General features: G+C 36.1%; 5 protein-coding genes and 1 pseudogene across 5 annotated transcripts; 2 read left to right on the top strand and 4 right to left on the bottom strand.

Moving 5' to 3' along the window:
• Positions 1-4,902: 4,902 nt before the first annotated feature.
• LOC105068538 (olfactory receptor 52D1-like) lies at positions 4,903-5,847 on the bottom strand. Its single transcript, XM_010954416.2, has one exon. The coding sequence runs from the start codon at positions 5,845-5,847 to the stop codon at positions 4,903-4,905; it is 945 nt and encodes a 314-aa protein (XP_010952718.2).
• An 11,448-nt stretch (positions 5,848-17,295) lies between these two features.
• LOC105068537 (olfactory receptor 52A1-like) lies at positions 17,296-18,234 on the top strand. Its single transcript, XM_010954415.3, has one exon. The coding sequence runs from the start codon at positions 17,299-17,301 to the stop codon at positions 18,232-18,234; it is 936 nt and encodes a 311-aa protein (XP_010952717.1). The 5' UTR covers positions 17,296-17,298.
• Positions 18,235-30,914: 12,680 nt separating this feature from the next.
• LOC105068555 (olfactory receptor 51L1-like) lies at positions 30,915-31,859 on the top strand. Its single transcript, XM_010954430.2, is given in 1 exon segment — positions 30,915-31,859. A coding segment is annotated over 1 exon segment (945 nt).
• A 13,934-nt stretch (positions 31,860-45,793) lies between these two features.
• On the bottom strand, positions 45,794-46,704 carry LOC105068554 (olfactory receptor 52P1-like; annotated as a pseudogene).
• A 4,409-nt stretch (positions 46,705-51,113) lies between these two features.
• LOC105068553 (olfactory receptor 51G2-like) lies at positions 51,114-52,067 on the bottom strand. The gene has a single exon (XM_010954429.1). The coding sequence runs from the start codon at positions 52,065-52,067 to the stop codon at positions 51,114-51,116; it is 954 nt and encodes a 317-aa protein (XP_010952731.1).
• An 8,457-nt stretch (positions 52,068-60,524) lies between these two features.
• On the bottom strand, positions 60,525-63,501 carry LOC105068551 (olfactory receptor 51G1-like). Its single transcript, XM_074373071.1, has one exon. It carries the CDS (start codon positions 63,362-63,364, stop codon positions 62,417-62,419), a length of 948 nt encoding a protein of 315 aa, XP_074229172.1. The 5' UTR covers positions 63,365-63,501; the 3' UTR covers positions 60,525-62,416.
• Between the last annotated feature and the right edge of the window lie 7,119 nt (positions 63,502-70,620).

Below are 70,620 nucleotides of genomic sequence, written 5' to 3'. Positions count from 1 at the left end.
ACAACATAATGCCATCTGCAGCAACATGGATGCTCCTGGAGAATGTCATTCTAAGTGAAGTAAGCCAGAAAGAGAAAGAAAAATACCATATGAGATCGCTCGTATGTGGAATCTAAAAAACAAAAACAAAACAAACAAACAAACAAAAACAAAGTGTAAATACAGGACAGAAATAGACTCACAGACAGAGAATACAGACTTGTGGTTACCAGGGGGGTGGAGGGTGGGAAGGGATAGACTGGGATTTCAAAATTGTAGAATAGATAAACAAGATTACACTGTATAGCACAGGGAAATATACACAAAATGTTATGATAACTCACAGAGAAAAAAATGTGCCAATGAGTGTGTATATGTCCATGAATGACTGAAAAATTGTGCTGAACACTGGAATTTGACACAACATTGTAAAATGATTATAAATCAATAAAAAATGTTAAAAAATAACATATTAATTCAGAGAAGATCTAGATAGCTGTATTTACATATGTCTAAAGAGACAAACAATCAGATTTATTTACATCTGAAGTTTGCTCATATGTTATCATAAATTACAGTATAATATATCCAGAGATCCAAACACATAGGGGCTCTTTAATTTTCTGAATACCATATATGTAAAGGCCCCAACAAGCATACCACGTCAATGCTCAAATGAGTGCATTCAAATATGCATGGATATATTAAAATAAGCTTATAGTTAAAAGCACAAGCAAAATACTCCAGTAAACCTATCAGACCACACCCTGAATTTTCTCTCAGAATTATTAGTCTTCCTAAACTTCAGGCCAGGAATCAACATCTGGGTGTAGGAATGATAGACAGAGAGATGTCAGCAGATTTCTTTTAGAAAATTTATTCAGGTGAAATTTTTACTCCCCACAAAGTTTCAGTGTGGAAGTCTTCCTATATATTCTACTCTCTATGGTCTGTATAGAATAACTAGTTTGAAGATTAACCACATCAAAAATAACAATATCTAATGTGACTAAAAGAATGTAGTGGTCTGGAGTGTTTTGAAAACAAAGGAAATAGAAAAGGTTGGCTATAGCCTAGTCTTACCCAATTGATCATCTCTATAAACAGACACCTTTTTTTCACCTTACTCCTAAATATTCTTCCCCCCAAAAATACTGTTTGCCATGATTGATCAATATCTAATGTCCAGTGGGAAGAAACTGGCTGTTCTTTACTCAGAGCTGTCTCTGACCTTAAAGCTTGTTCTGGTTAATCAGGTTTAATGCTACTTTAATTCTCACTTGGGGTACCTATGACCATATGCTCCCTATACTTTAGCTAATCAACAGACTACATTTACATCAGTGATGGAAGAAAGGGTCCATTGCATCTTCTTAGTGGATTATGTCTACAGTATTTATTCTTAACTTTACCAAGGGTATTTGAAGAGATGGACATTACATTTTTGAGGATCTCATAATTTTAAATGCAACTGTTTGAATGTAGCCCTTTCCTCTCTCTTCCTGTCCTGTATCTCTGTCAACTCACCCAAATTAAAAGCTGAGAGTCATCCAAAGAGCCAGCTTATATAAAGGGCAGATGCTAAGAAGTATGCTCATTGAACACGAGCTGGGTTTTATACCCAATGCCAAATCCCACTGGATTAAAGGTGTAGGTGGCAGGGGAATCAGTGGTCCTCCAGGATATGGGGACTTTTCCCAAACTAGAAGACCTAAATTACTTTCGGGTAGAGTAATTAATATTAACTACCCCTTAAGAGAATGAAAAAGGACATTATTATTTCCCAAAGGACTACTGAGTGCTTGGGTAGAAAATATATTTGTAGAAAAATATTATAAAACCATAGAGCCATGAGAAAAAAATATGTTCATATACTGAGAGATCATTGTTTTCTAGGTCCTACATTAAGTGCTTAAAGTCCTTTCTCTCACTGATCTTCAAAACAGCCTTTGGAAATAGAAAATTACCACTAAACAGATTAGGAAACAGAGACTGACAGATTAAATGATTTAGGTAAAATTCTATAGCAAGTGAAGGGTGACATCAGGATCTGAATTCAGGTATCTCTGAATCCACATTTTATTTACTTAACTACTATATGACCAAGATTTTAAGATGAAATCTGACTGAATTAAAGTCTATATTCTTTCTTATATGAAGTGGTTAAATTCTACAGATTATAATTGATAATATCCAAAATGACCATAATCTGGTCCCTATTACCCTTCTGGCATCGCTTTGTGCTACACAGCAGGAAAAACAAAAGACCAGACTTTTTTCACTGTCTCCTTTAAATTCTGTTTCATGGTTTTGCTTCTGCCTTTAATACTTTCCCCATCTCTCTCACCCATGCCTTCTCATCTCTCACTCATTTTAAGTTTATAATGGAATGTCACTGCTTCAAGGAGGACTATTTTTTAACATTAAATTATGCTTATGTTTTATACTTCTATTGCAGTTTGTGTTCTTCCACTGTCTTGTTTATCATATTGGTAAATGTTTTAAAATAAGTACAAGGCCAGTCTAGGTGTTTATACGCAGTCACACAGGTTGTAATCTATACAATCGTGGGGATATCAATCTCATAGACTCTAAGATAAGCAGTCTCTAGATCAGAAAGGCCTATATACAGAGGCAATCTTTAGCTCATTTATATAACAGACCACTCCATGCTTGCACTTGTGCTATAGAAAATATTTTCTGCAACCAAGCTTCTGGTCCCACTCTGAATTCACATTTACTATATCAAGTGGGCCCCTAATGCTATATATAATTTTGGAGTCTCTTAAATTCTCAGTCTCCTCAAAATTATTTTATATGTTCTCTTAATTCAAACCTCTGTCACTCTTCCCGCAACCCCATGTTTAGATGATGACCTCGATTCCAATTTCACTGAGAGAAAAAAAGAGGAAAGGGAAGATCCTTGTCTACACATCTGTCTGCCTCAGAGCTCAAGTACCACTGACTTTCTGCTGCTATGAATGAACTGTCTTTGTCCTTACAAAGGCCAACTTCTCCACTTGTGTGATACAAGCTACCCTGTCTTGTAATTCAATTATTTTGCTCTGGTAATTTTTCATTCTTTCTCATGGGTAATCACTGTTGTCTTTCTGTGGTCTCATGGTAGATGCATGATACCTAAGTAGGGTAAGCTTTAAAATTGATCTCTCTCAGTGACAAGGAGGAAAGTGAGGATTAGGGAAAGAGATCCTTAAACATCAGGTCATTTACAGAGAGCATGCAGAGGAAGACATAAGTGGGTTCAGGCAGACTGGGGTCTGTCTTGATGATGAACACAAGGACACAATTCCCAGTCAGAGCAAGAAGGTAGCTTAGAAAGACTAGGCAGATGGGATGGAAATCCCAGGTGTGATGGGAAGCCTCCTGCTCTGGGTTTCTAATAAGGAGAAAGGTGGTTGGATGAAAATTGATAAATTGATTCTATTAAGACCTAACATTGAGGGTATTACTTATCCTTCTCATGGAAGCAAAAATGTCAGCATTTTTCAGATTGTCTTAATTTTATCATTATGTAATTGTTACTTGAGTGAATTTACTCATAATAGACCCCACAACTACCACCATTTATATGATAAAGATACATGAATATCTACCTTAGCTGAGACATTCTCCCTCAGGGCCTATACAATTTAATATTCTACATGAATCTCAAACCTACCATGTTTAAATTGCATTCATTAATGTAGCTTTCAAATTGCTTCCATTCCTGAATTCCTGTGTCAAGAGAATAGTGCCAAATATCTTTAGTTTTCCAAAACAGAAAAATGTACAATCAACCTATAGTTAAACTATAGAGTAATTGGTGAATGCACAGATGTTAGTCTTTGTGTTTAGCTATTGATGTAAGTTCCCTAGGATAAATAAGCCAGGGGTGGGGGAAAGTTTCAGAGCACAAGTATCAGACTCCTTTTTTTGATGGCTTCCAGGAAAACAAATATTCCATAGTTCTTAGATAATATTTTTTTAAAGAAGAGAAATATATAGCTGGGAAACTAATAAAATCTGAGAAACAAAATGAACAAAGAAGGAAGCTAGTCCTAGGTATTAAGGCAAAAAAAGGGGTGATATTTTGACTCTGCTGATAAAGAGATTTCACATTTTGTGTCTTGATACCGGTTCCAAGTCAAGTAATCAAAGAGGAAAACTCAGTGCAGATGGTAATCTGGTAGTTTGGTAATTTTTGCTAGTAGATATCAAATTTGGAATATACGAATTACATTTTTCCAGTCAGTAGAATCCAGGATATTGCTTTATTTTATCAAAGTTGCTGTAAAAACCTTTGAAGCTCTAACACCAATGGTGGCACCTTCACAAAAATTCATGTTTATGAATTTATTAATTCATATTTTGTTTTTGTTTTCCTTGAGGAAAATGCTCATTTCTTCTTAATTATCTTTGTTCTGTCTTTGTGTGTTATTATGAGTCCTATTTATTTATCTCAAGACTTTAATTTGATTCAATCAGACTAGAGCTACAACATCTATTACCTGTTCTAAAAAAATCACAGCCATATATATGGCTTAAAATTTTTTTCAAACTGCCTAGTCTATAAAATTCAGCAATTAGATCTGAGATAGCTCTTCCATTTTAAGGGGGGGAGGGGAAGTATCTACTTCAGTTTTTCTTCCTTCTACCTACTATTCATTCCCTATTGTGCCTACTTCTAAAGCGTACATACCTAGCATGAAATTAACAAGTTTGTCACCAATATTTACTAAATGAAAAGCTAAAATACTTTGTTGAGTGAGAATTCCTAGCTATTCTAGACATCTGATAAATAACAACTTTCAGGTGGTTAATGCAATTCAGCTTATGGAAGTCACAGCAGTTAATTATTTTCTCCACATCATCTCTTGTATTTCTGTATATCTTGAACCATGTCTTTTATTGATCCAGCTACAATCAGGCAACTTTAACATGCAGCAACTTAAAAACATGCTCCCGTATTTTCTTGGTCCTTATTCCATACACAATAGGATTGAGAAAAGGGGGCACCAAAAGGTACATATTTGCAATAAAAATATGAATATGTGCAGGCACATTTTTCCCGAAACGATGAGTGAAAATGGAAAAACCAGCTGTGGAGTAGAAGACAAGAATGACACAAACATGGGATCCACATGTGCCCAGAGCCTTAAAGGTAGCATCTCGGGATGGCAGGTGGAATACAGAGTGGAGGATGAAGACATAGGACACAGCAATAAGAACTGTATCACATGAACCAATGATAGAAGCCACACTGAGGCTATAACGTGAGGTGGCTCCTATGTCCACACACGCCAGCTTCAGGACAGCCATAAACTCACAGTAGGTGTGGGCAATGATTCGTGTTCTACAGTAAGGCAGCTGTCTGAGCAGAATGGGATGTGGGGAAAAGAAGGCTACCCCCCGAATCACCACAATGATACCCATTACAGTGATGCGCGCATGGGTGAGAATGGTGGTATGGTGCAGTGGATGACAAATGGCCACATAACGGTCAATGGCCATGGCCAGGAAAAAACCCGATTCCATGGTAGTAAAGCTGTGAATGAAGAACATCTGGGTCAGGCAGGCATCAAAGGCAATGTCATGGGCTCCAAGCCAGAAGAGACAGAGCATGCGGGGCAGTGTAGATGTGGAGAGGACCAGGTCAGTGATTGAGAGCATGCAGAGGAAGAGGAACATAGGCTCATGCAGGCTTCGTTCTGCCCTCACCACGGCCAGAATGGCCACGTTCCCCACCAGGGCCACCACGTACATGGAGCAGAAGGGAATCCCAATCCAGACATGCAGGTGCTCTAGTCCTGGGATACCCATCAGCAAGAAGGTTACAGGAGAGCGATGAGAAGTATTGAGAGGAGGCATTATGGTCTTTCCTTTGCTTTTCATCAGTACTTCTGAAGATAAAGTTGCTATGCCAAGATGATCACAACCAGATACTGAAAACATGGAGATTGAGCTCAGGAATATCCCTAATGATCTGCTGTTAAAAAACAGTTCAAATTCATAATCAGGTGTATTTAAATTCCCTAGGAGCAGAGAAATAAAGTGTGTAACATCATATCAAATACTCTGTTTTGAAATACAAAAAGATAATTCATACATAATTTAATATTTTCATAGGAGTATATAAGTCATCTTATCCATCCACTTCCAGTAAAAGGATTCCCTGTTTATTCAACAACTGTTTATTAACAAGTTACTGTACAACCAATCATGTTCTAGGCACTGGAAATAAAGTAACACACAAATCAGATATTTTTCTCATGGAGGGTACACTCTACAAGAAAAGCATTATAACAATGAAGAATAACTGGTATGTATGGGTGATTAGAATTGTACATATAAGCTGGCATCTGAATGATGGAGCTCACACTCCATCTAGGATAGTACACATTCTGGGAATGGAAATAGTGAGAAAAATTGCTGTGAAGCAAGAACAAATAGAAATAGACGTGAATGTCAGTGTTTTTGGAACTTAACAAATCAAGAGAAAAAGTCGCAGGAGATGAAGGCAATTTCTCCGTATTAATAACTGCCTTCACTTTTCCTTCTGTCCATTTTAGAAAAACATCATTTGCATAAATAATTATCTTGTGAATATTCTAAAATTCTCTGCTTCATTTTCTTCTATCAGAACTTTGTGAAAAATATCAAATTTTCCATTGATTATATGGTGACAAATCCGTTGTAGATAACTTGGTATATTTTTATCCATCACTCACTGTAAGTTTTTCATACCATTTACTACATAGTATTTAGTTTATTTTTCCTTTCCACTCCTTCCTATTGATACCTATTTGAAAATTATATTGCTAACATATACACACATTTCCAAATGCCAAATCCAGTGTCAAACATAAGAGATACACAGTTATATTTAAACTATGGATATATGATTTTTGATAAATTGGAGCCTAAAGAGAGTACGCTTCAGATTCCCCAAGCTGAATAATGCAGTATATTACTCCTCAGATGCAGAAGTGCCTTCCAAACCCATTTTGAGCTTTAACTTCTCTCTATGGGTTGCTTTCACATCAGTGATAATCAGAAACTATTTTAGATGGAGTAGGACTTTGAAAATGTCCTCTTCAATCTCTTCGTCAGTATCTCTCTCGAGTGAGTAGACCTCCTTTCACTGTAAGTCATCAAGTAGAGACCTTGTAAAACCTTTGGGGAGTTATTGAAAGGACTCTTGTTTTAGGTAGAAGAATGCACAACTCACGCTCTTAAATGATTTAGAGAATAGAAATAAATAATATCTATCTCCTGATTTAAGAGGAAGAAAGTTAAAATGCAGGCAATCAAGCTTCTGGAGTTACATATTAAATCTGGACAAATAAAAATTCATAGGACTACATGTTGTAAGACTGTGATAGCCCTTGGAATACTTCCAGCTGTGAACATGATTACTAACACCCTTGCAATGGGTTGTTAAATAAGAATGATATAGTCCATGCTTTCTGGATCTCATTTGCCATACTGCATGTGAGTAATATGAAGTATAGTGTATTACTATGATGTCACTTTTTTCCTATGTTTTTCCTATTGTGTACCCTCAAAATAAAGACATTATTGTATGTTCTTTTGAAAAATATATAAACAACATCATATACATGAGACTAATACATACATACATGTGTGGTTACACTATATATGTAATACATACATATATATATATATGAATTACATGTTTCTTAACATTAACACCATTCACTACCTTCTCATACTCAGTTTCTTAGACTTAGGTTAATTCACTATGGAGATCAACCCTCCTTGTGCTCCTTCATTTATTTCTCCAGAGACCAACATTCTGACACACACAGAGCAGTTCATTTACTTGATTGATAAATTGACCTAATGATATCCAAAATATCATTTACTGAATAAAGCATATTTCTTTACACTTCTCATGATTTCAGTGGAGGGTTGAGCCTCCATGGCAGAGAACCCATGGGGATAAGCCCATGGGTGAGTGTGGAGGCAGGGGTTGGGAGGGTTAAAGAAAAGGACTCTTTATGATGCTACAAATTATTTGGCTGTAGAGACACCCTTGGTTACAAGTTTTCTGTTCTCCTTCATCTTCCATCAAGGCAGCGACCCTGAGTTGTAATGCCATCAGCTCTTGAGGATAAATACACTTCTTAACGTCTTAAACAAGTCCTTATAAATATAATACGCACTCATAAAAAGTACATACTTATTCTTTCATATGCTTGCAAGAATCATGTAAACACACTTAAATTCTCCAAATAACCACTAATTGATGGATTATTTTCTAGGCATCTACATTTACTAAACCTAGGTTTTTCTCTAGTGGAAAACTCTCAAACTGCACAGATATGGCTTTTTGAGTGATTAACCTTATAAAACAGACTGTAAAGAAGTAATTTATAAGGCAGTAAATCATCATGAGTGGGATATGCATTCTACAGAAATAACAGCAATAAGCCTAATTAATTTTTGTGACTGAGAGAAAGACTGCTTGAATAAATGGCACCTAGAATGGAATCTAAAAAAAATGTGACTTCTGGTCTTGGGAACTGAAATTCACATATATATAAATAAGTACATATGTGACATACATACATATATATATATATGGAGGTGTGTATATATCATATATATTACATAGATATATAGATACAGATATCCAAAAGATAAAAGCAATAAGTTCCATTAGGAAGAACAACTATAACACAACAAATTGAAATTTTCTGTAGTTTGGACTCAAAGAGTACACAATAGCTGAGATTCCAAGGGTAAAAAAATACATAATACATGTACAGGGAATTTTATAATCCAATGTCTAGACTACTATCTTTGACTTATTAGATGCTCAATAAATATATTATGGGTGCATAGATACAATACAGAACACTGCAAAAGATAAAAAGTGCATATACTAATGGATACACACATTGGTTTCCAAAGAACTTTTTTTTTTACAAGCACATGATATGATCACTATAGTAACATCCTCTTGAAAATACCAACCTGTACATGAGTCCAGATGTCACAAGGTATCCATATTCTTGCCACCCATGTTTTATTTCTTTGAATATGTCATGGAATATAAAATAATTCCTAAAGGAGAGATAATACTCACTTCCATGAGATCCTTAAAAAAGATCTCTGCCTCCTAATATATGGCTCTTTCATCATTTCATACATTGAGAATAAGAAATGTTTATTTCCTCTGCTCAAAGATTTATTTCTCCTCTTTTGAATTTAGATCATTCAGAAAATAAGAAGGTGGTGTTTGGAGGAGTATCATGTCCTATAAAATTGTACTGAGATCACTCAGGTTAGCCCCTTTTCTCTACCCTTCTCTACTTCATAACAACTCTGATTAGGTCACACAAGAAACTGACTCAGAGTCAACAAGCAACCCGAAGACACGCTTCTATATGTAGCAGCCTCAGTGTAATATTCTCAGAGGATAAGCAAGAATAACATTTGACAAATGGGTCCTTGTTGTGTATCAGCCTCAGTGTAATATTCTCAGAGGACAAGCAAGAATAACATTTGACAAATGGGTCCTTGTTGTGTATCAGCCTCAGTGTAATATTCTCAGAGGATAAGCAAGAATAATATTTAACAAATGGGTCCTTGTAGAGTCACTGTCAGAAAGGAGACTATTTTATATACTTGGTAATGATTGATAATCCACATAATTTGTGAGTTAGTAATTTACCTGTGCATTTCCTCAGAATTTAGCTCCCAGTGTAGCCATCCTTCAGTAATATGATATAATTTAATTTGCCAACCACTTAACAGGACCTAAAATCCTGAAGGGGACTGAAAAGACAAATAACATATTCTTTATTCCTTTGATTAACCCAACTTAATTATAACGTGAATCCAGAGAGTGATTTAATTTCCTTGAGGTATATGAATTCCTCATATATTTTGGGTATTAACCTCTAATGAAGTATGTGGCTTGCAAATATTTCTGCCCATTCCATAGATTGTCTTTTCACTCTGTTGATTGTTTTCTTTGCTGTGCAGAATTTTTAGTTTGATCCAACTCCACTCATTCATTTTTGCTTGTGTTGGCTGTGCTTTGATGTCATATCTAAAAAATCATTGCCCAGACCAATGTCAAGAAGCTTTTTCCCTAGATGTTCTTCTAGGAGTTTTATGGTTTCAGGTCTTATTTTATGTCTTTAATCCATTTTGAGTTCATTTTTTGTATGAAGGCATATAAGGCTCCTACTTTCATTCTTCTGCATGTGGATATCTAATTTTCCCAGCACCATTTATTGAAGAGACTATCCTTTTCCCATTGTGTTTTGGCACCCTTGTAGAATGTCAGTTGACCATCGATGTGTGGATTTGTTTCTGGGTTGTGTATTCTGTTTCACTGATCTATTATTTTTGCTTTTATGCCAGTTCTATACTGTTTTGATTACTGTGGTGCGTAATATATGTTGATACCAGGAAGTGCAATGCCTCCATTTTTCTTCTTGCTCAAAATTGCTTTGACTATTTGGGATCTTTTGTGCTTCCACATAAATTTTAGGGGTTTTTTTTTCTGTTTTTCAAAGAATGACATTACATTTTTGATAGGGATTACACTTTGAATAGTATGGAAATTTTAACAATATTAATTCTTCTAATCCTTGAACATGATGTCTTTCCATTTATCTTTATCTTCATTTCTCAAACATTTTATAATTTTCAGTGTACAAATCTTGTGCCTCTTTGGTTGTTTATTCTCAAGTATTTTATTCTTTTTGTTGCTATTTTGAATGTGACTGTTTTCTTAATTTTCTTTTAGGATAATTCATTGTTTATGTACAGAAATACAATGATTTTTATATTGATTTTTTGTTGTGAAACTGGTCTTTATTAGTTCTAACAGTTACAGTCAATAAACTGAAAAACTAAACTATTCACTGGTAACAGGAGTAGTGACAGATTCTGGAATTTACTCTTGTCATACTAGTCTTCAATTGGTTCTCCAATGGAGGTGCTAAACTCACTTATTTGCATTGTACTAGAAGGCTCCATTCCACACTGCCGTATATCTTTACTGCTAATTTCCCTCAAAGCCTAAATTTCACACCCTTTAGAAACACAGAAAAAACTGGTTTACATTACACTATATACTTAAGTTGACGTTAAGTATCAGACATATACGTAGGTGCATTTCATATGCATTTATTGAGTATTTAATTCAATATATATTCAAAAACTTTGAAAACATAGTTTTTGTTATCAATTTTGGAATAAGCCATTTTCCAACTATGTAAAGAGAAAAGATTTATGTAAGGGAGCCTCAAGTGTCTGGCTCACAACTAAGGGCTCACTATCCCAGATAGGCTACTTCATTGAAAGATCATGTCAGAACTGAAGGTCTGACAACAGAGGGCAAGTGTAACAGCTTGAACATCTGTTTGTGCCTGCATAGCACAGTTGAACATGTTGACTCCTTCCTCACTACAGCTCCATGCACCAGGTAGAGAAGGTCTCTTTTTAAAGTAGCATCAGTGGAGGCCAGGTAATAGTTATGGCCAAACAATGCACACATTCATGAAGTGGCTCAGAATTTTGGAGAGCTTTACATGAACTATATGGTTGGAAGATAAGTAGTAAGAAGGCGAAATATTCATAGAGACATGAGTAAATAAGAGGACGTCTTTAGTGTATTCTACTGCTACATGCAAATGTTTACATTATTTCTTGCTTAAATCATTTCAAACACTTTTAACTTTTATACATGTGTATATATACCAACAAACTTGCTTCTACTTCTCCCACAATATTCCATATCATGTTTTGAACTGGACTGATATGTAAATGTACACTACTCACAACTTTTGTTTCAAGACTCTTCCTTTGCCATATCCAACTGTTTACTTGAATCTCTTCATTTCATTTTTCACTCAATTAGCTTCAATTTACAATTTAACATTCAAATAAAATCTGAGACAAGGTAAAATTAATCTGTGGTAATTAAAAATAAGAAATAGTTGTTTGGAGTGGAAAGGGATTTGGCTAATGATTGGAATTTGACATGAAGGAACTCTCTCGGGTACTGAAAATTTTCTACATCTTACGTTGGGTGATGGTTACACAGTATACATATGTTAAACTTCATCAAACTGAATAATTATAAATCATTATCCTTTTGATGGACATTTGGGTCATTAGGGCTAGTCTGAAAAAAGTGCTATAAAAATTATTATGCAAGACTTCTTGTGGACTCATGTGTGTTTCTCTTTAGTACATACCAAGTAGTAGAACTGCTGGGTCAAAAGGGAAAAGTGCATTTCTTTGCAAGAAGAATTCTAGTAGAAAAAAATAAAGATTAAATCATTCTAATATGGGACTTAAAAAGAAAAAAAAATTTATATGTTATTATTTATACTAATATATGTTGTTTTTAAATGTTATTCATAATAATATATATTATTACTATTATTTCAAAAGCTTTGCTATAAAATATAATGAGGAATATCTCTGAGATGTTTTCAGGCTAAAGGATATTATATTATTTCAATGAGAATTTCAAACTGATATGTGCATATTGAAGAAAGGAGAGAGGGGAAAGTTAAATATTTCAGAAAGAGGGGATAATTTATGGAAACCTGACACTGAGAAAACTGAGAGAGAAAGCCATAAAAGAGAGAAAGGAAAAGAGAAAGCAGAAGGAAGGAAGGAAGCAAGGAAGGAGACAAAGAAGAAAGAATTGAAAGACAAGAAAGATGACAAACGAATAAAATGGAGAACAATCAGAAAGTAGAGAAAAGAAGTCGAGATAACAAGATGGGAAGAAGGGAGAGATGTCAGCCCTTAGAAAAAATTCCTGAAGGAACTGGGAGGAAAAAAGAATAGGAAAAATAAATGATGATAACTGATAGTGCATGAAAGCATTTTCTTCTCTTCACAGTTCAAATTGATTTCGTATATGTACTGAAGCCAGACAAATAATTCTGAGGCTGAACAACTACTAACAACTTAATACCAAAAAAAACCCCCACAAAACATAAATAAGTAAATAAACAAGCAAAAAGGTGATGGTATCATATGAGGATTGAAAGTGAGAGCAGGCAGCAGAGCCTTGCTTAGAAGAATAGTAGGTTAAAAACCTTCGTATTTTAGTCACTACCATTCTAAGACCCAGCAACCTGCATGCTTGCTACAGAAGGGCAGTTTGCCACCTCCACATTGTACTCTTAGTTAATTAATAATTTTTTTATGGCAAGTGAGTGAACTAAAGCTCTCAGTCAGAAAGTAGCCTGCATTTGAAATATCCTCCAACTGCTGAGAGGGATAACCCATTACTGCTAGTAACCTATAAATCTTGTCATCTGGAGGTTCTGATTAGATCACTGTGACACAGTAAAAGTGTTGTCACTAAAGTTAGTGCCAACTCCTATCAAATAACAGGAGAAAGCATGATGAATTATTAAATATCTAATGACCAGGAGAAATTAGAGACTGCTGTCCTTGAAAAAATGTATTTGAGGTTCATTTGAAGCTTAAAATGACTATAAAATACTAGGCAACAGGAGTAACATTCTTTGTAGTAATAGCAGTAGGAGGCAGAATAGGAGAGGGAACATAATAATAGGAGTAGTGGGAAAAGGAAGAGGAGGTGGAGCAAGGTTATTATTATACTTACCAACACAATAGCCTCAACTAAACTACATCATCTACAGATCTTGCCAGATAACAGAGGATGGAAAAGATAATTGCTCTTCATTTCTACATCTTAAGAAATCTCCATTTCTCCTATTCTCTTGACCTCACTCATGAGCTACACTCAACTTTCTCTGAATGTAACCCAAGGTCAGATATTTCCTGATTCTCATTCCAGGCAGACACTTCCTTCTGGAATTCAGAGAACTCTCTGACCCAATTTCCAGGGCCAAGACTGCCTCATTCCTGGGAAGGAAGCCTAGGAATCAGAATGATAATAATACTCTAGAGGAATCAGAAAGGTAATGGTGCTCTGGGATCAGCCCAGGCACTCAGGAAGGCCTAGCAACTCTTCTTCCGTTAACATCTGCTGGAAATGTTGGTGGAAACAGAGATACAATTAGCTCACTCACATGCCAAATCAGCCTTCAATTCTATCCAGATAAGTTTCTGTCCCTGCAGTTTAGGAACTGGGAGTTGATAAGCTGTAATAAGTATTTATTTTAGCAGGACATAGACTGACATTTTAAAATCCTGCTTTGGTCATTAATTTTTTTCTGTCCATTGCCATGCCATTTCTGTTCTCTGTGTTTAGAATTTTTCATCAACAAAAGGAGAGCTGGGGGGCGGGGCTAGATTAAAGTAATTCAGATTTGAAAGAATTTTACAGGTAGTTTAGTACGGTCTTGTTATTTATGGCCCTCAATTAATTTATCATATATGCAAGGTGGTTCCTATGATTCTGCATTCTAGTCACCCAGATGCCTGTTCTAAAGAACTCTAACATTCTTTAGTTTTCTGAAAACAAAAGAGAATAATTATGAGACAGGAAACCATCTGTGTCTGCGGAGATGTGGGGTTGTTTGAGTGATATGGAAAGTAGAAGAAATACAGGAAAATTGTAAGCCTTAAAAAGCTTTAGTATCTGATCAATTTACACAGAGTGCAAGTCCTCTTGTCATGAGACAAAGAATATCCCAACCTCTTCCCTGGCCTCTTGCTTCTGTTGGATATCACCTATTAACATTTTTTCTTTCTCTTCAACTCAGTTAACTGAGAAGTAGAAAATCCTTTATGTGATTGTATTTAGATTATTTTGAAAGTTAAAGGTCATCAAACTCACACCCTGGTTGTTTCTCATAGTAACTGTATTTAATGTAACTTAGACGTACCAGGCTCACCCCATTTTATTCCTACTAATTCACAAAGCCTGAAAATGAGTAATCAATACAAAAAGATTTTTTAAAAAATTATGTAACATTTTCTAACTGCGTGGAAATCTACAAACTATTTATGATACCACTTTAGTATTTTGGCTATGATCAATATTATATATAAGAAGATGGAAGAAAGCTCTTCAACTCTGGAATTTTCACCTTCTTGTGGAATTTTTTTTTCATTTCTATCATCAGGGAGTTTTCACTTCTGCATGATTTCTTTTGTCTCCTCAATATTGTGCAGGCTGTTCTTGTCTTGATAAAATAACCAGTTTTTTCATAACCTACTATACATAAAGTCTAAACTGTGCCAACCACTGATCTGTTCTATATGTGCTCTTATTTAGCACAGAGGTAAGTGAGATTACTATTCTTAACTTACCGATGAGTGAACCATGAGCAATGTGTAAGATTCCATAAAATCTTCGGCAAGATTCCATAAAAGTTAAGTGGGCAGGGGTGGTCCGGGATTAGTAGCCAGGTCATTTTTCACATTTTGAAGCCTTTGATTTTAACTACTTACTGATTATTAGACAAATAATCTGGTAACAGCATTATCATCAAGTGGGTGGGACTAACTATAATACTGTTTATGTTTGCCTTTACAATTCAGGCAATTATTGAATTCAGGGGATGCTGATTTATTTAGATTCTGAGATTTCCTTCTCTCTTAGCTTCTATCATTTCTGGCAACTCAAACTCATAAATATTAGCAACATCCTCCACTCATTTCATCATTTCTCCCACCATATCCTTCCAAATACTGCACAGGGACATCAAAGGAAATTATTTGTCATATTTGTTTTAATCCTTATTTTATGAGTATTTTGACTACAGTATTACTATTAGTACAGTATACAGCATTAGTATTGCTACAAGATCACAAGGAAAGAGGTCCCAGTGTCCCTCCATTGATTTGGTTTTCATTCATATGAGAATTATTGGACCAAAAATTGCTTTTATACCTCCATACACTTGTTTCAAGTGAGTATGAAACAGTTATTTAGATGACCTTTTTCAAGAGATTGCTCCCAGAGATAAATAGAGACCTCCATGCTTGTTTTTCTACAGTGTATGGATTTGACCAGATCAGAGAAAATCTCTTCCTGGGAGTAACTTCAATCAGTGTTTAGGTATGAACAGATTGGAGTAAAATGTGAAATGGTACAAACATTAGAGAATGAAATAGAAATTAATGAGAAATAAAAACTGAGTTCTTAAATTTGCAATTTGGACCCCATAAAAGGGAACTCAGGTCAAATTCAAGAAAGAGTGCTAAACTAGGGAGGTATTAAGAATTGGTCATTATATTCAATTGTGCTTCAGAATTCAAACCACAGCTAATTAATCATAGTATGGTGTAGAACAGAGAAACACAGTATAGTATGGAGTCATAACATGTGTACAGTTATTAAAAAGAAAAGTAGGACTCCCACTGTGTAAAGCAAAAGTATATACAATCTTAACTAGTAACCTATGGACCTTTATATTGTGGGGGAAATGCATAATCACATTCATCCAGCTGTGTGGTAACTCTAGGCTAGATAAGTTCTGCTTTTGACTAGATGCTACATTATTTTTAGCTGTTATTCTTCTTGAAATATTTCTCTGTATTCTCCTTATGTTTTTAAATTTCCTAAGTCTCTCTGTTAAAAAAAAAAAAACACAAACCCTCCATATTTCACTTTCCCTATTCCATGCAACAAATCTACCCTAAACACATATGAGGCATAATTAATTTAGAGAACTAACCACCTCTAACAGCCTTTAAAAATAGACCACCATCTTCACATCTTCTCTAAGGGTCATTCTTAAGTGCCTTGCAGTGACTGGTCCATTTTTACAATGGAATAAGTGAATATAAGATAGCTAAACTCTCTTCCCAATTGATAACCAATGCAAACAACTCAGGGATAAATAATGTGCTCTCTGGGACCAGGAGTAGATGGTTGAGGGTGAAGTCTCCAATAGGACTATGAACTAATGCACATGGGGCAACAAAAACATTCTCTTCTGGGTCCTTAAGGATCCCAGGGGGAATCTGCATTTATAGCAAAATTTGGTTGGCATTCAGAAATAAATAAAGAAGGAAAGCCTGGTGGTTTTTCAGACAGCCCAGACTAGAGGCCATGGAAAATGCAAAAGATGAGTATTCTCAGGGTCATGGTTTCTATTTACACAAATGGTAAGTCAGAAATCCTGAAACTCTCCCCTGTTCATGTATGGCTCTAGCAAAGCTTTTGAAAGATGGTTTCCTATTGTTGTCCTGTCATATTGTATAGAACCTCTGAATGTTCTGGCCTGATTGTTATCTAAAGAACTGAACTTATTTCTTCAATGTTCAAACACGTCTAAATGATAGTGAGGTCTGTGTCCTTTTTCACTTCTCATTTACTTTCTCTTCCATAGGTATGAGAATCAGCAGTGAAAAGAAAGATCACTAACTTTCATGGCATCCATTAACATGTCATACCTGGACCCCAAAACATTGACACTAATTGGCATCCCTGGATTAGAGCATGTGCAGTTTTGGATTGGGTTTTCCTTCTTTGTAGTGTGCCTAGTGGCTCTTCTGGGAAACACTGTTTTACTGATAATCATCCCTGCAGAACGCAGCCTGCATCAGCCCATGTACATCTTCCTGGCAGTACTGGCAGCTACAGATGTAGGGCTCTGTGTAGCCATTGCTCCCAAGATGTTGGCTATCTTCTGGTTTGGCTCTTACTCCATGGCCTTTCATGCTTGCTTAGCCCAGCTCTTCTTCATCCACGCCTTGCAGGGCATGGAGTCTGGCATCCTGTTGGCAATGGCCTTTGACCGCTGCATTGCCATCTGTGATCCTCTGAGGCACACATCCATCCTCACACCTTTCATTCTGGTTAGTATGGTGCTGGTTGTGGCAATCCGAGCAACAGTGCTCATTGGCATTTTACCCATTTTAATTAAAAGACTGCACCTTTTCCATTCCACTGTAATTGCCTACTCTTACTGTGAGCACATGGCTGTGGTCAAGCTGGCTGCAGAAGACATCCAAGTCAATAAAACATGTGGTCTTTTTGTGGGTTTTACAATTCTGGGATTTGACATGATTTTTATCCTCATTTCCTATATCCTTATTTTCCAGGCTGTTTTTCGTCTACGTCAAAAGGAGGCACGGCTCAAAGCATTCAATACCTGTACAGCTCACATTTTTGTTTTCCTTGAGTTTTATATTCTTGCCTTCTTCTTCTTCAGCCATCGGTTCGGACATGTTGTCCCCTCTACCCACATACTTCTGTCTACCATCTACCTCCTTGTGCCACTGGCACTCAACCCTATTGTCTATGGTGTAAAAAATAATGTAATTCGTAAACATGTGGCACAGATTTTTTTACTGAATCGCTGATAACACCAGTGATCTATCAAATATTAAGTTCAAGGAAAGAACACTTTTATTTCCTAGAGATGGAGATAGACTGAACTCTCTGTGTTCATTGATAGGGGCTTCATCATGCTCAAACTTAAAAACATTCACCTCACAAACTACAAGCCAGGATGAAATAAGATCTATTCAAGTTAAGACTGATATTAGATCTATTTATTCATTTTATTTCTAATTTCATCTTTATTACTTTCTTTTAATTTATTTGTGTAATTTGTAATTATGTTACTTTTTGTTAAGAAAACTTCTTGATTTTTCTAGTTTTTATCTTTTGGAATATTTGCATTTTAAACTATAGATACATCTTAAATTATTGCTTCTGCTGTATCCCAAAATTTTGACATTTTGTCTTAAAGTACAGCAATATTCCAGTACCTAAATAACAAACTGTTATTCATAACTTCCTAGCTGGAACTTCAAAAATACCAAGTCAAGCTACCTCCTCATTTTAGGAAGTTTTGTGAGTCCGCATTTCTAATCTATCTTACTAGATGACAGCAGAGAGTGTTGTTAGATTCTAGGATAGATATCTTAGTGTAACAGTCACAGCTGAAGGAGCTTTTGTCCAGGTGCACAGCTGTTAGCATATAGTTTCTATCATTGCCATTGGCATCACCCTTTTTGTCCCTAGAACACACCTATGTCAAACTGCCACTTTAATTATTGCATCTGGCCTTGAAATCTGGCTGTTGTACCAAAACTCCAGCCCTCAGGCAGGCACACAGAAGTTCCCAGGTGATTCTCCATGAGTTGGAGCTCTCATAGAGTAAGAGCCAACCCACAGCTCAGCCTCAGAACCATTTACAAGTCACTGCAGCACTGAGTACTCAGCTTCGTTTCCTACACCTCTGCATAGCCCTGTGGTCTGCCATTCAGCAGTACGTCTAATGTGTCCCGTCTCTGGAAGAGACTCTCATACATATCCCAATAATGATAGGAGTCAAAGCCTGTTGACATTTTGGTATTTGGTCTTGCAGGTATTCCGTCTCAGTGTCAGCCAGGTGGCATGCCTTGGTTTGGCCTATAACCATCATCTGCCCCAAGGGCATTATCATTTTGTATCAGCTGAGATATGTCTAGATTTGTGGGTAGGCTCATTTCATGGTCCATAAGTAGATAAGAAAGGTCTTTCTCCCAGCACATGTTTACTTCCATTCCAACTTTCATAAATTTTTCCTCTGGATTTGGATCCTTAGATGTGAGTAATAAATAACCCAGTCATGGTGATGGAAACTGAGCCTGCACCATCTTTCCCAGTTCATCGACTTATAGTCATTTCTTTGGTTGCATATCTGAAATTATTTTATACCATGGTGCACAGTACTGTTTTGTGCCAGCAAGGCCCTCTTCCTGATTTATGGATAATCAAGTTGTCATTACTGCTGCACCCAGAGAGTTGTTTCAATAGTCCAGGTATTTCTTTAACTTATACTGTCTCAATGAAGTCTTGAACACAGGATGAGTTTCTACACTTCTAGGCATCCTAGAATGTTCTCAGCCTGAATTTATTCATCTGATCTCTTCCTCTAAGCCAGCCACATTGTTAGGTCAACCTATAACTCTGGTCAATGCTCAAAGTGTTGTGAAACATATTTTCAAATATCCCTGTGAATGCAATTTACTTTACAACAACCTGTATAAGCCAACTGAGGATACATATGCCATTCAAAATGTTCTAGGATTCCTCACCAATTAATATTTTTTCTCATAATCCTGAATATAAATTATATCTTCCCTGAACTTCTGACAAAGGTTGCACAGCAGCTGCCAAAAAAGTCTCAGATGAATTTTATCAATTAACAAGGGAAAACACATTAATGCAAATTATGTACAAATCATGTCACATTCTTATCAGTTTTTTTTTGTCTCAGTGTTCCATGTTCTTAGTATAGATAAGTGTTCTGTGTTCTCAGTATAGAGTATTTGCACTGTATGTAGCTGCACACCTACACTGCAACCTAGCTCCATGTCCTCAGCCGACTTCAGCCGAGATGACTAAAACCATGCATCTCTACTCCTAGTAGACCTCACTATATGGTTCACACAAAAATTTTTATTAATTATGACAAAGGGGGACTGAACAATGATTTTAAAGATGACCAATGTAAGAAATATGAAATCTAGAATGGACAATTGGCTGAATATGACAAAGGTGTCACACTACACAGTAGAGAATGTTCTTTCCTTTTAACACACGCTGATGAGTAAGCTGGATATTCATATCCATTACTCTAAAATAAATTTTAATTACAACAATCAAGTAGATTGCAGATTTATTTTAGATTTTAATGGAAAGGCCAAATAATAAAGCCATGAGAAAAAATATGGGAGAGGAGGTATCTTCATTATCTTAGGACAAGCAAAGCTTTCTTCAATAGCATTAAATAAAATACAAAAAAATAGCTTTTAGGACATTAATAAACTGGACTATATTAAAATTAAGATTTTATGTTCATAAAGACACTACTAACTGAAAGAAGACACAGGAAGAAAATATATACATTAAACTGCACTGAATCTAGATTACTTTAGTGAAAATTGATATCCTAAGTATATTCTTAAAATACAAGATGACAGTATGTCTCATTTGGGTCTTTTTAAAATTTCTTGCATCAGTGTTTTGTAGCTCTAAGCATGTAGATTTTGCACATATTTTGATCTTTTTTTAGCTGTTATAAATGACTCTTATTTTGTCATTTGCTCATTGTTAGTGTATAAAAATATGATTAATTTTTGCCATCGATCTTGATAAACTCACTCATTATTTCCATTAAATTTTCTTAGATTTCTTGGTATTTTCTATGTAAAAGCATGTCATCTGCAAAGAGGGACAGTTTTCTTTCTTTCTTTCCAAACTGAATGTCTTTTGTTTCTTTTTCTATCCTTAATGCACATACTAGGACTTCAAATATGATACTGGACAGAAGTGATGAGAATGAACACCCTTACTTTGTTCCAAATAATTGAATCTTCATATATTACTTATAATGGTTTTTTTGAGATGTCCTTTATCAGTTTGAGAAAGTTTGCTTCTATTTTCAGTTTGCTTAAGTTTTTATAATGATTAGATATTAAAATATTTCCAAATGATTTTTGTAGGTATCAATACAATTATATAATTCTTTTTCTTGTTACATATTTTTATGTGTTGGGATACACTGATTGATTTCACTATTCAATTCTCCTTACAGTCCTGAGATAAATCTTACTTTTTGTGATGTATTATTTGTCTTTATTTTGCAGAATTCAATTTGCTATTTTTAGATTCTGAGATATATATGCATAAAGAATATTGATCTGTGGCTTTTTTTCTTGTACTATCTTTCTTTTGTTGTCATTATGAGCAAATGGTCTCATAAAATGAGTTTAGAAATGTTTTCTTTCTCTTCTAGTTTCTAGATATTGGGAAGAACTGGTGTTATTTCTTCCTTACACACTTGATAAAAATTCACTAAGATATGATCCAGAAAAAAAACCAGATTATTTATTTACTCTTGAGTGTAATTTGGTAATTTATTCTTTCAATAAATTTATCTGTTTCATCTAAATTGTCACATTTATATGCATAGAATTGTCTGTACTATCCCACTATTCACATCTTGCTGTCTGTAGGGTCAGTACTTATAAGCCTTCTTTGTAAGTTTTTGATGTTGGTGATTTCTCTCTCTCTCTGTCAATCTGCTTACAGGTTTATCAAAGAACCAGGTTTGGGTTCCATTATTTATTTATTTTTTCTATTGTTTTCAAGTCTGCTCCTGTTTTTAGTATTTCCTTCCTTATGTTTGTTTTGGGTTATTTTGGTTTCCATTTTTTAAAAAGATGGAAGCATAAATTATTTAGCTCTTGTTCTTTTTTTAATATAAGAAATAAATGCTATCATATTTGCCATTAGGAACTGCTTTACTTGCCACAGAAATTCTGATATCTTGTATTTTTATTTTATTATGTTTTAAATATTTCCTAATTTTCTTTTAGACTTATTTGAGCCATGGATCACTTAGAAGTATGTTCTTTAAATTCCAAATATTTGAGAATTCTCTAGAGATCATACTATTTTGCCATTGACAATTAGTTTGTTTTAGGTCAGAGAACATATTTTGATTCATATGATATTTTTTCTTAATAATTTCATATCCACTTTAAAGCAACATTTATTCCAAAGTCATTATGCTGTTCTTATTTTAGATATATATTTTTGGTTGTATGCGTGTTCATATTTATTTATTTTTGGTTTTTAGTTTTTGGTCAACAAGACTGTTGTTACTTTTGCCCTGGTTTCCAGGGAACTGGCCCAGTTAAAGCAATGTAGCAGTGGAGAAAGTAATGTGTGGGTTTTTCTGCAGATGAAGAGTCACAGAGGCAATCTGAATATTCTCTAAGAAATGTTCAGGTAGTAAAATCAGGATAATCCCTGTAAAATAATAAAGAAATAAGAGAGCAGCCTAGGGGCATTCTGCTTCTATAAGAAGATATCTTTTTTTTTTTACTTAAACTATTATTCTTGACTCTTCTTTCCATCACATTCCACATGCCATTTGTTCAGAGATTTTTGTTGCCTGTGTCTCTAAACATATCTAAAATTAAACTAATTTCACAAACTCATTTCAATCAATCTTATCCAAACCATGATCATCTATCTCTATTCTGAATTACTGTAATATCCTAACTTGTCTTTCTTCTCTCAGTCTTCCTCAACTCCCACAAATTTCAACTGACTCTATAAAAAGCAGTCACGAGTAACCCCATTAAAATCTAATTTAGATGCTGTCATTACCTTGCTCAAAACTATGATTTTCCACCTCATGCAATGATAACCCAGAGCCCTTAGTACAAGCTGTATATGGCTCATGATTTAATGCCTTACCATTTTCTCTTTGACTTCCCACTGCTCTCCTCACCTCACAACTAATTCTCTCTAGCCTCACTGTCTCCTTATTCCATGCTTTTCTGTAAGTCAGGACACTTAAGTGAAACTCAGACTCACACATTAAACTGTCTATTGGGTATTAGCCTTTACAATGATATTCATCTTAAATTAACACATCCAAAACTGGGCTTCAGATACCGACCCCCAAAACTGTTTTGCCCCAGTTTTTCCCATCTCACTAACAGCAAATATATCTTATAATTGCTTATAATAAAATTCCCCAAATACTTCTCTGTACCTCTTTTTTTTTGATAGCTTACATCTTAATCAGCAAATCCTATTCACTTTTCTACCAAAATATCCAGAACAAGTACTTATCTAATAACGCTCTGTTGCAAACCATTATTTATTAATAGAGTATTTGTAATAACAATGTAGGATGTAATAGTTCAAAATAATACTGCAGCTGTCTAAGCATGCTTCTCACTGTGGGAGTATTATTTTTCTACTCTAGCGACATCAGTCTTCATCCTGGGACTTGCTTTGGTCAATGCAATGTAAGTAGATTTAACCGTGTTACTTATGAACTGAAGATTTAAAAGCCATAATTTAGTATTATTGTCTCTTTTTCTCAATGAAACAGCAGTAGTTCTATACAGGGGCTTCATGAACTTCAAAATAAATTTCAGATCAAAGCAACAAAGATGAAAACATAAGCGAGCAATATATTCTTTTAGCTGTTTTTGTTGTTACAAGCTCACGAGATTTGGGAAATTAATTTTGATATAATATTATTTAGTTCATGTTGCTTGATACAGTATCATAAATGGCCTCCTTTCTCAACTATTTCCCTCTTTAGACAAAGATCAAAAGAACAGTCAGAATTATCCTCTGAACATACAGTTCAGATCATGACATTTACCTACTTGAAAACTAGCCTGGATCTCTCATTTTACTCAAAGTGAAAGACTAATTTTTATCATTGTTACAAGGGGACACATCCTCTGGACCTCTATGTCTCAGATCCCAACTGTTACAAGTGACCATCTCATTGTATACTTCTTTCCAGCTTTCTTACAGATAATAAAAAATGCAAGGTATGTGCAACCTCAGAGTCTTTTCATTTTTGTAAGATATGTTTTTGTTTTGTTTTGCACATAACCTTTTTCCCCAGCTATTTAAGAAACTCAAACTCACCAAACACTGGATACACATTAATGCAATTCCCTTGCTCTCCAATTCCTCTGTTTCCTCAAAGACACTCTACATATGGAAAACCATAAAGTATCCACCAAAAAACTGTAAGACTAATAAACAAATTCAGTAAAGTCACAGGATATAAAATCAACATACAAAAATCAGTTATATTTCTATAAGGTACCAACAAAATATCCAAAAAAGAAATTAGGAAAACAATCCCATTAATAATAGCATCAAAAAGAATTAAATACTAAGGGATAAATTTAAACAAGGAGATGAAAAAGTACATTGAAAATAGTAAAATTATGATGAAAAAAATTGAAGAAGACATAAATAAATGGAAAAATATCCCATGTTGATAGAATGGAAGAAATACTAATGTTCAACTATCAAAAGTGACCCCCAGGTTAAATGCAATCCCTATCAACATTCCAGTGCAATTTTCACAGAAATAGAAAAAAAAAAAAACAACCTAAAATTTATATGGAACCATAAAATATCCTAATAGTCAAAGCAATCTTGAGCAAGAGGAACAAAGCTGGAAGCGCTGTACCTCTTGATTTCAAAATATATTACAGAGCTACAGTAATCACAACAGTATGGTACTGGCACAAATCAGACATATAAACAAATGGAACAGAGAGCCCTGCAATAAACCCACCCAAGGATAGGCAACTAATATTTGACAAGATTGCCAAGAACACAAAATGGGGAAAGAATTATCTCTTCAAAAATTGGCTTTGAGAAACTGGATAATGACACAGAAGAAGAAGGTTGAAACTTAATCACATCATATACAAAAATAAATTCAAAATGGATTAAAGATCTAAACATCAGACCTGAAATAATAATACTAGTGGAAGGAAATATAGAAAAAAAGCTTCTTTTTTTTTCCATTCACATACTTAGCACATGCAACTTTAATCAACCAAAAGAAAGTCCCAAATGTACAAGTGAAAAAAATCCAAACTTTTGACACCAGCTTAACTAATAACAGCTACTTTTATGTATATAGCTGTGTAAGTTCAAAAAAGCTATCCTATATGTATATACAAAAGTTGTTTATACACAGTCTGTACGTAAGGGTCTACACATTTATTTCCTTAGAATACTTAACTCTGTGTTATTACAGACGGAACTTAACCGAGTGGAGCTACACAGTCTGAATATAGGATGCACGATGTTGTCAGTCCTAGAAAGTCTTTTTTTGTAAGATATGTGAATGAATTGTTGGTGTCTTCACCAAAAGGTGACAGCTTAAGGCTTGTAAGGAAAAAAACTTGACATCAGTCTAGGCAATGATGTTTTTGGATATAATCCCAAAAACAAAGGCAACAAAAGGGAAAACTGACAAATCCGACTGCATCAAACTAAAAAGCTTCTTTGTCTCTCATTGTCTTCTCTCTGTGAAGGATTGAACACACAAAGGTACAATGACCAGACCATAAGACCATAGAACTCTGATCTACATAAGAAATCTGTAAGCCAGTCTACAACTTCCATAATAAGTGACTCAAAATGACCAGACCAGGTCAACAACTGCCAATTTTCCTTTTTTTTCACCTTTTTTTGCTCCCACATCTAAGAGACCCAATGAAAGAGAGCCAAATATGCTTCCCTAATTGATCATATAACAGATCCTAGTCTAGGCAGCCACGTCTGGTTTCCTCTTGCCAACAACTTCCAATCAAGAGGATACCTGAAGATTTCCCTTTTATTTACCAAGACAAGGTTTCCTACTCCCCAAATGACCTTTGATTCTCTGCCAAAGGCAAGTGTTGGTGGCTGATATCCTTGTTGTAGCAAGATATAAATAAATAGCCTATGTTTGTTCTCATTTGGGTGATCTTTGTTTATTTCTACACTTACATGCATAATGTTTTGAGGTGATTATTAACTATGTACAAGTTTTTAAAAATATGAATTTTTTGTTAATTAGAATTTCTTCATGATTAATAGCTCTTATTATCTCTAGTCATATTATCATAATGAGTAACATTTATCTTTTACTAATGAAACTGCAAAATTTATTTTGATAAATGTATAGTGTTAACTTTTCTCATTCTTTTATTTTCAATATATCCATTCTTATACATCTTGTGATCCATATGTGGTTACCCTTGTAATACCAGACTTACAATAGTCTTTTATAGTCAAAGCAATGGTTCATACATTCAGATTTGTATCTACCATTTTGTTTTGTGTTTTGAATGGTTCTGGAAAGGGAGTGAGCTGTACTGGTTTGGATAACAGGATTAAGACAAAAATTCTTCATAAAAAGATAAAGGTAATTTACAGTGTTTTCTCAGATGTGTAAGATGGCACTGGGATTCAGAGAAGAGAGACTCATTTATTTATTTCTTTGTTGTTTGTTTTTAAGAAGATTGTAGATTTCCTAAAATAAAAGGAAGAGTCAGTTAGGTTTACTTACTTCAGAAAGATGACAAATGTTTGTTTAAAACTACTATTTTTGCTATTTGGCTTTTCTATTTAATATTAAAATTAAATTCCGTATCTTCGAGTCAGTAATAATACAGTGGGCCCTCCATATTCACAGGTTCCACATCTATGGATTTAACCAACCACAGATCAAAAACAGGAAAAAAAAAAAATCCAGAAAGCTTTAAAAAACAAAACTTAAATTTTCTGCAAGCTGTCAATGCATAGCATTTACATTGTATTAGGTATTATAAATAATTCAGAGATAATTTAATGTATATGGGAAGATATGTATAGGTTATATGCAAATACTATGACATTTTATGTAAGGGACTTGAGCATCTGCAGATTTTTGTATCCATAAGGGTCCTAGAATCAATCCATGGAGGATACAGTGGGAAGGACTGTATGTTACATACAAACTTTAATTGCTGTATTGATACGCAGCCTCTAGGAAGGTGAAAAACTATTACTATTTACATCCTTCATGCTAATACCACCTCATTATAACTTAACATTTGTAATAAAATTCTGTCACCTATCTGCATTGATACCTTTCAGCCTCTAGGAATATAAGACAGATCAGAAGCAAGAGTTAGAAGCCGGATGTAAAATAATTCAGCATACTTTGAGCAGCTTTTGCTGAACTATTCAGAAATCCTAAATGGTATCTGAGGCTTACTGGAACTTTATTGGAACTGAGGACTTGAATTGGTTTTGCTATTATGCAAACTGTTAATACTAACAGGAGTGAAAATATCAATATCATATAGACACAACTCAATAACTTCCTAAGTACCAGATTCTTCTGTGTAGTCATCAAACCCATATTTATAATAAGCTATTATTATCTATTGTCTAAGAATTATTTTCTCACATGTGGTATATTTATTACTTTACTCAAACATATGTACTAAGTACCAAAAGATGCCAGATACAAAGTATACATTCAAGTATATTATATTATTGAAAATATTATCTGATTTTACATATTAAGTATATTAAAGATGAGAGAGTAAACTGTTGAACAGAAAACAGACATAACAAAATAGAACTAAGAGTAAACAAAAACATTTTGTATCCAATTACAGGGCTCATTTCAGCATAAAATATTGTTTTCATCTTGGGTATAGAGGGGTGACTTATAACAAATATCAGTTCCTGGCTTATTAACATTGATCTATGCAAGGTCCCTCTCTTTTACTATTTACTTATTTAACTTGTTTGTTTATTTATTTACATGTATCTATATATCCCAGTCCTTTCTTCTCTCCTGTTGACAGAGAAATTCTAATTACTGGTTATTCCTAGTGTCTTCTTTCACACTCAAAAGTGTACTGTTTTGGAAGAAACACTATGTGGCACTGTATCCATAAGGCCACAATCTGCAATGCATTTATTTGTATCTTTGTATGTGGTTTTGCCAAAGGCGTACTGTTTAATACGATTGTATTTTAACATATAAACGGCATTAAATTATGCATCTTTCATCAACACACCTTTTTATAATCTATCTATGATACTGCAGATATCTTTATTCCATGGCTTAGAGATGCTCCTATTCAGAAAAGGAGCAACTCATTCCAGATGAACAAGCATAAAATTGCCATTTGGGAAATTTATTCCAGATTGTTAACCTGAAACACAGGATTGGGGAATCTCAATTATATAAATCATGGTTCATTTGGCATGATTCCTTTGTGACACTCAGGCCTTAAGAGATTCTGTCCGGTGAGTTTACAGACTTTGTTGACTACGTAATGCATAAACTCTTTCACATACAAAAATACACTTCACCAATATACACTAAAAACATATAGCCCTTGTCACTAAAGCATTACTTAAAAAAGAAGATTTGGGCGTGAACTCATACCATCATTTTCCGTTCTGCCATCCATCAAACAGACATGGGATATTACACTGCTTAAGGTACTCTCAATTTTCTCTAAAGAAACCTCAAAACCAATTAGGACCACAAAATCAAAACAACTTAGTGTCCACTGGTAGTTGCTATTGACGCGGAATACTCTTTGAGCTTATAATTATCATCATGAAAGATGAAAATTTTTGTCTTTTATTATCGATGAAATAAATTACTGTGGCCTGTGAGTTTGTTTATTTTGATTTCTTCTGTCGCAGGATCATGTGCTTTTTATTTTATTTTTATTATATAAACTTTTAAGCTAGCTACAGATGATTATGACATGACTAATTTCTTCCCATCTTCATCTGGAAGCACTGTTCATGAAACTTCTGTCACTGGATTTTTTATTGTCAATGTTAGCAACATCTTTATTACTTTTATAGCTTTATCATTGCTATTATATTCCATTTTTTTCCACTTTTTTGCATTTGATACTGAATTCATCTCTTTATCTGAAATTGGACCAACTGTGTAAACTGAAACTCTGAAGGGATTTTTTTTTCAAATATTAGATAACTTTTCCACTATCAATTATTCTCCACAACAATCGGCTGTGATGTTTGCTATATTATATATGAACTTACTCAACAATTTCTAACTACATTTGAATTATCTTAAAATTTCCAATTACAGTTGAATTCAGGAATAACTAATGCTTCATCTACTGTGTTAATTTTTGGTCCAGTATTTTATTTTACTATCCAAATATCATAAAGAAATGTTAAAAGGACAGTACTACGCTTTTTTTTCCCAAACTGATGTAGCCCCACACTATTTTTAATTCTTATAGATGTATTTTCAATTCACTTTGTCATGCTACTAATTTTTAATTGTGATTGGGAGTTCTATATTTAGCCATTTGTTCACCAGCAGTGAAGGAAAAAATGATGTAAGTACATAGTAGATTTGATAAGCTGAAGTTGTAGTTCCTTCTCTTTTCCTCTGATACCTCTTTGAAGTTGGTATCAAAGCAGTAGGCAAGAGAAAAAAGAAGGAGGGGAAAGACTTTAAGAATAGTTAAGGATTTTTATTAGTAATTGCACAAAATCAAAAATACAGTAAATTAAAAAAAATAGATTTACTTTGAAAATTGAGTTTGGTGAATCTTCCAGGTAATGAGGTTTTTGCCATAGTGTGCAGCAAGTATATATGGAGAATATACATATTTGAGTTTCATACAAGATTAGGTTTGTCAGGTAGGTAAGACACACACACACACAAATAAAACTTAGCAAGGTAGTTTATAGAGTATGGGAAAAAAAGATTCAGTACATGAACATCATTCACAAACCAAATAAAATATATATTTGAGAAGAAATTATCCCTCAATTACAACTTCCATTATAACTTTCAAAATTTTGACAGCCTTCTTTTAATTTAAATATATATTTTTCAACAAAAGTAATTTTGTTTCTCCAAAGACGTACAGTCACTTCTCATTGTATTCTTCCTTATGTATTTTTGTCCTTATAAAAAGATTAGATTATTTAGTCAGGGTACAATCATATAATATCATAAAACATTTAAAACATAATTGATTACTTAGAATGTGCCCATATTGTCAAACGAATAAGATTTAAGCATACATAAATGAACATATAAATTAAAAATATGCAATAAAATAGTTTACTTACCTATTTTTATTCTTAAATTATTTCTCTATATTCATTAGTCTTCTATCTTTTATAAATAATAGACTTTAAATTTATAGTCAGAAAAAAATATATGTTTCAAGTATGGCTAGCTATAATTTCTTCATTTTTTAATTTTTAATGTTCTCTGTTTACAGATTAATTTTACTAATATTCTTTTGGAGTTTGTGTTAGTTGATTTTTTTTTTCTAATATGTGTGACTCAGTGTGCTGTGGAAAATAAGTCAAACAGCATTTCTTGCCAGTACTTTAAATACATAGTGCAATATATGTCTATTATCCAACATAGGTTTATTAAGGAGGATCACATAGTCAAAACTGAAAATTGTGATTTGTGCTTATGTTTACTCAATGTTTCTAAAAACCAATGCTTATTTCTGGAGTCAAATGACTCTGATTACTGTATGGATGTAATTATAAACTGGTTATAAATAATCAGGGTAAGGCAGTAGAACAAATGAGAGAAAAAGAACAGAAATTTTGTTTTTGATAATTATAATAATGTAATAGCCTATTTTTTGTCATTTTCAGGATGAAGATTTAGTAATTGAGCACATCAATTATGAGACTTTTCAACAGCAGTAATTTCCAACCTTTGCTGCTTTCTGGTTTCTCTGGCTTGGAAGCTTATCATCCTCACATTTCTATTCTCTTCTGTGTCTTATATCTAATTGCTATTTTTGGTAATAGCAGCATCTTGATAGTAATTTGGGTGGAACAATCACTTCATGAACCCATGTATTTCTTTCTGTCCATGCTGGCAGTCAGTGACCTGGGCCTCTGTGCCACCACCTTACCCACAATACTTAAGCTTTTCTTGTTCAATGCTCGTGAAATAAACTTTGATGCATGCCTTGCCCAGATGTACTTTATCCACATCTTCTCCATGATGGAGTCAGGTATTCTACTGTCTATGGCTTTTGACCGCTATGTAGCCATATCCAATCCTCTCAGATACACTGCCATCCTGAACGGTTCTACCAGTTTGAAAATTTCTGTAGGGTTTGTGTTGAGGGCCATTACTGTCCTCATCCCAGCCCCTGTCCTCATTAAGCAACTTAAATTTTGTGAGGCCAATGAACTTTCCCATTCCTACTGTCTACACCCAGATATTATTAAGCTTTCTTGCTCTGACCACAGTATTAACAGCATTTTAGGACTCACTGTCATTATCATCACATTTGGAGTTGATTCTGTGCTCATCCTGCTCTATGTGAAAATCCTGATCACAGTTCTGGGTATTGCCTCCCAGGAAGAATGAGTCAAGGCCCTTAATACCTGTGTTTCCCACATCTGTACTGTGCTGCTGGTCTACATCCCCATGTTGGGAGTGTCCATCATTCACTGCTTTGGCAAGCACGCTCCACCTGTGGTTCATGTCATCATGGGCTATGTCTACTTGTTGGTACCTCCTGTGCTCAACCCAGTGGTCTACTGCATCAAGACCCATGAGATACGCACTCACCTTCTGGACATTTTCAAGAAAATATCAAAAAATTTATATTAATTAGAATTTAGATTTATCCATTATTAATTTTGAGATCTATTTCTAATATGGAATATCTCTGCTAAACAACAACAAATAAAGATATATTCAGGTCAAAATAAGTATATTTATCTGCATATAAGTCTGCATACAAATGACCCAAAAAATCTGAGAAGGAAAAAATAGTTATGGCAAAAAGGATAATATCTAATATTATGTACTCTGTGCTACAGAATCAATAATTCACAAAGTCAGTATTTTAACAGTATTCTTTTGTATTAATAATCTGATTCTAAACAAAGACATCCACAACTGACCAAATTCTACTCTGATTGTCTAATAGAAATGCTTAACATTAATGCTTAAAATCCTTAATTTCACTAAATTTGAGCTTACTTGTCATGTCGTTTTTGAGATGTGAAATGTTCTCTCTGAACTTGACTATAAGATCTCCAAAGGCGAAACTAAAACATTATCCAGAAAATTAAATTACAAAGATCACTAGCATTCATTCAACAAACATTTATTCACCTTTACCTACTAGACACATTAAAAACACTGGTATATAGAAAAGCAAATAAAATAGGCAAAATCACTACTTTATTAATGTTACATTAAATTGAATTAGGAAAATATCTCAGAATTAAGTGCTAACAGCAAAGGAACCTTGTCCTTTTGCCCTGCCACTAACCTACAGATTTAAAACTTCCAGTCACTTGCTGAGAGGGCTCTGAATGAACATAGTATCTAGGATTACCTCAGAACTAACAAATAACTCTGAGTTGGTTTGTGGTCAAGGCCAAATTGCGCATGGTTCTCAGGATCAAGCCTGCAATACCTAAGGTTCTTCCAGACATCTTGGCAAAGATCTCTTTTTATAATGGGACTATCACTTTCCATTTTACACAGTCATCCACTACTGCTTCACTTATTAAATGCCTAGGCTCTATTAGATTACTTGGCTCTAAGGGCAATGAAGCAAGGCTTGCTAGGATATAAAGGAGAGTTAGAGAAAACAAATTTGCATTTTGCTAAGTGCTTACTATGCAGTAGGACACTTTTCTAAGTGCTTTGCATTATCTTGTTTAAATATGGCCCACAAATAGATATGCTTTATCATACTCAATTCAGAGAAGAGGAAATTAAATCTCAGAGGAGTGTCAGCTCCTAAGCACAGAACCTATTTCTCCATTACAGGTTTATTCTTTTTAAACAGAAACATGCTAAAGTAATAACTAAATTTTTACTACACTGGATTAGTTTAAATCAGTGCTCAAACCAGGTATGCTCTGTAAATATATACTTAAAAATAAAATTCCTCATATAATATTTACTAAAATATTTGGAAAATCAAAGCTCCATTAATGTTCAATGAAACTGAAATTCACATAGGAAGATAAATGGCTCTCAGTCAGATACATTTTTCTCAATAAGAATCATGGTCTTAAGTATCTTAAACTTTTTAAAGAAGAAATTAAAATACAATAACCAAATTTTCAGGATGTTAAAAGTTAGAGAAAGAACAAAGACAGATCAAAATGATGGAAGAAAATAATTAAAATTGTAGAAATAAAGATTTAGAAGATTTATAATATAGAAGTAATAAGTAAATCTAAAAGCTTTTTTTTTTGAGATCATTAATATATCAGGCATATTAACAAATGGCTAACAATGCAACCATTTTTGAAACTCCTAAAATATAACTTCACAAATGCAGAGGCTCTGGTTATTCTGTTTATTTTTGTATATTCAGTGCTTGAAATAGTGCATGGCTGAATATGACATTAAAAGCAAAAGAAAAACTAAATTGAACTGCATCAAAATTAAAGCATTTTATATCAAATGACACTATCAAAAGGCTGAAATGACAATCCACAAAATGGGTGAAAACATTTGCAAAGCATGTAACTCACAGAGTTTAATATCCAGAATATATAAACAACTCCTAGAGCTTAATAACAATAACAACAACAAAACAATTTGCCAATTAAAAATAGGCAAATAATGTGAAGAGACATTTCTCTAGAGAAGACATGCAAATGGCCAAAAAATAAACACAAGAAAAGACGCTCAACAACATTAGTCACTAGAAAAAAACCAAATCAAAATGACAATTAGGTATCACCTTACATCCATTAGATGCCTCTTATAAAAAAAAAAAAGTAAAATAACAATGTTGATGAAGATATGGAGAAACTGAAAGCTTTGTTCATTGTTAGTGAGAACACAGAATGGTGCATTTGCTATGGAAAACATATAGTGATCCTTCAAAAATTTAAAAACAAAACTAATATATAATTCAGCAATTTTACTTCTGGTTATATATTCAAATAAACTGAAAGAAAGGACTGGAACAGATACTTGTACATCAACTTTCATTGCATCGTTACTCTTAGTAGCTTAAAGGTGGACACACAAAAAAAGTGTCCATTAACAGATTAATGGATAAAGGAAATTTGGTATACACATACAAGGGAAAATTATTCAACCCTATAAAAGAATAAAGTTCTGATACATGCTACCACATCCTTGAATCTTGAACACATTATGCTAAGTGAAATAAGCCAGACTCAAAACGACAAATAATGTATGATTCCACATATACGAAGCACTTAGGATAAGCAAGTTCACAGAGACAGAAAGTAGGTAAGATGTTACAAAACGGTGTGAGGGAGGGGGAATGGGGAGTTACAGCTTGATAGTAACAGTGATTCTGTGTGAAGTAATGACATAATATGGAAATTGACAGTGATGATGGCTACACAACATCGTGAATGTAGTTATTTGCAGATGACATGATCTTACACAGAAGACCATCGCTCGGTTTGAGAACATGGATCAAATGTTTTATGGAATATCCCTCAATTGTTATATTAGTTTCCTAGTGCTACCATAACAGAATACCACAAGATGGGTGGCTTAAAACAACAGAAATTTATTCTCTCACAGTTCTGGAGGCTAGAAGTTTGAAATCAAGGTGTCAGCAAGACTATTCTCCCTCTGAGAGCTCTAGGAAAGAATATTTCCTTGCTTCCTCCTAGCTTCCTATTGTTGCCAGCAATTCCTGGCATTCTTTGGCATGCAGACCAATCACTATAATCTCTGCCTCCACATTCATATGACATTCTCCTTTCTGTGTGTCTGTGTCTTCACAGTGTCTTCTTTTAAAGACACTAGTCATATGATGTAGGTTCCTCCTTGATCCTGTATAACCACATCTTAACTTGATTACATCTACAAAGACCTTATTTCAAAGTGAAGTCATTTGCACAGGTCTCAATGGTTAGAAATTCAACACATCTTTTGAGGGAACACAACTCACCTACAGTAAGTAAGGTCTCTCTGATATTTCTCCTATGGTTAAATTGAGATTATAAATCTTTCAGAGGAAGACAACAGACTGCCATTCTCATCACATTGTATCAATTAAACTTACTATCAACACGACTTACTATCAAACTTACCTCATTAACCATCTGCTGGTTGAGCTAGTTTGCATCAGATTTCTCCACTAGAAAGTTACTCTTTCCCCCACCTCTTTATACTGTATTCCTTATAAGAAAATTACCTTGTACAACCCACACTTAAACAGCAGAGAATTATGCTTCACATCCTGGATGCACAGTATCTACATAAACTATTTGGGATTCTACATGAGAGACTTATTTATTCTTTCTTTCCTTTTTTCTTTTCTTTTCTCTACATATGAATAGATTCTGGGATATATTTTACATTTTTGATTATAGTGCAATAGTGATATATTCATTTTCTTACCCAAATTGTTTCATGTTAATTCACTGAGACCCATTTCAGTTGGTCCCTGTGTTCCTTTAACATACTTTCATCATTTCACATTGTTTCCCACCCTCCAACCCCAGAAATTCCTCAGTTTCTGGTGCTACAAGATGCTCCAGGGCTCATCTTGAATATTTTCCATCCCAGTGCTAGATAAAATTATTTCTCCAATGAGCCCAGTTCTTTTTATCAGAGAATTTTATTAGAAACCAAGATTTGGGAACTAGGTTTGCACAGTCCTACTGGAATGACATGGTCTCAGCCCTATCAGTAAACAGAGCAAGGAAATAGTGTGTGTATACTAATTTGGGTCTATACATATAACTATAAATATTTTAATACATAACCATTTGTATCTATATTTAACTAGACATACGTTCATACTGACATCTCCACCTGTTGATTCACTCCACTACTATGCTGTTTGATTAATGTAGCTTTATACTAAGTCTTGAATTTCAGTATTGTGTATTGTCAAACTTCGTTTTTCTTCATTATTATACTGGTTATTTTAGGTCTTTTGCCTTTCCATACAAACATTAAAATCAGTTTGCAGACAAACAGCTTTTTGGGATTTTGACTGAGATTGCACTGAATCAATCAGTACATTGTGAAGAACTGGCATCAACACTGAGCCTTCTAACCTATAAATATAGATTTATTTACATCTTTTTTATTTCTTTCATCAGTGTTTTGTAGTTTTCTGCATATACATATTTTGTTAAATTCATACCTACATATTTAATTTTTTATATTATTGTAAATGTTCATGCTTTCACTTTTTAAAATTTTAAATTCCAATTGTTCATTGTTGGCTTATAGAAAATCAATTGATTTTTTGCATATTGTCCTTTTACCCTGAGACCTTGCTATACGCACTTAATAGTTCCTTGACATCTTTTATTGTTTCTTTAGGACTTTATACATAGGTAATCATGTTATATGGAAATAAATTATAAGTTCTTTCTCTGTATATATACAATCTGTATATATTTTATTCTTTCTCCTGCTGTTGATTCCATGCAATCTTAATTGAAATCCCAGCAGGTTTTTTTTTTTTTTTCACAAATACTTCTAAGAATGTCCCCCGAATCAAACCTTAATTCTATGGTAATCTACAGAATAAATAAGTCTAAAATGTAAAGTTTTATGCATCCAATTGGTTTCAAATTTATACAGAAAAATTTTTAAGCACACAAAGAGAAATAAATGGATTCAGTAGTCAACACGCTATGTCTATGGATAAACAACAGGCTTGAATGAGTTCTTCCTCCTTATAAATATCAACACAAAACTAAAATAGCAGCATGAAAGACCCCTAAGAAATATCCCACACTATACGGGAAATGTAAAATTATTCAAAATGTCAATAAGAACGTGTTTACAAATTATTTAATAATCAATTTATTAACATATCATTTCTTGAGAAAGAATATGTGTTAAACTCAGAGAAATATAATTCTAAAAATAAGGAAGTCATTGAAAATGTGAGAAAAGTCTAAAGAGAAGAGCTCCTGCATTGAGAAGGTATGAAAAAGTCATAGAAAGAATGTTAAAATAAGTATCATTTTTAAAGCAACCGTTATGTGTATGATATTTCATATTTGGGGTGGGAGGGTGTTCAGCAGTCCTTAAGTAATTTTTTGTTGTTGTTTAAAATATTTACTCTGAACATATTTGATACTGCCAGTGGGAGTCTTTTGAGGAATGACACATTGGATTTAACTGAAAGAACAAAGAAACAAAGAAAAAGGGACCTTAGGAGGGGAGGAAAAAATGTTTAGTGCTAAAGAAAAAAAAAATCCTACCTGATCAGGTGGCACTACAGAGATCAATCCATTGGCTTAGGGCACTTGCTGTCTTTTGGAGAAAGACATCCAATCTTTGCCAATATCATCTCTAAACTGGCAACTCAGCAGCACCTTCAAAAGCTGTTCCATCACTTCATTAGGCCTAAAACTTCTGGGTCATTGGTATGTAAGACCAGTGGATGCCATGACCATGAGCCCACAGCTGCACCCCTATTACTGTAAAGTTTCTTTGATGTGATATTTGGTAAGATTCTGTTCTTGTGGATCAATTACTTTGGAAACCCTCAGTTTTGCTGGATGAGCAGAGAAAGTAATCCCATACAGAAAACTGACTGAATATGTGTCAGTTCCCATCATGATGAAGTTTTGATTCTTTCAGGATGAAAGAGGTCCAGTGTAATTAACTTGCCACTAAGTGGCAGATTGGTTTCCTCAAAGGATGGAATCATATCAGCTCTGTCTCTGGAAGGCTGGACATTCAGCAGCAGCAAGAGTAGCCTTGGTGTGTGGGAACCCAAGGAGTTGAGCTCATGCAAAACCTCCATCTCTAACCCCATGTCTACTGCATATATGTGACATTCGTTCCAGCACTGGAGGTGACCAATGATAGATGATGGCTTCTGGCCAAGTCATTCTGTCTGATTGGTTGTTTCATATTCCCTCCATGCTTAATGTTTTCTGCTGAATGTTAACTGTAAATGCACACATCTTTACTCTTCTGTCCTCTACTTTGGGTAAGCTACATGTCTCCTCCTCAGATATCCTTTTCCCAAGGTTCCATTATTTCTCCATCCAGCCTCTTGACCAATTAGTCTTTCAAACTTCCTAGGAGTCTGCAGATATTTTTACCTCAGGGCATTTCTTTCTGAACACAAAATGATGATCAGGTACACAACTTGAAGCTATAACTATCAGGTACATTTGCTTTAGCCAGATGTTCCAAATACCAGGTGCATTTCCCTTCATTATTAGCTATCAGGGACACACTTGTGTGGTATTATAGAGTACAGGCAGTCCATTTTAAAGCTGTACTGATATACTCATTCATGGGTCAAACTCGACTTATTTCCTTTTTCTTCAGTTGGTCATAAGAAATCATCCTGAGACAACAGGTGTGACTTGGAGAAGTGATGATACGAGAGTGATAGGTGACAGAGTCAAGTGGGACACTGGCTTGTGGAGATTACTTGTGCCTTCTGGCCCCGCTTGTACCTGATCCAAGGTGTAAGATCTCCATCTTAAAATGAACTGATGGGCCATATGACTTTGCTGATAGGACAGAATTTAGGTAATAATAAGTAGCCTGGCCACAGATTCATATTTTGTTCCATGGTAAGTTGCTCTGTACCTCTGGTACCTACCAAGGTCAAGTAAAATAACAACAAAAAAATTATTAGTTTTTTGTTAGTTTGTTTCATGTTTCAGTAACTCCTAGTTGAAGAAGGATTACCATTTCTATTCTTTTCCAAATCAACTTAGAAGTTTCTCAAATGAATCAGAAAGTGTGTCTGTTTCCAAAATAAAGGACAGGAGAAGGGAGATTCTTTTTGATGCAAAAGACAAACTACCTTTTTAAGACTCTTAATTGGACTCATTATTATGGGGAGAGAAAGGAAAACAAAGTAAAGTAAACGATTTCAAGAAGTTAGTAATGGAAAATATAGGGTGGAAACTGCTTACTACTGAAAAAAAGATACTAGAAAAACAGAACAAGGATCACAGAAAATATATGAGTTAGAACATCTGGCAAAACTGTTCAACCCATTTTCCACATGATACCATTAAATTGCATATTTAAACACAAATATTTGCTAACTCTGCCAAGAATCTTAAAAATGCTTAAGTTCTGTGAGTAAAACTCACTGAAATCTGGTAAATACTGATACTATCTAAAAACTCTGCAATACAGAGGAAGAAAATCCCAAGCTGGATATAAGGAGTAAGAAGGGTAATGTTCCCTGCAGGTTGAAGAATACTGCCTGCAGTAATTCTTGCCTCATAGTCTTGCTAGACTGTGAACAATGGGGGAAAGGCTATGAACTGAGTTGGAGATCACAGGTCTCAGGCGTGCAGCTCCATAGCTCAACCACCTCTCCTCAGGCTGGCTTTAATCTGGACCAGATCCCTCCCACGGGCAGAGCTGAAGGTGTGCTTAGCATACTGAAGAGCAGACTTTGGGGCAGGAATTTGGAACTAAGACCTCTTGTCCGACCTTGACCCCATTTTCTATCCCCTGTTTAAAAGATACTGAGCTTGTGCCTATGTTCCTGCACGTACTTGGAACATACTGGTAGTCTAACTGTGTGTCCTTTATTTACCAGCAACATGAACACAGTAACTTTGCAGAGAGAAAGTTTAACTGAAAGCCGTGGCAAGAATCGAGACAGCCCACAGCCTGTGGGGGGAAAAAAAGAGCCGTAAGTGAGGAAAAGAGTTCAGTGAATGGTTGTTTTGGGCCGAAAACATAGTGCACACTTCGAGAAGTAGACTCTTAAGTTCACTGACTGACCCTCACCCCAGGTGTGCCCCCGCCTCCCTTTACCTCAGACATTGGTTAGTGATATGGGCCGCAGAAGGGAACAACCCAGCCGCTCCTGGCAGGAGAAAGGGCTCTAAGAAAGGTGACCAGAAAGGGGAGTTTCTGGGGAAAGAGGTGGCTGGTACAGAAAGGAGGGCGGAAGGAGAGAGAGGTGAGGGCAAAGAGAGTGACAGCAGGAAAAGGGCAGGGCTGCCGGAAGAGTGGGCCTGAGCCAGAACACGGGGCGCTCTAGAGTGAAAGGGTGGAGAGCCAGGGGTCACCGTCCAGGGCTGGATCCAAGGGCGGTGGATACAGAGGGGTAGGATAGGGCTCCCAGGGTCGGCTAAGAAGGGGTTGGCTCAGACAGTGGTCGGAAAGCAGTCTATTCTTTGTTTCGCCATCCCTCGGCGCCACCATCACTTACCTGCAGGTTCCAGGCGCGCGGCCTCCGCCGCCATGGTTCTCGCGATATCTTCTCCGCGAGGGCGCCTCTACTCAGCTCGAGACTTCCCAGAAGCACTAGCGCTGTCAGACCGAGTATCTTCGTCAGGCCTCATCCGCTCCTTGTCGGAGAGGACCGTGTTCGTGAGCCAATCCCTGGCCCTAGCACCCGACTCCACCCCTCAATCCCAGTCCTGGGGATGTGGAACCGGTCGGAAGTGGAAGCGCTCCAGCTCACCTGGCACCTCAGCAACTTCGGCTGACTGAGGTAGGCAAAAAGTCCCTGACTTTCGGAGCTCTGTATTGAGCGCAAGGGAAAGACAATAACCTTATTCGCCAGAGGCGAGGCAGCAGCCCCCTGTTTTTTTGTTAGTTTTAATGCTGTAAAAAGCTCTGCTGTATATGACAGAGCTTTACTCTGGATTTCTAGACGTCTGCAGTGTGACTCTTACTGGATTTAACTATAAATTCCACATGGTATCGTTCCACCACAAATATTCTAATACCGTAGAGACTGGCGGGTTGCGCTGTGTACAGTGCAGCCACGGCCTGCTTCATAACTATTTCCTGGTTTGAACCTAACACAAAACTTAGAAAGTCTTTCCTGTCACTTGATAAATGGTTTAGAGATTAATCCCAAGTGTGGCATATGTTGTCTGTAGTAGATGAAAAGGTATATACCACGAATTGTGTTTCATTTTTGTGGGGTGAGGTGTGAGATGCAAGCATTCATCCTTTATTTTAAAACGTGTCTCAGAGCAACATCCTTTTAAAAAATTCACTGATGGGATAGGCCACTTAATATTCATAAGGTTTATTTCCTGCACTCTGGAACAAACGTGTCTTACCAAGTCCTCCAATGAAATTTCCATTAATGGCTCAATTAGTTTTATTAAAATGAACCGATAGAATGTTCTCCAGAATGTATTGATTGTCCAGAGTCCTTTGAACTATATTAGGACAGTAGGAGAATTGATACATTCCTGGGCATGACTGTATTTTTATGCTGCTGGTGGTGGTGGTGTTTTTCCATGTGAGTGTGAACTGTTTATGAACTTTCTTCCTGATAGAAGTGGAAAATAATGAATTTGCCACATCAGTGTCCACATGTCATGTACCTGAGGAATCTAGCAAAATAATAACTTCTGGCACAGCACTGCAATTGGTTCTATTAATTGGTTGTGTTTTCCGTAGCCCACTAACTCCCTCTCCACCTCTATGATTTGCTTAGATAAAGGCAAAACATTTGGCTGTATCAGACTTATGTAAGGACCAGATTGTTGAATTGAATGAGGATGTGAAAGGGGGTAATCACTTCTGTAACCTTGATGTTTGTAGTGAGTGTTTTGTTTTCTCTTATTCCCTGCAAGAAGCAATACTGTTTTTATTTGCTATCTGTAGAGGAAGGACAGTTGGAAAATCTACTCAGCCTTCTCTTCTATAATAGCTCTTACCCACCCACGTATCCAAGAAATGAATGTGAAGTTTCTATCGGCTACGTATGTTCTTTTAAATTATACTTTTGGGGAGCAGGTAAATAATTATTGGATTTTGTTAATATTCTGTGAATGAAAGATGAACCAGACATCCATTTTAACCTTTTCCCTGTTTTTTTTTTTTTTCTCATTGTAGTAAAGGGGTGAGATGATGTTTTGAGTTTCTGACATTATGTCAATTCAGAACATGGCTCCAAATGTCTTTGTACTATGACTCCTTGTAGAAGGACTAGGAGATTTATTTCCAAGTAAACTTCCAATGCTGCTGCAATATTCTTGCTGTTGGAAACACAGCTTCTCCTTTAGTCTAGATCTGGATTCTGGATCTGGAAACTGTCTCAAGTTGAAAACTGAGCAAATTATTGTGACATTACTATAGAAGTAGTTGCCTTTAGCCTCCTGATGACCTATCTTCCATTTCTTTTGGTTGTGTAGGTTGAATATCTTTTTTGGCTGACATTTATATGGCCCCTAGGAATGGCATATTATATCAACCATCTCCATCTCTCTTTCTGCATCAGAACCTTGACCATTACAGTGGCCTTGACTTTTATTACCAAAAAAAAAAAAAAAAAAAAAAAATCTTGCCACCTTGTTTCAGATAATTAAGTATTGTTACCTTAACCCTGTTATTTTATCTTGTACTTCCTAGTTCTATAATAGTACCTGCTACCTTTAGCCTAGGCTGTGGAGGCCAGTCATCACTGGATTTCTCAGTGATGCTGGCCCTTCTCTAATCAATAAATTTCTTTCTGGCTTCATGTAATAAAATGTTTCTAGTGCCTTTCATGGAACACAGTTAGCTAGTGATTCATTGGCATTTTATAATCTGTCCATTCCATCATGCCCAGATCTCTGACTGTTTTTTATAGATTTCTGCATTATGTGAGATGATGGCATTTCTAGCATTTTTATTTCACTCAGTAAAATAAAACTTCCAAGAATCAAACTAGCCATATATTAGCACTACTCCGAAGGTTCTCACAAAAAAGTTATGTAACAGGCGATTGCTCCTGTATCAATAAAATTTCCTCATCTAACTTATAAATTGTTCCCCCCATTATTGCTGTTATCACTTTCTTTTCTTTTGTTTGTTAAGTAGAGTTTTCAAAATTTCCAGATAAGTCAGCTCAGGTGCCTTCACACTACGTTTCAGTGTCCCACTCTCTCCTGGGGATCATCCTGAAGGTGGCATGTAAGACTCACTAGGTTTGAGAATTTCACCTTCCCTGGACTTCCACTATTTCTAAGTGTTCTCAGCTCTCCAATTACTATAGATGAGAGTTGGTTATGTTCTTCCAAGAAAGTCTTCCAAATTCCAGCTTCAATTTAAATGAGTGGATAATATTGGTCTTATTTCATTGTTTTTATCCATTATATCAGTGGTTCCCAACATGGTGATACAATTTTATGGTCCCAAGAATTATGATTAATGTTTTTGGTTTGTGTGTCATACATCTGTTATGACTATCTCCTTTGTCCATTTTGTTCCCCAAGCACAGTTTTTGTAACTATCCTTACACAAAGTAAGCTTTTCTCTACCTCATGACCTTTTTACTTTTTACGTAGCATGAATTTTTCTTTCCTTAGGTTAAAAAAAATGTTTTCATTATATTTCAGATCTATGCTTAAAGATAAAATTAACATACCATCTAAAGTAGCCTCTATCTTCTGTTCTCTCAGAACACCTAATATATTTCAATATATCTTCATAATGTGAAATTGTTTGCTCCTTATATGCACGTGGTAAATACTTTATTTTCTGCTGCTTCCCAAATAACCCTTCCACACAAGATACACAATATATAAAGCAAGCAGCCTATATGCTTCCTGTCAACCTTGTTTGTTATTGCATCCTCAGCACCTGCTGTCCAGCCTGGGCCACAGTAAGATTCTAGTATACATTCACTGAATGAATCTTCTTTAATTAAACAACTGGCTGAAGTGTAGTGTGAACTAGGTTCCTGACTACTCCAGAATATGTGTTGTCATTGATCTAGAAATAGAAGAAGACACTCCTTCTATATTAACTAAAGTTCATACACATAAAAAATTTACTTATCAGAACTGATGCATGATCCAAAAGCATCACTTTCATGTTAGGTAGACCTATGTAGAATTAGTATAAACAAAACTATATTGATAATTCTGAGAACTCATCAGCCTAACTTTCTAATTGGACTCTGTTCTTCTTCCTTGAATCTTTCCCTTTTCTATTTACTGACTAATTTCATCATTTGTCATGTGAATTAGTGAAAACAGGAGCCAGATAGTAAAATTATTTCCAGTTTATTCCTCTGGATTCCAATTTAAACATTCTTGCTGGATAATGATTCTTAATTCCAGGCTGTACCTTTTTAACCTCTTAATACATTAACTCCAATGGAAGTAAATCACATGCAGGCCTTTTTTAGTGTCAGAACTATTTTCTGAAATAGCTACTATCAATATCATTCAGGAAACTGATGCAGAGAGACAATATGATGATGAGGATCAACACTGCTTGTATATAGGTGGTTGTTTTGGGATTCAAAACTGAGCAGTATCTCTTGAGAGCCAGTTGCCTTAAACACTGCCTTTTACTACCTCTTTTAGAATTTTAGATATACAGGTATTGTCCATCTTAACCAACACAGTATGAAATGGAATATAATAAAATAAATTTAGGCAATTAGAAATAAGGACCCACACTGAACATTTGGCTTTCCAAGGTGGAGGTGTGAAATCATAGAGCATTGAACAGCCATGGCTCAACAGCTCATGGCTGACACCTGACAACCCTCTTGCTCAGAAAGAAATCAAAAATTCAAGAGAAAAAGTGATGTGATAGTGAATAACTACAAATTGAGAGAGGTACTCAAGCTGCAGAAGAGCTTGGTAAAGTATGCTATGTGACCTAATGACAAAACTAGGTCATCATTAGGAATAGTGTAGCTCTTAAAACGTTATGTTGTATTATATATCCATAATGACTGGATATGTCCATAATGACTTATATACCCATAGTGAATGATTCTATACATTATTTCATACAAATATGAATCAAGAGCATCTAGAAAGATGATTAATGAGGAAATGTCAGAATAGAATACTTCTCTATTTCATAACATAGATTAGTAATAAACAGGGTTAGACTGTGCAGGAACATCAAAGAATGTGAGAGGGAGCTCTAGATATTTTCAAAGAATCAACCAAATCAACTTGAATCAAATTCAGGAAACAGAAAAAGGAAAAATGGTAGGACAGTTTTGGATATCATTAAGTCTACTGGAGGAACACTGTGGTAATAGACATTATTTGGAAACTATAAAAGGATTCTGGCTAGATAAAGTAAAATAAGAATATGTCACAAAGAAATTACAGGAAGGCCTCTGGAAGGCATATCATAACAGTTTCTTCACCTGCCTGTTTAGAAGACATTTTGATAGAACCATCCTGATTTCCAGGGTTATAGATTTAAAATACTTCCAGTCTTATTGTTCAGGAGACAGAGACAATCCCAATAGTTGGGACTTACAAATGCATGGCAGCTTAGTGAAAGTCAGAGTTAGTGAGTCAGTAAAAATACCTCTGATAAAGCTGAAAAGACTAAACAACCCAGTAGCCTCATGGGGGAAAACAGTGAATAAGATTACATAATAGTGGAGATACTGCATTACCAGGTAAATATATTAAGAATAAATCACCTCAGTCAGCCCATCTTCTAAGCAGGTTTTCTGAAGAGAACAAAATTTAGTTAATGCTAATTAACACTTCATATTACAAATAGAAAATGTAGGCATTCAGGTTTCTAGAAATAGGGTTAAATGTCTCTTTTCCCCCTGAAGTCTTAGAAAGTTGTTATAGTAAGCATTGGTTATTTTAGAATTTGTGAGAAGTCAAAACTTGGCGGAATCATTCTCTTATCCTCTTGGTTCTTATGCCGTAGATCATTGGGTTCACCATGGATGGGACGAGGAGATAGATGTTGGCCACAAAGATGTGAACATGAGGAGCTACACCATGCCCAAACCTGTGATTAAGAAAGGAGAAAAAGGCTGGAGTGTAGGCCACTAAGATCACACACACGTGGGATCCACAAGTGCCCAAGGTCTTGAGCCGAGCAGCCTTGGATGGAAGACGGAAGACAGTGTAAAGGATGACAATGTAGGAGCAGAGGATTTATATGAAATCTAAATCTCCAGTAAGGAAGGCAGCAGTTAGGCTGTATAGTCTTCGTATCCTGGTCTCTGCACAAGCAAGCTTGATCAAAGCCATGAATTCACAGTAAGTGTGGGAGATGATATTAGTTCTGCAGTAGGGAAACCACTGAAGCATGAAGGGCTGAGGACTGAAAAGCAAAGTTCCCCGGAAAACAGTAGCCAGCCCCATGTTCTTGATGATTCTGTGTGTCAGGATAATGGAATGTCTCAGAGGATTGCAGATTGCCACATACCTGTCAAAGGCCATGGCCAAGATAAACCCCGAGGCCATGCTGCATAGTGAATGGATGAGAAATACTTGTATAAGGCAGGCTTCAAAATAGATCTCCCTGTCATTGAACCAAAAAATGCTGAGGATTTTGGGCATAGCAGTAGTGGAGATGATCAGTTCAGCCACAGAGAGCATACAGAGGAAGAAGTACGTGGGCTCATGCAGGCTGGAATCTGTTCTGATAATAAGTAGAATAGAGATATTTCCCAGGGGAGCACTTAGGTAAACAAGACAGAAGGGCACTGATATCCAAGTGTGGATGGCCTCCATCCCTGGAATGCCAAGGAGAAAAAGGTGCTGGGATGGGTATTGATATTGTTTGTCAATGACATGATGAAAACGACCGCCTCTGTTCAGCTGTCACATGATATAGATTCTTTCACTATTTCTATGACCATTCATTTACTGATGACTTCATTTATTTATTAATATAAAATTACTGAGAATGTTTTCTACCCTAAAAATAAAATGATAATTAGGACCTAATCTCTAACTTTAGATATCAACTTTTTAATAGAGGAGAAAGCAGTGCAAATCCATTATTAAACTCCTGTGTGATCAATGCAGTAAAATGTATATGAACAAACAGGTTTATGACCCAAGGAAGAGATATTTATTCCACTTGTATGAGTCAGATGATTCATAGATAAGATGCTTAATCTTAGTTCTGAAGCATTCTGGACCTCTAAAATAAAGAGAAAATTATAACATAAAGTTCATAATCAGAAGACTCTAACCTTAACTGTATTACTTTACTTTAAAATTTGTTTGTTCAGAACTATTTGTGAAATACAGTGTTCCCTCGATATCCATGGAGGATTGGTTCCAGAACTCACCATGGATGCCAAAATCCTCAGATGCTCAAATCCCATAATCAACCTTATGTATCCTCAGTTCCATATCTGTGGATTCAGTCACCCTTGGATTGTGTAGTACTGCATGTATTTATTGAAAAATATCAGTGTGTAAGTGAACTTGTGCAATTCAAGTGTCAACTGTTTGTTGAAATGGATATGATATTGTGGAATGAAGACAACAGAAGTTTCTGTCCTAAATTTCACTTGAGTGTCCACTATACCACATCTAATTAGCATGTATTGATAAATTATTTTACCTGCACATATTCTAGACTCTTTTCCCGAGGAATGAGAACTGTAAGTGACAGCAAAAGGTTCTAAACTAGGGCATATCCTGCATCTGTCTCCATAGACTAAGTAAAAATTAGGAGCCACTTTCTTATGGAAGGTAACTACTTTTGAACCAGTCAGTAGTCATCCTTTCAACTAATATCTCATTCATCCTCCAAACATTGCTTATTTCTCCTTCCTTTCTATCCAGCACCTTCAGACTGCAGAGTTCTGGACATATCGGGATTTAGCGACATATAGCTAAGTTGTGTCAAGCTCACAAGTTCCACTATTAACTGTGAGAACAGCTCATAGACCAGATATGCAATAGTGGCACTTTGTACCCTTAGGGAGAGAAAAACCAAAACAAAAGAAAAACAGCGGAAGATACAGGAAGTGGAGAAGGAGAGCCTGCAGAAATAAGAAGTGCAGATTCTACTGATATTGTTCTCATTTGATCAAAAAGGTGATTAAGCAGAAAACCCACCTCTATTAGGAAATATACAGAAGATGCATGACTTCTTAGAGCTGTGCTCCTCAACATCTAATTCAGTTGTAGTTCAGAAAGCTAAAAAGAATTAAAAATCCTAAAGCCTAGAGGATGGCATAGGAGAAAAAAATAAACATATCACTCAATTTTGGAGTTGACAACCACTGAGCACTGCCGGATATTTCTCATTTGAAAATGAATGAGAGAAAAGGCAAAAAGGGAGATCTGAAATTATTTGATAATGAAATTGAAAATTGGCTAAATATATGTGGTTCAAGATTTATTTTGAATAATAGCTTTACTTCAGCAATAAAATAGAAGTTGAGAAACTAGATATTAGTACATAAAAGGTAGGCAAACCACACTTATGGTTGTGCAGTTAAATTCACTTTTCAGAACAACTTTTCAATTAAAGAGCAAACCAAGTTCAAAGCAATACTCATTTGTATAGTTGTAAGATACTAGAACATATGCCACCTACATATTCTGAAATTTGTAATAAATTTTTGACTCCATTGCATTTGCTATATGAATGATAAAATAAATTTAGTAAAGAAACTTTGAATTGAGAATTTTAAAACAACATCAGCAATAATCCACTAAAATATAGGAGAAATAAATATTTAGAAAAAGGAAATGATGAGAAGATAAAAAAGTGATATTTAGCAGAAATGCAGAAAAAGTAAGAGCATGCCATTTAGAAGAGGATCAAACCTGACAAAATACTACCAAGTTTAAGAAAAACTATAGAAGCCAATTAAGCAAACTTAGAAATGCAGAATAGCAAATAGTATATTTAATGTGAAATTCCACATACATTGCAGTTTAGGGGATTAAAGGGCCCATGCAGTGGCTTACTATTCTGCCAAAAGGATATTTTTTTGTGCCCAGAATTTCTTTCTATATTCATCAACCCTTGGACTCACAGTTTTTTGGTCTTTACTTACTTCTGGAGACTTAGTGAATAAGGCCTGAATTAAAAATTCAGATATAGGTGTTTTACAGTGGAGTATGATAAAGCAAAGAATCAGACAGCCTGGGTTGTATTTAGGACACCATCATTTAGTCTATTTCCCCAGAAACCACCAGGATACCATACTTGCTTAGAATTTCTTTCTCTTTGGCTCATTGCCACTATAGGAATTGACTTCTCTTCAATAGATCACAAAGCTCCTGCTTCTCACTTCAGCAACAATAATATATGCTTTAGACATGACACGGGTAGGTAGCATTCCTGAGCTTGCAGAATTGGAAAAGAAAGTAAACACCTTCTCCCCCTAGCTGGTTCTTCCTGTAGCACAGCCGAGAATTCTCAGTCTCAGCTCTTGGATAAGTATCAATAACCTTTTATATCTCCTCTTCACTGGCATTAGTTATCCATAGAAAACCTCAACTGAATGACATCCTTTCCTACAGATAAGATCAAATGGGAAGAATATAAAGCTTCTGGAGAAAAAGAAAATCCTAGAGAAGTAAGATCTGGTGGTTAAAGAAATACTGCTGTTGATTCAGACACTGAATTGATGGATAGAAAATAAGAAGAAAGCTGTAATAAAAAAAGATTTTATGGCATTTTTTCAACTTGATGAGTTTCTTTAATAGAAGATACTATCATCATCGCCATATCATTTAGAGCTGACCACTCAGAACGCAAATGACAAAACCTGAGGATCTGTGTGTTGGAACAAACATTTGGGATTGGGAAGATCTTTTCAGGGAGTGAGTCAGGATAAGTCAAAGTACAAATGTGAGAAACAGTAAGATGGACATTAGGCACTACAAGATCATAAGTGTCTTTGTGTTTCTGGAATTTAATATCTAAAGAAATTATAGAAATATGAGCGAGGAGGATTGGATGTGCCATGCTAAGAAATCTCAGCCTTCTCGTAAGTGCTGAGCATGTGCTCTACCACTGAGCTGTACCCTCCCCCTGCTGTGAATGGATTTTTATTATCTTAGATGGATTTATTATCCTAAAGTTGTATTATCTTCCTACTGAGAGAGTTAATGAATGAGGGAGTAATCTTGGGAGTGGGTACCACTCATGCACTTGCACAGTCTTGCTCTATGCAGACTTTCTTCAATGTGAATTAGATGTTCTGTCACAGTTGGGTACCAGTCAGTATTCAGATGTATCGGCAGATCTAAAGATATGGTACAGCAAAACAGGCATGTGAAAATGTGCAGAGAAAAGGAACTGTTTGTCCTTGAGTGTGTATGTGTGGTGGATGGAAGAGGGAGGACTTGGCTTAATTTCCATTCCTGATTTCTTTTCCAATCTGACATTCTGTTACTCAGGAATTCAGGCTGCATCCCTGCCTTTATCTTTCATAGCCTGTCCGTGTATAATTGAAATAACTTTCAGCGTGTTGCTTAATTTTGTTTTAACTCTGTTTTTATTATTGGCAACCAAAATTCTAAAGTAGTAGACCCCATTTCCAGGTCATCTGTAATAAATCTGATTCATAAACTTAGCTATGTTATAAATGAGAAACAAAGGAAGACATACTTGTGGCTCTGGCAAAGGGATGGGGAGGGAAGGGCAACCACTGTGAAATATACCCAGAGTCCTCTCCATAATACATACCAGTGTTTCAGGGGTAAAGACTGTCAGAACCTTATCCCAGTTGGGGGAAGAGAATTCCTCTCCTCTCCAGCTCCTGCTGTCTGTCTTCCTGTCTCATCTAGGGGGGTAAGTGATGACTATTCAGTAGATTGGAGATGATGGAATCAGGAAAGGAAAAGGGAGCCTGGTGGGGGCAAAACCTCTATAGAAATCCTTGTGAAGGTGACTAGGAACTAGGTGAAATACTGTTGCCAAAGACATTTAAAATTTATATTGAGAGGGAAAGGAAAACAGCTAAATCCTGGAGTGCTCTAAAAGTGAAACTAAGTACTCACAAGCCTGATTCTCACATGTCTGGAATTACATTTATTGCCTCATGAATATTTCACTGTTGCCAGAAGTCTTCCTCAAAAATGTAACCCAGTCATTCATTCATGTTTGGAACTCAGTGATATCAAAAGTAATCTGGAAAATCCCTGTACATATAATCCCCATGAGGAAGAGTCCTTTATTGCATCCTCCTTCCTTAATGCAGCGTTTTCTCTTGCTACCAAAGACTTAATGATCCTGAATATCTCTGCTGCTGGCCCTGCCTGAGCAAAAGATGTGCAGCATTCTCAGTCGAATCTGCTTGGTCTTAACGGTGTAAACCACTGGATTGAGCACTGGAGGTGTAAGAAAGTGCAGATAAGAGAGCAGCATGTGGCTGGAAGGGGAAGCCCCCCTTCCAAATCTGTGGATCATAGACAGGCCGATCATAGGTGTGTAGAAGAACAGCACAGCACAGACGTGGGAGACACAGGTGTTAAGGGCTTTGAGGTGCTCAGCCTTGGAGGCAATGGCCAGCACTGTCTGGAGGATGATCCCATAGGAGAGGACAATGAGCACCAAGTCCACACCCAGCGTGGACAGCACCACAAAGAGACCATAAGCACTGTTGACGTGGGTGTCAGCACAGGCCAGCTTCATGACGTCGGGGTGCAAGCAGTAGGAGTGAGACAGCAGGTGATTCCTGCAGTAAGGCAGCTTCCTCAGCATAATGGGGGCTGGGATGTGGAGACCAATGCTGCGCACCAGCACGCCCAGACCCAACATGGCAATCCTGGGACTCGTGAGGATGGTGCCATAGCGCAGAGGGTGGCTGATGGCCACAAAACGGTCCAAGGCCATGGTCAGCAGCACAGAGGACTCCATGACGGAGAAAGTGTGGATGAAGGAGAGCTGGGCCAGGCACACATCTACTGCCACCTCCCTGACACCCAGCAGGTAGATGGTGAGCATGGTGGGCAGTGTGGAGGCAGACAGGCCCAGGTCGGTCACAGCCAGCATAGACAGAAAGTAGTACATGGGGTGGTGCAGGGAGGGCTCTGACCTCACCACCTTCAGGATCAGGCTGTTTCCTGCCAGTGATGCCACGTACATGGCGCACAACGGGATGGAGAGCCAGGTGTGCACAGCCTCAAGACCTGGGAGGCTGGTTAGGAAGAAGGAGGTGTGGTTGGAGTCAGACATGATGACCTGAGGGGCAGGACTCCAGACAGAAGGACAATCACAGGCCCTAGAACCAAAGGATTGCTGGGTCAGAACCTGTTCTATGAATCAAGACTTTGCAAAGACTCTTCGAAATGATTTTATGATAACCATGGCCTTTTAATTTGCCCAAGTATTTCACCTGGTTCATAGATCAAGAACCCTTAAAAAAAGATGATTTTTGAATTATTAGAAGAAATCTTGCAGACATTATAAGCCTGGCCCTGGAGCCACATGACAAGAGTTGACCCAAAATCAGAATTTGAATCATGGCTTTTGAAAGGGTTCCAACTCTATATTGTACATATTGAGCAATGAACTCTTGGTTCCAATACAGTCAGTGTTTCTGATCTGGAACCAAAATTTAGGTGTCCTGACTCCCTGTCAGGACCTCCTTCACATGCCTTTCAATAGGTACTTCCGCAATGTAGTGAATTTTGTATGAGATTTTTGCAGAGAGATACCATCTTTCAGATTTAAAACAAATCAAAACGGTTCCCTTTTAAACGTCAGTCCTCCTGTGTGAGCACACAAATACATCCTTTTTACATATGCAATTTAAAATTCCAAGCTATGGCAAAAATGTTGGACATTTATTCAAATATGATTTATTCTTATAGAGCTGTGTGTGCAGAACATTAAGTAAGATGATTCCTAACTCATAGTGACCAGGTATGTTAAAGATTATCAGTAACTATTCAGCATTATACTGATGAGAATATAGAAAAGTACATTAATTTTTATAATTAAGTATACTTATAAAATAATTTCTGGAGAAATACCACAGTCTGAGGATTGATCTTCTGATTTTCCTGTGTTCTTTACCTTGAATTTTGTCCGCTGTCTCACCTCATGCCATTTCAGCTATCTTCATATATTTGGTCCATTATGAGTTCCATTTTTTTCAGAGAACAGTGAAAGAGAACTCAGTTTGAAAGCTTTTCATCTTCCCTTCTAATCATAAACAAAGGAGGAAGATTTCTGGAGTTTTCCAGAAATACAAAACATTGAAGAATAATAGTGAAAAAGGATGACTTAATTTTGAGGAATCTTACTTGATCATATATTCAGGGATTTTTTTTTTACAGATCGCATTGTTTTTTTCTTTATTTTATCACATTTCCTTTTTTATGTCATGGGAAATGCAATCCAGTATTACTCTCTGAAAAGTAGGTCCACGTATCTATGAATTCTGTCACTTTTTCTTCTGCAGGTAAAAAAAGGTGTAAGTGTAGCTTATTACCATTTTCTTTCATCTAAAGTACTTTACAGAACATTTTCACATAGACTATTTTAAAGCATCTCAGACTTCATAAGTTGGAAGATTGGTTTTTCCAGACTAAGAAACTTAATCATTAACTTTCCTAAGTTTGCATAGGTCATAATAGGAGGATCCAGGACTGGAAATTAATCTGTCTGACTCAGTGTTTTTCACTCTGGATATTGTTGTTTGAATGCAAATGCTAGCGAGTAACAAATAGACTTGACACACTCATAAGCCTTATCCTTAAATCAGAGTAAACTAAAAACTCCCATGAATTGCTGTTTTTTAAAAATCCCTTCATGATGGCCTTTCTGGTTTTTCTGTGGTAATCTACTTTATTACCACGAGATTAGGTGCCTGTGTTTTCATTCAGTAATTAAACTGTCTCAGGCAATGTTCTAGATGCTAAAAACAGAACTAGGAAAAAAATAGTATCTCAATAATAGGGGAAGCATGAGTCAATATTATTTCAAATATGTGAAGAAAATAAAACAAAGTGGAAAGAGAAAGGGGTGCTATTTTAGACTGAGAGTTTAGGTAAAAGCTCTCTGAGGAGGGAGCAATGGGAGAAGCAAAGCACCAAAAAGGAGCAAGAAAGTTGGAGATCCGTGTGTCCATGGGTGAGTGGGTGAGTGATTGCTAAGGAATGTAGACATGCATCAGGGAAAACCTCAGCTTATTAGCACACGAGTTAACTAGGAGCTAGTTATCTATTATAGCTGGAACTGGGATAGAAATAGGAGAGTTAAGAGAACAGAGATGACTTTCTAGAACCAACACAATTACTGAAGAAAGGTGCATTTCACCAGGCAGGGGTAGTAGGATGGAAGCATATTCTCTTATGTGCTGAATGTATAACAAGTGGCTCTGAAAGTGTGGACCCTGGGCTAGTGGCATCAGCAGCACATGAGAACTTGTACTAAGTACAGGTTATTAGGTCCCACCTCAAACCTACTGAATCAGGATTTCTTGGGTTGAAGCCCAGCATTAAGGTGTTTTAACAAACCCTCCACGTGATTCTGTTGCAAACCAACATCTGAGAGTCACTGTGGTACAGTGTTAAGAATAGTATTACTTGGTAAACAGATGAGTGTGATGCTGTTGAGGTTCCACTTAAACAAGGAAGTGAGGCAGAAGCAAAGATTATGAGTTAAGAGAACAGAAACACCCTTAGATAAAGAAAGATTGCATCTCCGTGCTAATCTTTGAGATAGGACCAGCAAGGATGCTCAGTCACAAACAGATTCTTTGGGATGCACCAAATGATTTTAGCATAGGTCATTAAAGATCAAAAAAACATATAACGGTTATTGTAGATAAGGATGCTCTGTTTTTCTTTATAATTTATTTGAGAAGTACCAAATAGTTAATCAGGTAATCTGTCCACTAAATTCTCTTGTTATAGGAAGTTGGACAAGCTGTTTTATCCCTTGTACATATAGATTGATGAATTTCTAGTCAGTTACTGACAGATGGAGCAAAATGTGAAATAAGGTGAAGAAATGTTTGAAGACATTGAGTGAGAATTATTGTACATTCAAAATAAATGTTTAATTGCTATCTATGAATTCTCCATCCTAATTTCACCTTGCACAGTTTCTTTAATATTAGGGAAAAATCTTTAACATTGCTTACCAAACTAAAAGATTCTTACTTCACCCAAAGGATTCACACTTAGAGGTAAAAATACAATGAATGTCCATAGTGTAAGAGGATTCAGGGTTCCTGACATTATTCCTCTTTCTTAGACTTTGAGAAAAGGGAACTTTGAAAAACGCATTGAGAGGCTTATATATGTGGATCATATTTTTTTTTCATATATATTGCACTAAGCTGATTGCCTAGAAGAAGAAGAGTTTTGTGAGTTTGTGTGTGTGTGTACATATGTTTCTATGTGATGATTCTTGTTTTAATTTTTAAGGAATACTTGTTGGGTGGAGGAATTCAGTGGTAAGAAGTAGAAGAATATAATTGAAAGCTGGGTACCTGATTCTGGTCCGGGCTTCAGCACAAAACACTAAAAAAGTGAAATGAAATAAACAAACAAAACAACTTGGATAAAACTTGGACTTAAGCAGGAACTATTTTCCCTAAAGTGTTAAGAATGCACTATGAGTTTCTTCCTTATAGAAACTCTTTGTTTTGTCTTGTCAGCAGATTTCCAATCAGACAAAAACCTGTAGCATCTTGGAGAAGACCAAGTGGGAAGCCAGGCTGCATTTCCTAACACCAATATCCATTTTCTTCTGCAACCATATTAGGATTCAGATTAGTAGCATTAAGAGAATATTCTGCTGTGATAGTAATAGGAAATGACCAGAGAATAGGTTTCATGTTCACAAAGCATTCTCTTTTCATACAACATGCATGTACTCACAAATAACTATGCTAATTTCACTTTTCCCATCATCTAAAGAATGGAAATCGGTGAATTGTACCAATTCTCATAGTATACCTAGATCCTAGATTTATTTGATGATAAACTAAGACAGTGGATGGACATGTTCCTTGTATTCTATAAAATACTTAGAAAGTAAATAATAATTGTTTATATTTGTCCATCCTTTTTTTTCCCCAAATTTATTTACCATGCTCAAAATGCGAAGAGCTTTTTCAAAGGTGATGCTTCAAAGATTCAGAAATAATGGCAGTTATCTCAGTCACCCTCAATTTATCAAATCCCATCGTCATTCTGTTAACCTTCCACCTTGCAAGGAGAAACAGATCTTTTCAAACTGTTTTCACAAACCATCAATCTCCGTACAATTCTATCCCTCAAACTTTTCCTCATTTCAGCTTGTCTCCCTTAAGGCACATAGAATCCATCTGCAGTTCAGGTACACACACATCAGGCTGTATTTAAGACAAGGAGGACTGTTGATGGTGATTTGCCAGCTCCTCCTTGCCCATTTAATTAGTTCTGTTATGGCAGCACATTTGAGGAATTCTTTAGAAAACTTATCCAATAACCTTCCAGACAATATCTGAAGATGAAGAGCCCCTTTTCTTTCTCTGAATCTTCAGTACTGTCCTTTTTCAGGGTCTTAACTCAAAACATATTAACACTGTCCTTAAATGAGCACTGATAAGGAACCTTGGCAAATGGCTTAACTCCCTTCCACTCCACACCCTAAGCTGTTGACTTACCCACAAGGAGACAAGATCTGAGGACATGTCTCACCCTCCTCCAGAGTACATTCCTGGATAACCTCCCCTGATGGACATCCTGGGCTTTGGGGAAGCAACAGCCTTTAACCATGTCACTGCCAAACAAGTTTTGCGGTGGGCTGTAAAGAAACTCTGTTGTGATTGAACAGGCCTGTCCATGTCTGAGTATTTCAGTTACTGAGCCCCCTTGTACTGTGATTAAAACCTAACTAGCCTGTTTGAGAGAATGAACTTCAACATCAGAGAGAGCTGAGTTAAAGATGATCTCCACTGGTAATTACATAAGTTGCACAAGCTCTTTTGAGCCTCATTTCTCATGTCTGTAAAATATAACATTACTACCATTGGGAGGTAATGAATATATGGTCAACATCAATGGCCTTGGGGTTAAGCTGCATGGATTTGAATCTTAACTGTCATTTATTAGCTCGGAAAACTTGGGTATGCTATTTAACCTCTGACTCAGTTTCCTCATCTATGAAACTGAAATAGTGAAAAAAACTAATTCACCATATTGTTGTGAGGATTCAGTTAGGTACTCCATTAAAAAACTTAATGCTTGCCAATATTCAAATAATTATCTGTAATTTTAATATTAGTGTTACTTCATAGTAATACAGTGAGTAATATAATAATATACTCAAATCACTAGTACGTTCTTTAAAAGTGCACATTAAACATTTAATAAATTATAGGATGATCTCATATAAGTGCAACAAAGAAACTTTATATTGTTGCAAAAGCAATTAAAAAAACTTTAATAAAATGAAGGACTTTCCAACTTTGAGCATGTATCTCTGTAGTTAAACAGAGATCAGAAATTTAGCCACAGTGTTGAAAACCAAAGCAGACAATTCATGGTGCCCCAAAATAATGTTTTATAGAAATTCTTTGTTTCATAGTATAGATGCAAAACAAAACAAAATACAGTTTTTGTGGGCATACTCATTTGTCAGCTCCATCTCTAGGCAAGAAATGTAAAATATATCAAACATTGAAAAACAGTGCAGAGTTGTAATTCCCTGTGATAAAAGGAACAAGAAGTGAACTCCATATCGATCCTGGCTTTCTTCCTAACTGCACTTTAAAGTTCAGACAGGGCAGTTGAATGCAAATTGAGAGCAGTTGTCTTCCTACTGGAGGGAGAAAAGAGAAAACTGATTTCAGAGTCTATGATGAATTAAAATTTGGAGCATTTACTGAATATAAGGAAGTTGCAGAAGGAAGGAGTCTTAGAAATCTGTGTAGGTGTTTACATGAGTTTTTCACCAAATTGTAAGCTGTGATTTGACAGAGCAAGGCTCCAGAAAGCTTGGCAGAGAACATAATTGAGGGGAAAAGGTGGGCTGGAGGTTGAATACAGATTCTGGAATTCATACAGTACTAGGACATACTGGAATTTCAACAAGAGGGAAAGGAAAGATCCTTTGAAATCCTTTGACATTGATTTTAAACCTTAGAAGGACCACACCACTGGAATAAGAGTATGTGGTGTGGTTTTGGTTTCATGAAATTAAGATTCAGTGTCGTGTGCTACTTGGGCACCTTAAAGTGAGAGTGTATTAAGAAGCCTAACCATGAGTTTCCCTGTTGCTACCAAATATGCCCCACATCTAGCAGAAAAGTCTCCCCTCACTAGTTCCCCTAACAGTGAAACCAACTGCATTCCAACTAATGGGTTTCATTTCCCTGCCAACTCATGAAATTACTCAAACAAGCCAGTCAAGTAGTCCTCTGAGAACAAGGGGGTAACCCCACCTCCTTGTTAATATAGAAGTTGCCTGCCATAACTCCTGCTTGTTCACTCTGTTCCCAAGTGCAACTCCTGTGTGTCCCTTGCTTGTCATGTGATCCTGTTTCCCCAGTCTGGGAGTACCTGTGGCCAGTATACTGTTGCCAGACTTTTATTTGCAATGTCAAGTGTCATGGTTTCACCCATCCCCATAACCTTGGGGTGGAACTCTCTCTTATGCCAATGGAGTGGATCAGAGACAATCATAAGAGACTACTGTAACCCAGAAGTAAGGGCTAGTAAGCATCCACCCTAAAAAACGCCTAAAACCAAGACAAGGATCTACCAATAAAATCAGCTGCCTGCCATGTCAAATCAGACTCTTTTTATGTAATACAGTATGACCGTGATTCTCAGTAACATAGTGCCTACAGTGCCCATGGGCACATAAAAACAATAGACACATGAAAAATGCAAAAAATTAATCAGAGGAAATCAAAACAATCAATGGAAAAAGTCTCAAGATGAACAGATTCTGGAATTAGAATAAAAGAACTCTAAAACAGCTGTGATAAGTATGTTCAGACACAAAGAAAAATATGGACATAAGCAGTCACACACATATGTGTATTTACGGTGTACAGATATGTAATCTAGCACCTTGGGGTACATTCCACCTTTTTCCCATTTGTTTGTTTGAACATGACTGTATGCTTTGTCAAAACTAATAGAATTGTAAACCACAAAGTATGAACTTTGTTGTATGAAAATTTTAAAAGGGGAAATAAAGTTGAGGGATCCCGTGATGGATGGCCAACTGTGAAAAAAATATTTCATCTGTATTACCAATACATGACATAATCTCACTGGGGGACATGAGGGGGAAAGGGGAAAGTAACTTTAGAAAAATGGTGTTTTAACTGGGCATTGTAAGTTTAAAGATAAAAAGAACTGCATACAAACACTGTACGTGAGTTTGTAAATGTGTTCCCGGAAGGAATATGGATTAATGACTTTGAAACTATTTTTATGCTACAAGGATAAAATGATGAGAAAATGAATTGTAGACAGTGGTATCCAGGTTTTTCACTGTCCAAGAAAGAAATTAAAAAATGAGAAATAATATTTTAAGGTAGTATAAGAAAAATATTCCTACAATTTATAATTCTAATCTAGTAAATTTCTAGGAAAAAAATAAGGTTTTTCGGGCTAAAAGAAAATGATATCAGGTACAAATTTGGACACACGCTAAGGAATGCAGAGAATTACATGAGTAAAGTAAAACTAAGTATAATTTTTCTCATTAATAATGTATTTACATGGTAATTTACTATGTAGTGCAAATCATTGTATAAATGTATTCATAAAGTGAAATACTATTCATCAGTAAAAAGAATAATACATGAACCGCATAGATATATCACAATATAATCATGCTGAGAGAAAAAAGCAAGTGCAATAACAAAAAGAGCATATACTTTATGAATACATTTATGTAAAATTTTCGAAAGATGCAAACTAATCTGTAGTAACGAAACTCACTCAGTATTTGAGACAGTTTAGGTGGAGAAAGGTACTGGGGAAGGAGTACAAAAAAGCAACTTGATGGTGCTGATGATTTCATAGGTGCGTATTTATGTCAAATTTATCAAATTGGACACTGTAAAGATGTGCCATTTTTATATGTCAGTTATATCTCAAAGCAGTTAAAATTTAGTGAACAGAGATACATGAGGTTATAAGATCATAAGCAAAGTCAGCTAACTTAACAGAGAGTGTATTAGGAGGGTAACAAAAGGTATCTGCAGTGTCTTAATAATATGTCATATGTGGGGTACAGTACAGGGATGCCAAAGGGGTTAGAGCATTGGACATTCCAGGTGGAGTTACAGGATGAACTAGGGTGAGATGTTAGAAACTACAACATGTTCATGGGCACTTCAACTATTTTTGTGTTTCTGGAATGCAGGATCTGTTGAAATGAAGTCAGAGCAAGAAAGGCTTTATTTGCTATGCTTAAATATTTTATTTTTTCTAGTCTCCACTTAAAACTCATTACCTCAAAGGTATGTCTCTGAATATCCCATTAATCAAATGGACACATCCTTCTTTGTGTCCTCACTCTTAGCTGTGCTATCTGCTACCAATGCACCTTGACTTAGTGGGAAATTATATGTTTACAATTTTGTTTCCGTTGATGATTTAAACTTTCACACCGAGGAAGTAATATCACAATTTATTTTATTTATGCTTTGCATAGGAAGTGGCCCAGCACAGATGAATAAATATTATTTAAATGAATGGTTCTGTAGGGGAAAAAAATCAAATATTGGTAATATGTTTCCTTTCTCTTTTTCATTCCAAAATTGTAAATAACTACAATACAATTTGATGCAAAGTATTAGCATGTAAGCAACAGACTTACTTGACCTATTACTGGTTATGCTTGTAATGGATCAATTCTATCAGAGAAGTTAAGCTGAAGGTTTATCCAGAAAGAAAGAGACCATAACTTAGAGAGCCAATCGGTTTCTTCAGCTTTGACTTGTTTGTGGAAGCCTAGTCACCTCTCATAAAAATGGTCTTCCAGAGTGACTACTTAGCTTATTTTTTAAATCTTCCTTAAAATTCAGAGAAAATTCAATTGTACATGGCATCCATCATTCAAAAACTATAGCATCTCATGGTAGTTATAAGGGCACAGAATATCCCATGTATCCATTAGAAGTAAGGAGCAGTGCTTTAACTATAATCAGAGGGCTGAAGAATGTTGAAGGCTGTATCCACCAGTCATATGTTATGGAGCTTAAAGAAATACTAAGCTGTATAATATTCACATTGTGACACACTTCAGTCTATTATGATAATTAATATCTTTATTTCTTTAAGTGCATTTAAATTTTTTGAAATAGTCTACTTGGCTTGTATATTCTAGTGTAAGTGACATGTATAGTTAGTATGCAAATCATAAGAAAAACACCTTTTTATTTTTTCATATTTTTAAATTTTCACTCATTAAATTTCACTCATTTATTTTCACTTATTATTTTTAATGAGGCTATCAGAATTTAAAATTACCAATGTTATTCATGTTGTATTTCTTTTTTTTAGTTTTTTTTTTTTTAATTGAAGCATAGTTGATTTACAATGTTGTGTTAATTTCTGGTGTATAGCATAGTGATTAATTTATACATATATATTATTTTAATGTTCTTTTTCATTTTAGGCCATTACAAAATATTGAGCATAGTTTCCTGTGCTATACAGTATAAACTTGTTGTTTATCTATTTTATACATAGTAGTTATTATCTGAAGATCTCAAACTGGTAACTGTAAGTTTGTTTTCTATATCTGTAAGTGTGTCTATGGCTTGGAAATAAATTCACTTGTGTCCTTCCTTTTTTTTTTTTTTTCTGGATTCCAATACCAACAATGGAATTTTTCTCTCTCTTCGTGGCTTCACTTAGTATGACAATCTCTAGGTCCATCCGTGTTGCTGCAAATGGCATTATTTTATTTATGGCTGAGTAGTATTCCATGTATAAATATACCACAATTTCTTTATCCAGTCATCTGTTGATGGACATTTAAGTTGCTTCCACATCTTTGCTATTGTAAATAGTGGGGTGCATGTGTCTTTTTGAATTAAGAGTTTCCTTCAGATATATACCCAGGAGTGGGATTGTTGGATCCTAGAGTTAAGTCTATTTCAGGAAAATAGACTTAACTCTAGGAAAAACATTTTTTTTAATTTCACATATTTGTCAAATTTTCAGAAAGTACAAGTGAGGCCCTCTTAGGTTTAATTTTTGTATGGTTCTAGGTTTTTAGTTGGAAAAGGTCTTAGATATCATTTTTGAACCCAACTCTTCTGATGTACTTGCCTTTACATGTAAATGATACTCTCAAGAGGCTGTCAGTTTCCTCTGTAACAATCTGAGTTTTTTGTAGACTGATAATGACGTTTGCAGAATAAGAAACATGTTTCTTTTTTATTTTTTTCATCAAACAGGCACTGCTTTGATGGCTTGAAAGACACCATAATGCATTTCAGTCTGTTTTGAATGATTAATTGTTAGATCCGATGGAAGGCACTCTCTGGCTCCTTTCTGAGATGTCTTCAGTCAGCAGGCTGATTATCACAATCACTATTTTATCCCTGTGGCTCAGAGCTTTTGAGGGTGGAGTATCTTCAGAATGCGAATTCGAATCTCTTTGGTTTTGACACTGTAGACAATTGGGTTGAGCATTGGAGGTACAAGAAAGTGCAGATAGGAGAGAAGCATGTATAGCTGAGCTGGCAGCTTCTTTTTCCCAAAGCGATGGATCATGGACAAGCTGACTAGTGGGGTATAAAATAATAGTACGGCACAAATGTGGGAAATGCAAGTGTTGAAGGATTTGAGCCGCTCAGCTTTGGAAGCAATATTCAATACTGTCTTCAGAATTAGCACATAGGAGAGGAGAATGAGTATAGCATCCATCCCCAACGTGGAGAGCATAATGAAGAGTCCAAAGGCACTGTTCACACGAGTGCTGGAACTGGCCAGCCTTAGAACATCAGGATGAACACAGTAAGAATGAGACAGAAGATTCACAGGCTGGCATTGCAGTCTTCTGAGGAGTACAGGCAGGGGCAGGTGAAGGGCAGCACTGCGGGTCACAGTGGCCAGCCCAATGGCCCTGATGCACTTGGTTGTGAGAATGGTGGCATAGCATAAGGGCTCTCGGATAGCCACCCAGCGGTCAAAAGCCATGGCCAATAGCACTGATGATTCAATGACTGAGAACGTGTGGATGAAGAAGAGTTGCATAAAGCAGGTTGCAGCTCCCACCTTCCCCTGGCCTAGGAGAAAGACAGCTGCCATGGATGGCAGTGTAGAAGCTGAGAGGCCCAAGTCAGCCATTGAGAGCATGGAGAGGAAGAGGTACATGCGGGTGTGGAGACTGGGCACAGACTTGACAGCGTGCATGATGGTGATGTTGCCCAGCAAAGAGAGACCATAGATGGAGCAGATAGGAATAGCTGTCCAGCCATGAGCAGCCTCCAGTCCTGAGAGATCCATCAGTATGAAGAAGAAGCTGCTGGCATTGTTGTTGGTAGCAGTGGCCATAACTCCGAGAAGTTTGCCCTTAAAAATTTTCAAAACAGCAAAATTTTATTCTTTTGCAGCATTTTTTCTATCATTTCATCACATATGGCACCCATGGCCTGTCCCTGCAGGGTGATAGTGCTCTCCTCAGAACTGAATCTTAGTTTTTAGACCCCCCCCCCCCCGAAGGTAGTGCTTCCCCTCGTGGTGGTTTGCCTAGTTTACAGGAGCAAATTTGGCCTTTTAGATATAGAAAATTCCTTCCTAATATGATGATATTTTAAGGTTTAAAAATGCAAAGGGAAACCCTGTACTGAGAGCACAAAGCCATGTGCATTATCTAAATTTATTTTTGTACCATAATATAGGGTTCTAAAAAAACTGAGATATGGATAATTGTATTTAATGACTGCTTGGGAGCTAGAAAATAAAGTCCATATAAGAATGTTAATACTGTCTCTGAACTGATATTACCAGATGTATCCTTTGCCCTGAAAGACAGTCAGGATATAAAAAAATAGTATCTGTGACAAGAAGACATCAGGAAGACTGAGCTAGATTTGTATGTTGACTAGATATAAGTTCTTTCTTAATCGGCATTAAAGCTCTCTCAAATTGTTCTAAATAGCTGCTACCAACATGTGAGAGAAAGAAAATGAAGACTAGATAATATTTGTAAGTTGGAAATGCAGTATGTTCTCAGTGCCATCACACATTTAGTGAGCTCTTGTTATGTGCTCAATTTCAGTAGTAAAATAACAAGCAGTGTATAGCTTATGTCTTTGAAGGTCGGGTAACCCACTGATTAACACAGAAACATTCATAAACTAGTTCATGTGGTCACTACCATGGATATATAAAATTTTCTAACTGTGAATTAACATCCTTTTCTCCATGACTCACCTTTTTCATAGTCCTGGATAACTTCAAGGACAGTTACTTTTAAAAAATAAAGTAAAATGTAAAATCTGAGTACATAGAGTTCAAAAGAAACTTTGGTCACATATATAAAGTTCACACTGAATGATGATTTCCTTTGTCAACTTCTTGGGAAAATTCTCCTAACAATGAAGTTCTCAACATCTTCTGAGGTAGTCAGTTATGTGGCAGCTGTTATCAGTTAGATAATCCTCATTATATTCTAATTATTTTTCATAAACTAACTATAATGCTGCCTTGTAAAGCCATAAGGAATACCCACAATCCCCATTTCCCATGTTAACTGTTAGTCTAAGGGAAACCAAATGAAGAAATTCTGTGAAAGGTCAACAATGGTATCAGCACCAAAACAAGCAAGGTAAATGAATACTAAAAAAATTCTGGCAGTAATTATAAGGCAAGCTAAGGAGAAAGTAGAAGTACCACCTGTAAAAAAAAAGAGGACAAGCAGATGCAGGCATATCTTATTTGAGAAAAGATGTGTTATAGAAAGAAGAAAATTGGGTTTTTGTGTGGGTACACTTATCAGGACGTGAGGGTGGGTGAGTCCTAGGAATCTATATTGTCCTAATACAAACTCTATGAATTGTGGTTACAGAGGGAGAGGTAGGTGATGAGTAGACTTTGTATCCATGAACCTGCTTCTGAAAAGTTTTATTTATAGACTTTTTACTATAGTGTTTTTTCAGCAAACAGGAAAGGCAACCCAACAAAATGTATAGACTGAAATTATCATAAATGTAGAAAATACATTGTTATTAATAAAAGTAAAACATCTAAGATCCAGCATGAATATTCCTGGAAGGATATTTAACACACTGGTATAAATAAAATAGCAAATCAACTCCTGAAACATCATAAGAGTAGGAAAGAAGATAATTTTATATTCAGAAGACGTAAGATGATATGTGACAAGCTGGTGATCAGTTCACAAACGGGGAAAGTCTTCGGGGCTACTGCGAAGGCTTTGATTTGACTCCACCTTCTAAGTATGTCAGGAAAAGAGAAACTGCTACTCTCAGACTTTAAGCATAGACGTAGGGTGTAGATTCAGCCCACGTGTCTGATTCTGTCCAGGGAGAGGTACTGAACCATATAAAGACCCAGTCACATCAGAAATGCAATTTCCACCTTCCCAAGAAGAATGGATCCACAAAACATAAAACTGGGTGAGAAGAATCAGGGACACTTGGAATGCAGGGAATTACCTGAGACAGGAAAGCAAGGGAATAAAAATAATAGTAGGTACTGCATCTTGGAATGGTATGAACTAATTCTTTCAGCAAATTCAGTGACTATCCTGGGTTGACCACACTATCTGGACTTGCAGAGAGATAATAGGATACATGAAGCCAAATTCTGATGAAGCATAGTTATCCAAAGAACAGCACGTCACCCGAATTAGGTGTGAACATTAGTGGTGAGAAGAGAGAAGTATGCCTCAGTCATGTGGGAAGTGTTTAAGGACTCAGTAGATATAATCAGAGGTTAATAGCATTTCCCTGCTTACTTTTCCCATGCTGCCCCTGCTGAGTGTGAGCAGATGGGAATGTCATCCCTCCTGTATGAAAACTGGGCAAGATGTTTTCAGTCACAAAGTGAGCAACAAAAAATGCCATCTTTTAGTTTGAGCTTTGCTCCCCAAGAATCATAAAAAAAGTTTTTAATATTTTTCAGAGTCATCTTGTCCAACTTCTGCTAAACGGACTCTGCAATATCTCTAAAAAGAATGTGCAAGTCTGTCTTAGAAAGCCGTTCATTGTACTATGATAAGTAATGAAGGAATTCTACCTTCCTGAATTGAATCTGTGAATATTCTAAGCCTCACTTAATAACTGATTATCTAGATTTTACCTGTGTTGAAGGATTCCAGTCTGCATTCTTGTCTGAAAAAATCAGCCACTTGGATATTTTTTTTACTCCCATAATCAGAAAGGATTTTTGTATGTTTAATATTTAGTAAGGAGCAGCTATACACTTAAACGATTCATCTACATGTGGAGAAGAAACACACATTACAAAATGTCTGGATTTGCTCACAAAGAAATTCTAAAATGGTGGGAGTTACTTAGGAATGGAAGAGATGACACCTCGGGACAAAGGCCAGAGCTTGCATTGCAGGCCAAATGCACGTTTCTCTCTGGATAATGTTCCCTCTAAGTGTCTCATCATTAGAAACCAAACAGTTATGACATTTTGTTGGACAGTGTCTAATATGTGTAGAAGATAGTGTAAGTTTGACTTCCAAAAGTCTTTTTTTTTTAAATGTACAACTTCCTGAGAAATTTTGCTACATTGCCTGTATGCTAGGAGGCTCTCGGGCTATGCAGATCTTTAAAGGTGCTAATGATGCTCCATAGCACTAAAGCCACCCAAATGGAGTCCAGGAGTTTCTTGCATGGCCCAAGAAACACTGCATTAAACTAGGTCATATCAGTTCTTCAGAGAATAAGTACAGACCTATTACACTTATAAAAAATCTTATAGGCTAGATTCAGTATTGTCAGTCCTTTAAATTATTTCTTTTAAGACAAGAAAGCTCCATAACTCTTCATCTTGAAAGGTTCATTGGTAAATATTTGGTGTTGCCTCTTTTACAGTGTAGTGTGAAATTTAAAAATCATATTTCCAGTTTTCTTTCTTTTCCTTCCTCTGTTCCTTTGTTTGCTTGTTCGTTGCTTTCTTCCTCCTCCCTCCCTTTCTGCCTTCCTACCTTCCTTCCCTTCCACCCATATCTACACTAGCATGTGACTTCTCTTGACTCCCATCCTGAGTATAATACAACATGATGTGAGCTAAACTCGCTCAAGGTGTTTCTCTCACTCACCAGACCCAGGTCAGGGACACAACTTCTCTGGATGGTGGTGCAGCTAGGGATCCATGAGGCTCCCTGGCCTGAGCTCAGTGGCAAGTGAGCAGGTTTATAAAGCACTGTTCTGGCTCTCCCTGAAGACTTACACCCAATCCCTGTAGTATAGGGTCTCAGAGAAGCATCAAATGTGCATGTGCCAGACAGAGTGGTCCAATGCTCATTTTGGTGGGTCTCTGCCAGCTCTCCAGATGACATAAGCTTAGAACACACACCCAGTTCTGCTTCAGGCTTGCTTTCTTCTGTTTCCAGACAGAGACCTTTTTAACTCTTAGAGATAGAATGTATCACATAGGTCATAGATATTCTAGACCTAGAAGCATCTGGCATGACATTTAGATCTTTGGGACATACAGTCCTTTATATCCTCCAACCCTCCTCCTCCAAATCAAGCAGTGTTTTTTCTTAAATTATAAACATCTTTTTTGAGTGAGAGTGGAGTATCTCCAGCATTAATCATAATATTAGATAATAATACAGCTCCTCCAAGATAAACTCATTTTGCACTGATCAGTCTTTGTTACAATAATATAGAGCTTACTTTCCCCTTGTGTTGTCCCTTCTGCCCTCCATCCCTCCTCAAAGTGAGTTCTTTATATTTACTGAGGAATGGATTTGAGGGGTGAGGAGATAAAAGTGTTTTATTAACAGCATATGAAATGAGGCTGGATTTTGTTTAGAAGCAAAGAGTGCTGTAAGACACAAATCTTGTGTGGAGATAGACAGGAATGTTCCAGAAAAGTGAGGTAGGGACCACACTGGGCATGAAGTAGAAGAACCATCTCAGGGGTCCCACAACCATAAGCTGGTTCAGTGATTCACTAGAAACACTCGTGCAGCTCAAAATAAAGTTATACTCATGGCTAAGATTTCATACAGCAAAGGACACCGTGTAGGAACAGCAGAAAAAAGGTATGTATAGAGGAAGGCTGGAGAAGTCACACACAGCCTTCCAAGTATCTCGTCTCTTTCTTCTAGGGTCACTGTAGCTACAAACCTCAGAGACACATGAGAGATGTTTCTATCCAGGGAATCCTGCTTGGGTTTCTGAGTCCAGAGTTCTTAAAGGGAGCTGGTTACATCAACTGTCACATGACCAGAATATGTAGACCCCAAACCAGGCAACACATGTGATATTTGTAATAAGTTCTAAGGTTATATGTGTGCTACAACTTGGTTCATCTTGACCTACAGCTTTGGGCATAGATAATGCTGTTATTACTCAATAACTATATGAAGATTCCAGAAGATTAGTTCTCAGAATCTGGTCAAGACCAGCCATTGATATGACTACAGAGAAAAGCAAGAACTGAGTAAAACAGATCAGTTGCATTAACTTTTTTCTTATGCGGATCTTCTGTGCATTTTCAGGAGTTTGCCATGACCATACTGATCATGTGTTAGAAATGTCTTCATTCAGCATGTGTGAAACATGACTAGCTTCCAATATGACATAAAAATCATTCTAATCTTAGGTGACAAACTAGGACTGCAATTATCAATTCAAAACTAAGTGGCACTTTATGGGCCCTTAAACAATAAGAAGAATATTTAAAGAAAAGAGTATTGCAGTAGCAATTGTAAGAGCTTGCTAGAGATAATCAGATGGTTAAATGGGAAAGTTATTCATTTCAGAGCATAGAATATATAGTCAGAGGTGAACATGACAAGTTAGAAAATTATCAAAGAATAACAGACGTAGTTGTGTGCACAGACTAATCTGTAAGTGAAGAGGAACAATGAAAAAGCTTAAACAAGTGTGCTCCATAATCATGTTTAGATTTGAAAGCTATTTACAGTTCTTCTTGGAGTTGGTTGAGAATGAAGGCAGAGAAGCCAACCAGCAGAACGGTTCAATAATCTGCTTAATTATTCAGGTCTAAATTGAGGCAGGAACAGTGGAATGTAAAAGTGAGCACTGACGGCAAAATACTAAGAAAGAAAATCTACAATATTAGTAAGTGATTGGAAATTATGAGTGAGGGAGGGAGAGGACCACCTAGGAGATAATTCATACTTATGGCTGGAGTGAAGAAGTGAATGGACATGCCATTCACACCAATGCAGAACTCAAAAGTGGGAGCATGAGGAAGTAGCACTGAGGACGGAGCAGGAGACAGGAAGTTGTATTTGGGGCTTTTGAGTTTAAGATTTCTGTGTAGCACACACAGGGAGTTATCCAGGAGTGAGGCAGTAACCTGCCTAGAATCCAGGGGAGAGGGTGAGTTTGGGATTGAGGAGGGAAACATTTGTATTCAGGGGGCTGGCAGAAAATGCAGTAAGTAGAATTATCCAGAGAGATCAGAGAAGAACCAGAATGCAGAGATACTGGAGAAGCCAACAAAGCACAGATATTTAATAACAAGTAAATAGCTATTAGCGTGAAATATCAACCAGAGGTCCAGTGATGAAGAGGCAGGATTCCAAATAGGGTATTTGATTTTGGTCATTTAGAGTTCACTGGTGACCTTTGCCCAAGCAATTTCAATGGAGTAGTAGACACAAAATATGATTGTATGTGGAGTGGAAGAGAAAACAATTTTTACTTCAGTTTAATTACAAGTAAACTATATTCTTTAAGGAGGTACACTTAAATAGTCACAATAAAAAATGAAATGAACACTATAAAAGTCAATATACTGATTTAATATAGTGACAGTGGTGAGGTTATATTCAGGAAAGCTGCAGAGGAAATTTGGATGTTGACAATTTATTATTTCCTTACTAAGGTGATATTTACATGGATTATCATTTTACAAAAATGCACATTTATCACATTTTGTCAGATTGCACGTTTATCACATGAAGTTCTCTGTATGTGTTTTATATTCCACCATAAGATATTTTAAAATGATTTGACAAGAAAAAGAGTAGAACAATTTACGCAAATGTTTTTATGTAGATTAATTGTGGGCCAAAGGGAAAAAGTAGATTAAGTGCTTAGAAATGGCCATATGATTAATACAACTTTATCTGATGAAAAGTCCTAGATAAGTTTTTAAACTGTTGTGAAGGAGCTAGTGAAAAAGGGGTCACTGGAGATAATTTTTTTCTAGTTAAAGAAGTGGAGTAAATTCACTCTTGGTAAGAAAAATGTATTAATTTCCTGTTGCTGCTGATACAAATGGCCACAAACTCAGTGTCTAGAAACAACACAGTATTGTTATCTTGCAGTTCTGGAGATTAAATATCCACAATGAACCTTACTGGGCTAAAATCAAGGTACCTGTAGGACAAGCTCTTTCTGGAGACTATGGAGAAGAAACTGTTGTCTTTTTCAGATTCTCAGGAGTGTTTGCCTTCCTTGACTCATGGCCTCTTTCCTCAACCTTCAGAACCATCAATGTAGTGTCTTCTCTCTCTCAGACATCCTGCCTCCCTCTTATAAGAATCCTATGATTATCTCAAGCCCACTTAGTAAATTCAGGGTAATCTCATCTCAAGATCCTTAACTTAATCACATCTGCAA

Source organism: Camelus bactrianus, chromosome 10, assembly GCF_048773025.1.
Source record: "Camelus bactrianus isolate YW-2024 breed Bactrian camel chromosome 10, ASM4877302v1, whole genome shotgun sequence".
NCBI classification, from domain to species: domain Eukaryota; kingdom Metazoa; phylum Chordata; class Mammalia; order Artiodactyla; family Camelidae; genus Camelus; species Camelus bactrianus.
Note: the sequence above shows the minus strand (reverse complement) of the source record. Positions and strands in the feature narration are given on the sequence as shown.

Excerpts from the sequence above, each read along its gene's own strand:
- LOC105068537 (XM_010954415.3), top strand. The coding sequence starts at position 17,299 with ATGGCATCCATTAACATGTCATACCTGGACCCCAAAACATTGACACTA.
- LOC105068551 (XM_074373071.1), bottom strand. The coding sequence starts at position 63,364 with ATGGCCACTGCTACCAACAACAATGCCAGCAGCTTCTTCTTCATACTG.
- LOC105068553 (XM_010954429.1), bottom strand. The coding sequence starts at position 52,067 with ATGTCTGACTCCAACCACACCTCCTTCTTCCTAACCAGCCTCCCAGGT.
- LOC105068538 (XM_010954416.2), bottom strand. The coding sequence starts at position 5,847 with ATGCCTCCTCTCAATACTTCTCATCGCTCTCCTGTAACCTTCTTGCTG.